Consider the following 71,478-nt stretch of genomic DNA (forward strand, 5'->3'; position numbering starts at 1 on the left):
TCTCTTAACTTTTCTCTCCGTTTTTCAACTTTTCTCTCAATTTCTTACACACGTGTGTGCACAAGCTTGCGCATGCTCTGTGTCTCTGTCACAGCCAGGGGAGTGAGTTTGGAGCCGCTGACAGGTCTTTGGCACGACCTCCTAATTTATTTGGCACTTAAAAAGAAAAAAAAGCAGACAAAAAAATCTCCTCCTCCATTGACTACTTGAACTTCCTGGCGGCCCAGCCTGCTGACAGATTGATATCTCTGTGATGGCTGGCTGTTTGTTTTCTCCCAGCTCTCAGGGAGAAATGGGATGGGATGGGCGCTGTCACAGGGGTGATGGGGGGGGCTGATAGCCTCAGTGTTTACTCACTGCCACTGGCCTGCTGTTGGGGGGGGGGGGGGCACAGAGTCAGGGTGTAACCTCCTGAAAACTGGAGTTCCCTCACTGGCTAAGAGTACTCTTGTTAATCTTACTTTTCTATCAGTATTGGGACATTAAACTGACGCAGTCAGTGAGACAGAGGTAGACGCTGTTTAAGGTAACCATTAACCAAAGGGAGGGTCATGGGGTCTCAGAAGAGAGCTGGAACTTGTGGTTGTGATTATTGCGTAAGATACAATAGGGACCACCCACGTGCATGTGTGTATGCACGAAAACCTGTTAATTTGTATCATATTCCACGGTCCCCTCGTGACCCGTCACAGGACTTTGAATGACAGCTCTAGAGAGGCTTCAGTCTTGGGTTTGAAAGGCCCCGATTCCTGTGACAAAGTGCGTTATTGATCGCGCTCCCTGGAGAAGGAGTGTAAACACTGGCATAAAGGACCCTGAGATGGACATCCCCTCATCAGCCACTTTGTCAAGAGGTGTCCAAATTGTGGGTGGAGCTGGGGAGAGGGGGGGAAACAGAGGCCAAGCTTTGTGTGACCTCTATCTGCAGGAAATGTTCAATCAGTCCCCCCTCGCCCCCGATCTTATCTACCCTCTCAGTGATATCTAGCCCCTCCCCCCTGCCCCCACCTAGGGGCTACTGCCAGGGCTCACTTCCTGCTCGCCCCTGGGTTGTTACTCACGATGATTCGTCAAACTGTCGCCTTAATTAGACAACTTCATTACTGTGTCTTAAAAGCTAAGATGGCTCGAGGAAAGAAAAAAGAACTCTTTGTCTTCCAAACTCCTACACAACTCTTTAAAAATGTCTTCTTACACTTTTCAAGCAAATTACAGAAGTAATTAATGAATATCGTTAAAAATGCATGCATTATCGTTAAAAAAGGCATGAATTTAGCACCGAGCCAAGCGATTCTCAGCCCGCACAGGAGTGTGCCATGTCAGTGAACCATTGACAGTTGCCAGTTCTGTGTCTGCTCATTGCATTCCCCCACGCCGTGCTGATCCACTTTGCTGAGTTGACCGCTGGCGGTTGAGCTGGCGAGGATAGACAGTAGTTGCGGTTTGGCTGGGGCCGTCTCGTCACAGTGGTCGCTTTTAAGAAATGGCCGCCACACTTTTTCTCCGAAGGGAGAGGACGCGACCTCACCACCCTAGTCACCGATGCCATCAGACACACCAGGCTTCCTGTCTGAGCAGGAGGCACACATGGGAAAGGGATGACGTCTCCTCTTCCCACACAAACACACACAGTGTTAAGCATGGAGAGAGGGAGGGAAAATGTCCCCTACTGACACACAGGGTTTTAACGGTGCAGAAGGAGTAATGATTTGTTTGTTCTCTCAACAGAGCAAAGTTTGATGGAGGTGAAGCAGCAGGCAACCGAGGCAGGCTCTGTCCGAGAGAAGAGTTCAGGAAAGAGGGAGCACAGCGTCTCTGAAATTCTGAAGGGCACCCACAAGGAGCCCAGCAGGCCCCTGCCAGCACGCCCCCAGTGCTTGGAGAGCCCACCGCCCCGCAAGCGCAGCCCGGAGCGCACATTCTTCCCCCGGGTGGTGTACCCTGTGCGCCCCCATGTCAACGAAGAGTACGTGAAAGCCAGCCCAGCGTTTGTCCTGGACCGCCCCGGCTACCCCGCCCTGTCGCCTGGCCAGTCCTCGGCCACTCCCAGCCCCACAGCCCGCAGCAGCCCAGAGACCAGCCCCCAGAGCAGCCCTGGGCTCCAGACCCCTATCCCCTCATCCCAAGAGCACAAGGAGGGCTTCCCCTTCTCCTCTGCACTGTATAGCCGAGGTCTGGGACACTACCCCGGCTATTCGCCCCCCGGCCACCTCCCCTCAGCCTTCTACCCCAGCCACCACTACTCCCGGTACTTCCTGCCCCACTACCCCATGGGCTGCAGCAGCCTCAGCGGAAGCACTGTCAGCGGCATCCACTTCCCCCGCGTCTACCCCTTCTACAGCAACCTGCTCCCAGGCGGGGCCCTGCCGCCCAACATGCCCCTCCCCCCCAGCATCCTACCCCCTGAGGGGGGGCGGCGCCTCCTCCTGCCGCCCGAATCGGCCCACAGGGACTTCCTGCTCCCGGCGCCCACCAGCGCCTTCTCCGCGGCCACCTCCCTGAAGGACAGCGCTCCCCACGCACCCGGCAGCGGCTCGCCCACCGCCGGCTCTGCCGCCTCCACTGACCGCCTGCCCACCAAGCCCACCCCAGCCCTGCTGACCGCCGGCCGCGCCGACGAGGAGGCCATCAACCTCAGCAAGATGAAGCGCGGCAACACCGGCTACAAGACACTGCCCTACCCGCTCAAGAAGCAGAACGGCAAGATCAAGTATGAGTGCAACGTCTGTAGCAAGACCTTCGGACAGCTCTCCAACCTGAAGGTGAGCCTCCTCTGCTCTCACTCAGCTGAACATGTCTCGCTCTCTGCCTTTTTTGAGAAATATTTTTGCCAGTCACAAAGACAATTCCAGCACTGTTCTGCTCTTTGGAGACACTGCAACATAATGAAACAGAGTCTTGTTCTTCCTTTCTGAAGGCAAGCTCTGCCTTCTTCAGTGCCTGCATATGGTTGAAATGGCTTTGACACACCTTTTGTTTTCTCTCTCAGGTGCATCTCCGAGTCCACAGTGGGGAGAGGCCTTTCAAGTGTCAGACCTGCAGTAAGGGCTTCACCCAGCTTGCTCACCTGCAGAAACATTACCTGGTCCACACGGGCGAGAAGCCACACGAGTGCCAGGTAAGAGTGACCCCATGCATCTGCCTGCTTGTCTATTTTCCATCTTATATCATCATGCCACCCATAGTGTCACAGTGTATGTCATTCTGTCAGTACTGAAAAGACCGGTCACAGTGGCTGACTTTTGAGCTCTTCCCCTCCGCAGGTCTGTCACAAGCGCTTCAGCAGCACGAGTAACCTGAAGACTCACCTGCGCCTGCACTCGGGCGAGAAGCCCTACCAGTGCAAGCTGTGCCCGGCCAAGTTCACCCAGTTCGTCCACCTGAAGCTGCACAAGCGGCTGCACACGCGCGACCGCCCGCACAAGTGCCTGCACTGCCACCGCAGCTACATCCACCTGTGCAGCCTGAAGGTGCATCTGAAGGGCCACTGCCCGGCCTCGCCCTCCCCGCCCGGCCGCTCCCTGAGCGAGCTCAACCGCGTCAACGAGGAGATCGAGCGCTTCGACCTCAGCGACAACGCCGACCGGCTGGAGGAGATGGACAGCATGGACGTGGAGGCCGTGGTGGAGAAGCAGATCCTCAGCATGCTCTGGAGGGAGATGGACCTCAAGGCCTCCTACCACAAGGGCGGCGCTAGCGAGCTGCTCTCCGCAGGCTACGGCCTCTACGAGCCTGGCAGCGAGACGTCAGTCATCAAGCTACGGCACAGCAGCCCTCTACCTCTCCTCCCCATCAAGGTCAAACAGGAATCCCTTGAACCCATGGATCAATGAGCCCTTCCCCCACACCTACCTTTACTGAAGGAACAGTGAAATGGAAAGTGACTGTGTATATGAGAGCCAGGGTGCCTGAGGCAAATGGTGTACATAGTTTCTTTTTTTTGTTGCAACAACGCCTTGGCTCCTCCATCAGGGACTTTGTACTCAGGGCTAAGAAAGGCATTGTTTCAGACTACTTGTGGTCTTGTTTCCCTTTCCACTTATGTTAAAGACAATCGTGTAACCCTGATTAATATAATTAATGTTATCATTATTTCAGAGTTATTTGGTTCAATTCGTATATATATTCTCCTTAATTTATTATGCAATTAGTCTAAATAGTCTAAAGCAATACCTGGAAATAATGTTTACAATGACTGGATGATTCATTGTAATTGAATATGTCCTTATTCTGTCTTTTCTTTTCTCTGTGGCCATTCTTTTGTAGATATTTTCTTTCTGTGTGTGCTTGTCCTGTTAGGTTTTCCCTAATATTATCAACAAGAGAGATAATTAATTGTACTATAGAGACCAGCAACATTCAGTATTCAGGTATTTTATACATTTTCTTCTTCTTCTTTTTTGCAAAATAGGGTATAAAAAGATCAAGGGCTTTTTTGTTATATTGCCAAAGGTGGACATTTGAAATGTTGAACCATAGGATCATTAGTGTAAAAAAGTTGTTTTTGTTCCACATTGTTGCCCCTTTCCCTCAGTATCTGTACTTGTGTTTGAGTTCTAGTTAATTTAATTGAAACTAAAGGGCATTTTGTATATTTTCAACAACAGTTACCTCAGTATGTGTGTGTCCGGAGAGATGAGGGAGCGGCTGTTATATTTATTGCTTTGCTACTTGAAGAAGAAAAACCAAAATGAACTAAAGAGTCCAGTTTTCAGCTCGGCCCAAAGAGCCGGAGAAATCCGTTTAGATGTAGCACGTCGGCAGCGAAGCTGGGAATCCTTTATGTGTAGTTTCACCGTGATCTTTGATACGCTATCGATACCAAAAGGAGACAACTGAACGTAAAGGGGAAAGATTTTTGGATTTGAGGGCTAGTTACCAAAGCTCACTTGATTTTGTTTCAAGCACCAAAAAAGAGAAAATAGTGAAATTAAAACTAAAAGAAACAAAGACAATATGGTGTGTATGTATAAATGAAGTGTTGGTTCCTTAGCTGTGATCTGTTTTTGTAGCTTTTGTTTCATGTTTTTTTTTTTTTGAAATTTGCCCCATCACTCTCGTGAATAGCACAGACACAAGCACCATGGTCACCTGCACTGATTTCTTTGTGTCCCTTGAGTTCCGGTGCTTTTTTTCCCTCCAGATAATTTGACAGAGACTGTTCAGCAATAGCTTTAAGACGACCCTAAGACCGTGGTGATACCGCACGCGGCCGAGGGTTGGCGTCCAGAATGTAGCAGCGCAGTGGAGCTTCCTCCTGATCTATGACCAAAGTTTCCCCCAACAACACCTACTTCAGTCTTTTCAAGGAAAAAAAAATGTTGCTTTTGTTTACATGCCGGTTTACATAGTTATGTGCAACATGTCAAAATGTAAATTATGATATAAATGTTCATTGCTCTATCAGCAAACTTGTCTGAGTTTTTTTTTACTCCACTCCAATCCTGTCAGTTGATATGCTGCTGTGTGAATTCCAGGGAACACCTCACTGATTATGTACACTGTGTGGGGGCTGCAGAATTGTCAAGTCAAGCAACCAACAAAACTTCAAGAACAGATTATCTGGAATGTACAGACAAATAGGAGAAAAACTGTTGACAATTTAAAGTAATTCAATACAAGTGAAAGACCAAAAAAAGTGAAAGGGAAAATTCTCTGGACTAAGGTCAGGGTCTTGTCCTGGAAGTGATTTAACAGAAAAAAAAAAAAAAAAAAACATTAGGAAATGCTTTTATTAAGACGCAAACATTTGGTAAGAATTACAATTCTGTGTATAAACACGTGCAAAACTATATGAAATGGTTTCATAAATCCCTAAAAATAGATATCACCCACATTATTAAAAATCTGTACACGTGTCATATGAAGGGTGTGGGAATCTAGCATAAGAGACACCGCATGAATGTCAACTCCCACGTCTGCTCCGAAAAATCCGCTCACTTTCTCATGAAAACTGAAGGTGACTCCGAAAGTTAAAGAAATGGAAGAACCAGAACAGTAGCGGGCTAATCCGCGGCAATTTGGGGTTTAGGGTGAAGACTTTAATTTCCCCTCCGAACTGAACTGGAATTCAAACAGCCTATTGCCAGGGGAGTCATACAAACTACTTATTGAGAAACGACGACTAGCGCTGACAACCTGAGACCCGAGCACTGTAATCGGAAGCTGCAACCATTCAATTAGTATTCAGGTAACGTATCTGGACAAGATGATGTGTATGTTCTGATCCTGGAACCAGGCTGACATGTCGGAGCTTGTCCTCGCGTTGAATCATACGCTCTGACTGATTTGTGTGCGAGCGTTCGGGCTACAGTCTTCCAGCAGCTCATGAGCGCCTGCGTCAGAACGAAAGCCCCTCGCGTTCTGACAAACTCTTTTCAATGTGTTCGATATCGGGGACTTCTTCTCTTTCCACACTCTAGTTATTAGTACTAGGGAAATTGCGCAGTCCGATATTGACACAGCAAGTTCCACTTCTGCTATAAACGTCACAGCAAAAAAGACTGCTGTGTAATTTTCACAGTGGAGTGGGCGATAAGAAAAAGGCAAACGGGTTTCCCTCAGTTTTTCTGTAGCTAGAGAATTTGGGTCAAATTCAATTCAATTCAGACAGCGCCTCATTCGAATGACGCGCTTACACTGAGCCGAAATAACATTCGGAATAATGGGAGGTTCATTACACTAAGCTTTCCTAACCAAAATTACACTCTAATAGGGAACAAATAAGGTAATTATGATAAGCTTTTATGCAGGTTTGCACTAGCGTTTCTCAGCCCTCGTCTCAGGGCCACAACGCCGGTTTTCACGCTATGCTTTAAAATTAAATTAGGTTTCATCGCGCTGTCATTTAAAAACTTACCTGGACTTGACATTTTATGATTATTTCTAGAGTGTTTCAAGCTATCAGTGAAAGAATTGTTATTTTATGTGTTGTATATGTACTCTATTTGTTCTCCTGGAAAAATAGACTTACAAATTAATTCAACAAGACCTCACAAAATAGATTAATACAATTTTAGCTCAGTTCAGTGAGCGTAATTAGACGTTCATTTTATTAGTTGCTAAAGGGCCCATAACAATGGCCTTTCCTCATCTGGGTGATGTATTCACTCCGTGCATTAATTATCCCGGAATTGAGTAAGACATTGAAAGGGACACGAAAACCACTCGATAAATATTTGCCTGATAAATCTAGCACTGCCTACCTCCAATTTCTACATGAAACTGACAAAGAAAAACTTTAAAGTAAGGGTAGGGAAAAAAATAATCATATATCCTAATCTAGCAAACTTTAATTAATGTAAAGTAACTGACAGAGGGTCGGTTTAGAAATTTTGCACAAATTTCTGTACAAAGTTAACGCTTAGGTCTAGTTACTATAATGCAAGCCACACAAGCCCTCTAACATAAATGAGTTTCCCCAGGTCAATATAGCTACGCATATCCAACTATTTTACTGTCCAATGATAGGAATCATTTCACACGAATTCTCAAGGAGGGTGCGCTAGAATTTTTTTATTAGCGCTTTCACTTACAGAAATGTACAGATAAATGTTTATCAGGTAGCTACAATCTGTGTGTGCTTTGTCAAGTTCATCAACCGATTAAAGAAATTCGTTGATACTAAATTAAATACCGAACTAGATTGGACTAAACTAAGTTTTAGTTAAACATCAACTGATGTTGAACTGACGTTTGTTGCCCACAACCCTTTCGGGCTTGAACGCTCCAGTCATGCTGAATGTACAGAATGTTGATTGGTAACGTTCCAACAACTTTATGCTTGATGCAACCCTAATGGCACTATCATATCGCACCATCAAAATGGTGCAATAACGACAAGTATAATTATTTCTGTGAAATAGTTTTGACAAGATCAGTTATGTGTGCTGTTTTATTCATGTGTCTGAATTTACAAACAATAACTCACCTTGCACATCTTGGAAATGAAAAAACTCTGCACAAATAAGATATTTAGAAAACCGCACAGCATAAAGAACTTGCAGTTTTTAAATCTCAAATTTTTAAATCACGCTGAGCCAGCCATTAGAAGATATAAAAGTGGTAAATGAACACTTTAACGTGTTTTATATCATTTACTTGGTAAAGTCAGAGCATTACCCAGTTCCGCTTGCCTTCGGAGAGGTTTATCTGGAATCAAAGTAATATGTTTTACACAGGGGCGGAGCCGATGGCTCATTGCAGAGGGGGAGAGGACCTGTAGTGGGCCCTTATATAGCCTATAGGTTGTATGGAGATGCAAGACAGATCCAAGGGGAAACTTAGGCTACGGAGACGGAAGGACGGAACGGAGAGAAATGTAGAATACAATGAGGTGTGTTATTTCAGCACACCTCATTGCGTGAGACCATTTTAAATACCGCGGCTCCGTCAGCAGTGATGGCGATGGGAAATAAAACAAGACAGCCGGCGATCGCCTAGTTCCTATACTTTGGGAATCGAACAGAGGGCGTAATTTTTCTGTTTGTACACTTACACATGGATACTGGACAGCGAATAAAATTTTCTGTTACATTCAAAATAAATTGAGAAACTTAGCTAGGGATCGGTTGAAACCATTGTGTCCGACCTGGTATACTGCCACAATTACGCCCTCAGTCCGACTTTTTATTTTTTGCCGCAATCAAGACACACAAACAAACATTATTCAAAATATTCAACTACACAACAAAAATGCATACTCAGTCAGCCCCCCACCCCCATCTCTCTGCGCTACAGGTTTTATATCTAGTTTATTGTTAATCCACCTAGAAACCACAAAACACATGAAGCTGTAGGCAAGTGATCATAAAACCTGGGCCCTGTGTTTGTGACAAGAATTCAAATAGAGCTGGTCTTCCAACTAACAGTCCTAAACTTAATAACTAATAAGGGTACAGTACGAGAGACATTTTCTCCTGTTTTCCTGGCGGTTATTTTGTGTCACAAAAGGACTAATGATTGGTTACACACACAGAATTGTGAAGTGCTCTCACCACAACATAAACAGTTGTGTGCGTTTTCAGTTTCAGTCATGTTCTCTAGTTCCTGACTGGATTTTCTTAGCAAGTGTAAAAAGCAACTCTGGACAGGTTCTGGTTTGGTGACACAGTTGGCTTTTGTATGGATAGGAAAGGAGCCAGTTACCATGCAGTAGTTACCATGTTATCAGTTTTCTGATGGCCCTTTTCACATTAAATCTTCTTTTATTACTTTTTTGGTGGTAAACAAGTAAGAGATTTACCATCAATTTTACCAGCTGTTTTTTCCCCTGAAAAGAAACCACGTCAGAACTCATAAAGCTAGTCTGATAAAAGCAAAAACTGAAGATGAACAGTGATATTTTTCACTTTCCTTGCCTTTGCTCATCAGATAACTGCAGCTACAGCTAGATTTTTCTCAATTACCGCATTACATACAGGCTTCCAGCTCAGTTGTTTTTGGAAGCTAAATAAAGTCATTCTCAGTACCTAACTTAGTAAAGTTGGAAGCATTGATTATTACTTTTTGAAACTCAGCCCAGTTGGCAACATCACCTTTATAAACAAAATGACTCTGGCGGTGTTACAGACCAATAAATAATAATGAGCACTGGTTTACTAACGCATCACTAATGGACTGGCTTGTTTACTGTTTGCAGCTGTTCCTTTTACAGACACATTGCTGACTGACTGTCGGCCTTCTTGTGTATGTATCTGCGGGCCCGAAGGGTTTGTTTTAGACAAAAGGTGTTTTTGGCGAGTGTTTTTTTTTTTCTCGAACACTGCGTAATGGCATTGTGGGAAACATTCCCCTCCTCAAACACTGTTTACCGAAAGCGTGGCATGTGTTCCACAGACATGTTTGGACTCTGTGCGATACTGCATGACCGTCGGTGCTCCCCCCGTGAAGGATGGAAATCACTTCGCTGGAATTCAGATGCGGCCAATAACAGAAAAAAAAATTAAACAAAGAAAACAACAAAACGGATGAAGAAATGTCTCCGACATGGAGCTTGAAGTTAAGGGGAATTCAAGGCCTGCTTTCTGACCCACCCGCCTACTGCCCCCCACCCCCGCCCCAACACCCAGTCAGAGCACTTCTTCATCACACAACGAAAGCAGCTGACATCCGCACACACCACCCATCAGATCATGGTGAGGTGCTGAAGGAGTAATATAAGAAAACAAATTGTGGTTTGCTCTTAAAGACTATTTCTTTTAAACTCTGCCTGCTTCACTGACACCCCCCATGAGAACACAGCCCACGCTTTGGTTTCATCTTTCAAGTTTTCTTTTTTGTTTTTATTTTGTAATTTTTTTCTGAGAAGCCTTTGAAAGTAATTAGGTGCTGAGTTGTTTGTTCAAGAAGGGACTTTGATGATCGATACAGGTGGAGAGAGCAGAAACCTGACACATCTCATTGGTCAGGGCCATCAGTGGTGGATCCCCGCTGCTGGGGACAGGTCCAAAGTAGGCATTCTAAACTTGGATATCAATGTCCGCCCACATACCATTCACTGCTCATTTTAAAAAAATATAACCACAGCAGGAAAATGGCTGTCGTCATTTCACAAAATCTCCCTTGTCGTATCACATGGTTCACTTTGTCACAAACAGTACTGTAAGCATCTCCCCTCCCCTCCCCTCCTCGCTGCATTTGCAGTAGGTCAAACTGCCCATGCCAACCACTGCCTTGGCAGAGACCCTGGTGGAGCACAGGTGGTCTCTCAAATTGTCTCCAAGTAGAGAAGATCAGCTCCAGCAGAATCAATCATCCAGTCTCTCTCAAAACGCACATGGACACAGCATGACTGACTGTGAACAGCTGTACATGGAAAATTAATTCCCCAAGCACTCACTGTGATGCTGTCCTGATATCAGGATTCGAGGGTTGCCAGATTTGGCTTTCTGAAACCACATCACATAGGTTTCACACTGACTCATCAGACTGAAAAGCCTATAGGAATTTGCTGTATTTTTCTCTTGATTTTGTTTAATCCTATGAATTTAGAGTAAGTTTGCCTTTTTCTGTTTGGGAGCATTTAGCTATAGATAACATTGGCTGGTTTTGTGTATGGTGAAAACAGTGTGGCTTATGGCTACTCTACAGATAACAGTGTCCCAAAAGAGGTGTGATTTTGGGCATTTGGGAAGAAGGTGCTGGTCTTTCTTTTTCAGGCGTAGTGAAGATTTTTTGAACTTCAGAATATGGCAACACATTTCAAAGTCAGTCTTTCTTTTACCTACATAAATTACTTGTCACAGTTGTTTACTGTAAAACATGGCCCCCTGCTTTCTTGAGAAGAATGAGGACCTTTTTGACATTACACTGCAAACACCCCACCCCTGTTTCTGTGGCGTTCTGCAGTTCATTTATGGGATGCCCTCACCTCGTGCACACATCGCAGAAGACATGAAATAGGAAATGTACATTGGACATTTGAGAAAAATAACAGCAACACATTAGCCACTAGCTTCTGGTATGACAGAGACTGCTGGGAATCCAGACATATGTCATGCATTGAAAAGGGAAGAAAACTGTTAAATTGAAAACAACAGGACAACATTCAAAGGGGGTGAGGGAGGGGGTGAAGGAGAGAGAGAGAGAGAGAGAGAGAGAAAGAAAGAAAGAAATAAAGAGAAAGAAATACTATTTGTGTGTGTCTGTGTGATCTTTCATGAAAAGAACTTCCGGTTCGAATCAGGCCTCCTCTTTCATTTTGTGGGAGCTTTTCTTTCATTCAAATTTGGGTGTCTGCACTAATTACAGGCTGGAGCCACAAGTGTCCCCTAAATCACCACCCCACTCCTCCACCCAGCCCATCCCAGCCTATGGTCCATACCCAAAGCCTGCTGTCCCTCTGCCCAAACTCCAACTTAGTTACAGCCATAATGTGGAGCACAAGGAGGGGTCTGACGGGAGCCACTGCCCCAGGGCCAAGGGTCTTTGGTGGGAAGGGTGGGGCTGTCACAGCCTGACACATCTTCCAAACCAACCAGCCATTTTAGCTGGGTTTTAAAAAAAGAAGCAGTGATCCAAAATAGTCAGTGGTGTGCCTCTCACCACCCCAGCTGGTTTCTTATCATTTTCGTCACCCAGCTTGCTGATTACTGACTACTACTAAGGTGGAAATCAATCAGTGCTCATGGGCCAATCCATTGACTATTACCCAATTCTAGAACACAATGCTGAGACAGCCTTCCATGTGCAGCAAATTTCACTCTTCCTCCACACACCATCAGACAGAGGTCCCAGACTAACCCCTCCAGGTAATGACACTGACTGCCACTGCCAGCAGCACTCTGGCTCTCCAGCTGTCAGGAAGAGGAGGGAGGCCAGAGGCATTCAAGATCACAATTTCTGCAAGAGCGAGGGAATGAGACAGAGAGAAAGACAGGAGGATGTGGTGGGAGGGGAAAATGACCAGACGGGGCGATGTGACTCCTCTCTGTGTAGGACAGATCTCAGCACCTGGTAATCTGGGGCCTGTTCTAATGACAGGTTTGGCCTCATGTAGGGGGAAGGGGGGAGGGGGGGCTGCAAGGTATAAATGAGAGGGTGCCACAGGGGAAGAAGGGAGAGTTTTGTTTGTTCCTCTGACTGAAACCATTCTCTCCCCAGTCCAGGTGTGCTCCAGGCGTGGGCGGGTCTCTGTGTGTGTGTGTGAGTGTTGGCGTGGGGGAGGTTTCGGGACCACAGTGAGGGGGAAAAGAGGGGAAAGTTCTGTCTTCCGTCACCTCATATAACTTCACAGGGCCTCCTGAGTTATGGGCTCAAAGGCTTTCCATTTCACTTTAACATCCCAATCAACTGCCACTAAGAGACCGGGGCAAAGAGAAAGACAGAGAGAGAGAGAGAGAAACAAGACACACATACCATTCAATCCCTTTTTAATCAGGCAAACATCAAAGCCACTTCCTCGTTAAAGAAGACATCGTTTTTTCTCCTACGGCCACTTCCCCACTGCTAATAACAAACGTGGGTTAGACGGCACTCAGTCGCACAACAATTTGTGTCTAAACGATGGCATGTGATCCTCAGGGCCTCTGTATTTATACTCACTTAACACACAAGTCTATCTTTAAGGGCTGAAAAGATAAGAGTGGTCACCACGGGCTAGTTCCTCATCGCGTACTTCCCACTCTAAAGCTGAGATGCGTGTAGCATTCAGAGGAACTCCCCGCGAAGAGCTCCGGCTCTGCGAAAAAGGACATCGCTTTTAATGGTCTCCGTCTCGCATTCATAAGCGCGGCATTGTTTGTGCTCCAGCACAACTGTAATTGAGAGCAGTGTGGCCTCTCATAATTGACATCATAAAGGCCGCTCGCGTATAAATCTCTCGCTCTGAAACGAGCGGCACGCCATCGGGAAAGATGACATCGGCGGAGTCCGTGGGGGGGTGGGGGGGGGTGGAGATCTGCAGGCTGTGATCTTTCATGTGACGGATTTACTGGCAGGCCTGCGTCCCCTCGCCGGGATGGACCTTTATTTAATTAACTCATCGAGAGCGCGCTAGCTCCACTTTGATGTCCACTCTTGCAGACTGAGGTAAACACCGCCCCCTCCTCTCTCTCTCTCTCTCTCTGCCTCTCTCTTCTCTCGCCTGATGCTGGGAAAGCCCCCTGCAGCACTGCACCCTGCTCTGAGATGGGGAGACGCACATTGTCTCTGCCTGACTGGAAACGGACGCTGTGGTTTTCTTCTCCGTCCCCCCCAGCTGGAGGTCCGCTGGCGGAAAGGCGGCCACACGGACGCAGGGCTTTTTTCCCCCTGATACCCAACCCTTCCAAGGGCCTCTGTCCTGCGTGGCTTGGATGGAGCCTGCGTGAAACGCCTGCACAGCAGTGCACTTGCCGCGTACAGGCGTCGACCACCCCTCACGCACACACAATAGCATGCAGGCGCACGCACACAGGGACAAAACAACAGGAACGCAGAACTATAAAACATTTTCATTTTATTTGAATGTTAATGGAAAAAAAAAAATGAAAGCATCATTATATGAAATAGCAAAAGAAAGGAAAGCAAGCCTTTGCAAAGGAAAACATTTGGAGAGAGAAATTAAATGCACATGTGTCATTACAAAGCTACAGAGGGGAAACCTGACGGTTTTATTAATCTGCCGTGTTAATTGGGCTGTTCTGTTATGTCATGAATTCGTTAAACAATTTGGAGGCAAAGCTCCGGAGCCGCAATGGCGTCCCCGTCACACATCAAGTCGTGACAGCTGGAACCGAGCACTCCAAAAAGGAAACCGAGAACAGATGACCAGTCTGGAAGAAATCAATTGCACAACTCTTTTCCATTCGTGCCTGTCCAACACCGCTCCTCTGCAACAGATCTCCTTCCAGCCGGGTGTGCGAAAGAGAAACGGACTCTGCTGTTTGTAAACATGCTCTGGCGCAGAGACGCTTTGTGCGGACGCGAGGACTACGCTCAAGCTAAACTATGCTGAGAATTCTTCAGTGGACGGGAGACGGCCGTTGCGATCATTCTGGTTTCCACAGAGTTTGTAAAGCGCGGTGGTGACGCCGCCATGGGAAGCGGGGACTCACAGGTTCCTACAAATAAATAATTTCTCTCAGCTGCGGCTCATTTGCGCCCCGTCTGTGTGTGTGTGTGTGTGTGTGTGTGTGTGTGTGTGTGTGTGTGCGCGCGCCCCCGCAGAACTCTGTGACCCCCCGAAATGCAAAAAAACGCAAGCAAATGTGTTTCTGCCTGTGGAGTTTCACCCATTTCACCATCGGTGCACAGGGTCGGGGAGTTCAGCCGCTGATGCAGGCCGGCTCAGCGGATCGGAGAAGGACGCACGGACGCGTCTGAACTTGGGCTCTCGAGAAGGCGGGCCGAGGCCCCTGGGACGGCACAGCGCCGACCTCGCCCACTGCGCTGACCTCTGACCTCTCCGCTCCGTTTTAACCCGACAACGCTGAATGTCCCTTCCTTTCCGACAGAGTTGGAAAAATCAGATTAATCGATTAAAAAAAAAAAAGAAAAGAAAATAGAAAAATCCAATCTCTACCAATGCCTGGGTTCCCAGTGAGAGGCCTCTTTGGTGCAGAATTCACCCGCACGATGGCATGAAGACACATTTCTGTAAATCGCCGGGAATCATGCCCCTCACTGGAAACTGCAGCTCTGCCCAGACCGGGAAGGGGGAGAGGAGGAGGGGGCGGGGGGTGGGTCAACAGCAGGGCAGATGAAAAAAATGTGAAAGAGTGACGAGATGTTTGTCAGAACTCCTAAAGATGCTGACTGCGTTTCTGTTCATTCACCACAGACTCTGCGCTCGTCTCTTTGGGTGATGACGAGTCCCCGCAACGCTAACGACCTCCATCTCCCTCGTGCACTGATTCAGCCCGTAATAAAGAAGACAAAGCAAGATGTCACATTCCTCCTGTTTTGCATATGTGTATGTGTTAGTGTATATGTATGTATATATACATGTATATGTATATGTGTAGATATATATATATGTATGTATATAAAAACTTGCCTGAACTGATCACTACACGACCACATGGACATGAGAAGCCAAGGACGCGCTGCCTTTCACCGTGCTATCTTCCAACAGCGACCCAAAACTAATTGGAGGGTTTGACATGAAAGGAGCCAGAGCAGACAGAGAGAATTCCATTCCCTCTTTTCACACCTCGGTCACCCCACCATACCCCCTCTCCAACTTCCCAACTGCCCTATAAATAATGTCAAAACTGTGAACCATTAAAATAATTACACCCCCCATGCACATTACACACCGCCTGAGAGAGGAAAGAGACCTTTAGCGGTCTAATTAACGAAGCACAGAATGCCTTCTGATAATTAGTCGAGAGAAGGGGGGGGGGGGGATCTGAGATCTAAGAGAGGATGGGCAGTAAGTTACAGACAGGAAAAAGATCTCTGTAGTGGATTCTCTGTGGGGGGAGGGTGACGACAAATAAGCTCGGGTCAGTCAGGTATCACCTGCAGCAGTCCCGGCGGAGCGGCTCGGCTTGGCTCGCCCCAGGAAACGCACCCGTCTGTTTGTTTGTTAATCCGTCTGGTTGTTTGTCTGGATGTCGTCCGCACTCGACACTTCCTCTCCGATGGAAGGCCGGGGGCCTGGGAAGAAGGGGGGCGGAGGGTGACTCACACAGTGCGTCGAGCGGAGGAAGAGGAGGAGGACGAAGGCTGCGGGAAGGAGACAGCTGCACCAGCATCCCTCTTTTCTCTCAGTCAGATCTTGTTGCGAATCCTTGTTTGGCTTTCGGCACAGAGGCTTCTCTGGTTAACTTACTTTGGAGAACTCCAGAGTGAGGGGCAAGGGGGGCGGAGGGGGGGTTAACTGAAACAGAGTGTGAGTGAAAGAGCCATGGAAAGAGGGAAAGAGAGAGTTCCTCCTGTAGAGTTTCCAGTTTCAGAGAGCAATGATAAAAAGATGCATCCCGTGGCACTCCAGGGGATGGTGTCTTGGCTGCTAGGCAACGGGAGGATGTCCTCAGTCGCTAGGCGCCGGGATGATGCTGATGTGCAGGAAGTTGTCTGGGTGACTCAGGTGTTCACTCAGCCACTGGATAGGGGTTTCCAGCATGGGCTCAATGCCATGAATAATCACCTGGTACTTCTTCTGTTCATCTGGACAGAGGGGTGGAGAGGGAAGGAGAGAGAAATAGGGAGGGAAGGAGGGAGAGTGATATAAGATGTAAGTCCTCCATACACATATGCGCCTGCACACATTATCATTACGCATTGCCACAAAAATCCTGAGCAATGCTGAATCACTCTTCACAACCACTAACCAATCACGTGACTAAGACCTCATGACATGATCCAAACCCCTAAGCCAGGGTCATGACAGCGAATAAGCACTCGTGTGGCTCAGGGAGTGTGAGCGAACGAGTAGAAACAGGGCAACACAGTGACCGAGAGGAAAGGCTTGAATCGATAACCTGAATATTGGGACTCTGGTGTCGTTGTCTTTCTCACTGTGTGCAGTGGGAGGTCTCAAGGGCTTCTTGTAGGCTTCTCGTAGACCCCTTACCTCTCTGTGACCGAGGCCCGAGGCCGAAGCCACGCCCAAACCAGGGAGCTAATCAATCACGCTGATCTGGAGGAGCACTGGGGCTGCCACCCTGTCATACAGTCACCCCTCTGAGGTCAAGGGATCATGGACGAGGACAAATGAGTCCCGGATTTCCTGGGGCAGTCCCAGTGACACATATGCGCAGAATGTCATGCTGCCACAGAGAATATCATACAGACACTTACATGCAGAATTCATTGCACCACTTACACACAGAAAAAAAATCATACCAACACTGACACACAGAAAACATCAGATCGCACAAACACACAGAAGACATCACAGTACCACTAACACACAGAAGACATCAGATCACACGAACACAGAAGACATCAGATCACAGAAATACACAGAACACATCATGTCACACAAATACACAGAAAACATCAGATCACACAAACACACAATCAAGCTCACATCAAACCAGTCAGCTGTTGCTGAGTGTGTGTGTGTCCTGGGAGAGGATGTGTGTATATGTGTGTACGTGGTTGAGAGTATGTCCGTGTATCGTGGAGATGAGTACACATGACCTAACCGTGTGTGTGTGTGTGTGTGTGTGTGTGTGCATGTGTGTGTCTTTATGAGTATGTGTGGTGGAGGTCAATGTGGTTAAGCATGCATGTGTGTGTGGTGTGGCTTCTGTTACTACACATGTGGATTTTCAAAACCAGTGTGACAAAGTAACAGGAGAGACTTTTAATCAATCTGAATAAGTAAAGATTTAAGAGGTTATCCTTAGTTTTCTCTGAGTGGATTTAAGATGACTTCAATGTAGAATATAGAGAGTAGTCCTACGAGAAATTGTGTCTCAGCAGGGAGTTGTGGGAAGTGGTAACAGTCAACCATAGTCTGTCTGGATCTACACATGGTGCTGAAGCAGTCAAAATATTAAATAGGATGCTGCCATACATACGAGGAAGTATGGATTACAAATCAAAGGTGGTTATATTACTGCTGTTCAATGTTTTTCTCAGACCACATTTACAGTAGAGTCCTGGTCTGGACAGAAGTACAGAGTAGGGTAACAAGACTGGTTTCCAATTCATCAATTGTGAAGTTATGAAGAGAGACCTAAACTGCTTAATCTCTAGTCTCAGCAAAAAGATACAAAACGGGAATCAGACTGAGGATTTTGTGTTTTTGAAAAAGCTATCAACCTCAAGCTCTGTCAACAGAACAAGAAGTAAAAATTAGTTTAAGACAAATTTCGCACTGACTAGAAATTATTTTTTCCCACACAGAGAATTAGTTATGCACAGAGTAAGTTAGGAGGACTGAAGGTAGCAGCAGAGGCCTTTTGGATGTTCAAGGCTAGGCCTGAGGCCTGAGACAGTGCTATTCTACAAAAAGATGACAAGCCTAGATGGGTTGAATGACCTGTTATTGTCAAAAAGCCTAAGTCATTCTTAAGTGTGTGTGTGTGTGTGTGTGTGTGTGTGTGTGACAGTATGGGTGATATGTATGTGTATGTGTGTGTATAAACGTTTGGGTAATATGTGTGTGTATGTGTGTATAGGTTAGTTTGGGTGATGTGTGTGAGTGCGTGGAGGGGGTGAGTATGGGTGATGTGTGTATGTGTGTGTGGGTTGGGTTATGTGTGTTTGTGGGCGTGTGTGTGCGTGTGTGTGTGTGTGTGTGTGTGTGCAGAATGCTCTCAGAAGCATCAGTTCCAGTTGACTCCAGGTGATACGGGAAAGTAGATGCGTGAGTCATTCTGTGCCGAAGACACAGATCACTGCAGCTTTCACAGAGCCACTTCCTCACAGCGCACCGCACACCCTGATAACTGCAGCTATCTCAAAACCATTTCCCCTCCCAGCCTGAGGTCGGCCTGTCTCTCATTCTCACTTTCAGGGTCATGTGACCCCTTCCCGACACTCGCCTGGCTCAGCTCTGCTGCTCACTGCCACGCTCCAGCGCACTAACCCAGCGCAGCTCAGACACACACCCAAAACGCCCTCAAAAGCTGAGTCACCTTGCACTGAGGGGGCACTTTCCACTCACGGGCTCAGCTGGATGAACCCTGTCCACACCTGGACTCCCTGACAGTGCTGACACCTAACTGCAGGTGATGCTGGGAGACAATTAACACCAAGGCACAATGAGGCACTGACACAGATTATCCAGATTATTCCCAACTCTAGGTGCTGCCCGGACACATGTACACCCACATCATACACCCAACTGCAGCTATTAAGTTCACACAGTTTATACGTAGCCATAGATGATGCCCTGCAACAGTTTAAACTGTTACCCACTTCACACCCAGCTACAGATGAGCACAGTGCATTGGTTCCATGTGCTCTGCTTTAATGCAGGGTGGTGGGGGTGGGTGTGTAGGGTTCGGTTAAGAGCCACTTTAGGGCCGAGGGCCTGGACAATGCTTACTCAGAGGGTCTAAGGGGCACTCCGGCGTCTTCGGCGCTGATTGCTTCAAAAACAACTTAATTGAATCCATAGACAAAAGAGGCCACAGCCCGGCTGCATCCATCACGCAGGGGGTGCGTTCGAGAGAGGGGTGAATGTAAGTCCACGGAGAGAGACTCATTCATCTCGCCAGAGAGGGGGGGGGAGAGGGAGCAGTGGGAGAGATGGGGGGTAAGATTTCCAAACTCCTGCTAAAGAGGAAAACTGGGTTTGCTTTGCTTTGTTTTACTATTATTGTAGATGGTACAAAAAGATCAGAGAGAGGGCAGCTTAAACTTAGCGTGACAGAGAACTGGGGCAAAACCAAACCGTGACACCCCCTCCCCCCTTACTCCCTCTCCAACACCGGCCCAGGGTCACAGATGCCTCCTTCTCTTGCCCACTCATAACGTTACTCCTAGAGCGGGCGGAATACAGAGGCGGGCGGAAGCCGGGTGGAGGGCAGGCAGAAAGGGGCGTCGGCCGTTGACCGCTAATAACTCCACACGTAATATTGGGAGAACTGCCGTGCCAGACGACCGTTAATGTGATACACACCCGGGTGCAAGAAACGCAGTGTGGGTTTTAGACACGAAATGCATCCACACGCAGGCAGCATGCATATCGAGAGCAGTCTGGCTGGCTGGCTGCTCTCTGATAAGGTCAGGCAAGTCAGTAAGCAGCACCTACAATAGTTAAACTGCTCAAGTCTGCTGACACATATTACACTAGTAAGCTCATGCAATAACAATGCTGTCTTACTTAAAGGACAATTCAACCAGCCAACAAATGTTTTTTGAAGATTCAGTATGAATTAAGAAGAGAGTCAAAATAAACAAACTCAAAAGATGCTGCCATTATTACTGCTATGCCCTGTGACTGCAAAATGGCAGCAGAAACAGGTTTGCATACAAGTGAAAGGAGACAGTGATTAAGACCCACAACACCGAGACAGGTACATAATATACAGATAGAACACACACACAATCACAACGACACATATGTCCACTCACATGTAGTCAGTGTTTCTCACACACATACACACACAGCAAGGGCATGCACACCATAGACTCATTCATATGTACAGTGCTGGCCAAAAGTATTGGCACCCCTGCAATTCTGTCAGATAATGCTCAATTTCTCCCAGAAAATGATTGCAATTACAAATGTTTTGGTAGTAATATCTTCATTTATTTTGCTTGCAATGAAAAAACACAAAAGACAATGAAAAAAAAATTAAATCAATTATCATTTTACACAAAACTCCAAAAATGGACCAGACAAAAGTATTGGCACCCTCAGCCTAATACTTGGTAGCACAACCTTTGGACAAAATAACTGCGAACAACCGCTTCCGGTATCCATCAATGAGTTTCTTACAATGCTCTGCTGGAATTTTAGACCATTCTTCTTTGGCAAACTGCTCCAGCTCCCTGAGATTTGAAGGGTGCCTTCTCCAAACTGCCATTTTCAGATCTCTCCACAAGTGTTCTATGGGATTCAGGTCTGGACTCATTGCTGGCCACTTTAGAAGTCTCCAGTGCTTTCCCTCAAACCATTTTCTAGTGCTTTTTGAAGTGTGCTTTGGGTCATTGTCCTGCTGGAAGACCCATGACCTCTGAGGGAGACCCAGCTTTCTCACACTGGGCCCTACATTACGCTGCAAAATTTGTTGGTAGTCTTCAGACTTCATAATGCCATGCACACGGTCAAGCAGTCCAGTGCCAGAGGCAGCAAAGCAACCCCTAAACATCAGGGAACCTCCGCCATGTTTGACTGTGGGGACCGTGTTCTTTTCTTTGAAGGCCTCGTTTTTTTTCCTGTAAACTCTATGTTGATGCCTTTTCCCAAAAAGCTCTACTTTTGTCTCATCTGACCAGAGAACATTCTTCCAAAATGTTTTTGGCTTTCTCAAGTAAGTTTTAGCAAACTCCAGCCTGGCTTTTTTATGTCTCTGGGTCAGAAGTGGAGTCTTCCTGGGTATCCTACCATAGAGTCCCTTTTCATTCAGACACCGACGGATAGTACGGGTTGACACTGTTGTACCCTCGGACTGCAGGACAGCTTGAACTTGTCTGGATGTTAGTCGAGGTTCTTTATCCACCATCCGCACAATCTTTCGTTGAAATCTCTCGTCAATTTTTCTTTTCCGTCCACATCTAGGGAGGTTAGCCACAGTGCCATGGGCTTTAAACCTATTGATGACACTGCGCACGGTAGACACAGGAACATTCAGGTCTTTGGAGATGGACTTGTAGCCTTGAGATTGCCCATGCTTCCTCACAATTTTGCTTCTCAAGTCCTCAGACAGTTCTTTGGTCTTCTTTCTTTTCTCCATACTCAATGTGGTACACACAAGGACACAGGACAGAGGTTGAGTCAACTTTAATCCATTTTAACTGGCTGCAAGTGTGATTTAGTGATTGCCACCACCTGTTATGTGTCACAGGTAAGTAACAGGTGCTGTTAATTACACAAATTAGAGAAGCATCACATGATTTTTCAAAGGGTGCCAATACTTTTGTCCGGCCCATTTTTGGAGTTTTGTGTAAATTGATACTTGATTTGACTTTTTTTTCTTTCTCTTTTGTGTTTTTTTATTGCAAGCAAAATAAATGAAGATATTACTACCAAAACATTTGTAATTGCAATCATTTTCTGGGAGAAATTGAGCATTATCTGACAGAATTGCAGGGGTGCCAATACTTTTGGCCAGCACTGTATACATGCACACATGATACAACAGCATGCACACTGTCCGTTCACACACTCACACGCAGGCCCCCGAGGTAGTTTTGCCATGCCGTAGATGGCCAAGGTGGTGGTGGTGGTGGTTGGGGGGGGGGGGGGGGGGGGGAGGGACTGAGCGACACTCCTGATTCCTCGAACCCTTTGCTCTCTCCTCCTCCAGCAGCAGCTGCAGAGCTGGGGGCGTCCCCACCGTCACTCTCACAATGACAGGCGGGGGAATTCACTCGCACAAAAACAACAACACAAATCTCCACGACTAGCAAACGCTATTGTTACAATAATCACCGTTATCGCAACCTTTAAAGCGCGACCATAACGCCACTCAAAGTACGAATACAAATCATGAATCATCACCAGGCCACTGAGGTAGGAACAAAAGCCTTCACGCTGCACTGCGTCCCCCAAGTACGCTGAAAACGGCAGGCCAGGGGGGCTATATATAGAAAGAGAACGGCCTTCATGCCCTTCCGGTTCAGATTCCTCGCACTCTGAGCTGATCTCTGGAAACCTGACAGAGTAACAAATGAAGCAAGGCCGCCCGCCTTTGGGAGGAAGCGATGTGTTTATGTGGAGCTGAGCGGTGCTCTAATGGAGGCTGTGACAGCTTAATCTCCCGCGTGGTGAGGGAGGCCCAAACCCCGTGGCCGAGCGGACGCTCCGCTCATCCCGCTCTCGTCCTTCGCATCCTGCCCCTTCCTCCAACCTGTCGGCATGGCTATCCGACATCTGGGACATTTTTCACCTTCAAAAGCAACCCCCCCCCCAACTCGAGGGCTCCATTAGCACTGCTCCCCAGCCCAACATGCAAGACAGGGGAGAACGGTTTGTCATGTGACTGGGCGCGTTTACAGCAGGGGAGAGTCTGCCCATTACCGGGGTTTAGAGGTCAGAAGGTGTACAGGTAATCCAGTCCTGTCACCGCTGAAAAGGCTTTCTGTGGATGTCACTAAAATTGCCCCATTTACACAGCCCCTCTCTGGTGATGATTTATATCTATGCCTTATATACAGTCTGCTCTGGGAAATCCACCTATATATCCCTCTCCACCAATCACAATGAAAGGCACTGACCCCTCCCTCTTCACCCGCCGCTATGAAGGGTATGGTGGAGAGGGAAGAATGAGTATTGAGTTCCTGAGAAAAGAAAGAGTCTGGGTTTGGTCAAATTTGCTTACTAAAACACCAGCTGCATTCAAGGTGACTCTTTAACTCTTTTTACCATTACAGCCTGATCATAACAATATAATGCATTAAAATGTGTCAACAATCATATATCTCACAATTTAGGTTAAATATTCAGTTTCTTAACTGGTTTTTATTTTTTACTGTGGTGTAAAAAAAAAAAGATATCTGAGCAAAGCATGCTGTGGGTGACCCAATGATGTCTTCTGTACAAGGTATGAAAGCTACAACACGATGAAACAAAAAGTTCCAGTATCTTTGTGTGTGTAAATAAGTAGAAAAAAAAAGGAACCAAGACCCTTCTCAAGAAACGGGGATTATCCTGTCTCTCAGTGCGGCTAAGCAGGAACACACACCTGCGCTAAGTGTACCTGCCTGTGGTTCTCTCTAAGCACACACAGGTAAGAGGGGCCAGACGCCACACCTGCTTGTGGCTGCTACTCTGATCCTGAACAGGTACCAACTGCAACGCTAGCCGGTTGCCCAACAACCTGGGAATATGCAAATGAGCTGGAACATTCTGGTGTAACCACAGGAAAGGGGGGAATGCTGCCTGTCAACGGCTCACTCTGAGCGTCAGGAGTCAGCAGACACCCGGGACTCCACTCACATAGGAAAAATACAGCTGAGGAGAGGGGCTGGCATGCTGATTGGGAAGAGACACCTATTCTGGTGAAGCATAGCAGAATCAAAGGGTCTTTTCCATGGCAGTACAATATTCCTCTTAAAAACCTCTTGTCCCATGCTCCTGAATAGCACTGCAATAAGCCCTTTTTGTGACCTTTATCTGTAAGAGAATTATGTCTCCCGAGGACATGATTCTGATATGATTCTGTGGTTGCCTAACCGATATACTGGTGAGGACACAATGACCGCATGACCCAAATCATGTGATACGGGTGATATGCAATTTCTCCTCTGATTCTGATGAGGTCACAGCTGTGTCTCTTCTGAGAACTGAGCTCTCCCCCAGGTCAGAGTCACTTGCCCCCACTGTTTACTCTAACCCACGGCCCTTTTACCATCCTGATAACTTGAATCTATCACCCTCGCACCCCACTCCCTACCTAAATCTAATGCCCTGTCACCCCACCTTCACCTGAACCTAAGACCCTCTCTCCCTATCCCTTACCTGAACCTAAGACCCTCTCTCCCCATCCCTTACCCGAACGTAAGACCCTCTCTCTCTATCCCTCACCTGAACCTAAGACCCTCTCTCCCCATCCCTTACCTGAACATAAAGCCCTCTCTCCCCATCCCTTACCTGAGCCTAAGACCCTTTCTCCCCATTGCTGACATACATCTTAGGCCTCTCTTCCTGGTTCCTACCTAGATCCAAGGCCCTCTTGGGCCACTGCCATAACTTACGTCAAGGTGGGGCTAGCGTGTTGCTGTTATGATGCTATCTCAGGGCGGAGGTGCAGGTGATTAATTCATCTCAATCTTGTCTGAGGGCTTCGGTCGGATGGAAAAATCTGAGTTGTTTTTTCTTCTCTGGTGACACAGACAATTTCCGTGTTACAAAACAAGGGCGTTTGACTGTCAAGACAGTTGTGTGAGAAAGAAACGAAAGGGAACAATCACCAGAAAAAAACAGGAAACTTTTGTGTACAGGAATCCTGGAGGTCCATCTGTCCCAGGGCAGCGGGTGTTTTTCCATGCGAATCATACAGTATACAGGATCCACTCACACGACACGCGAGAGACTGGCCAGAGCTGTGACATCACACACAGACATAACATGATACTGTATCTCCACAGAGCCTGGTAACCTGCAGCAGAAAGGTAAATCCTTTAATCTGCAAATGTTCAACTGCCACTCACTGTGATAAATGTGTTTAGTCAAGTCAGCAGTTCAGTGTGCCAAAATAATTAAAGAAATGGGACGGAGGACTAACTACTGTCATATTGAGAAAAAACACACGTCACCCTTAATTGAAACAGAAAAACAATCGCCTAGTGCTTTTTCCACACCTGTTACATGCACAGAAGAACGCATACACAGATTGACAAACAGGAACACACACAGACACACACACGCACGCACGCACACATGCACAGTGGTTTTGGCAATGCGCTACAAAAGACCAGGCTAAACACGAGGACTTCCGAGCCGGAGCAGAGCTAATTGGTACTTAGAGCACCGCAACATGATTTCCCTCCAAGGAAGAGAACCCAAAACATGTACGCAGAAGAGCCAAGAGCACAGAGCCTTATGTCCTGTGGGCTCAGCGCTGAGGGAGGCAGGGAGAGACAGAGGGAGATGGGGAGAGAGAGAGAGAGAGAGAGAGAGAGAGAGAGAGAGAGAGAGAGAGGCAGCACTGCAGTCAGTCAGCAATGCTGCTATTTGTAAATCACTATGTGAGAAAAAGGCGTTACTCGGAGAGACATTACATAAGAGCCTGGCTGAATCACAGTAAAAGTAACAAGTCTGACTGGCAGCAGCCCCAAGGGGGAGGAAAACAATGAGACCTGTTCACCTTTTGGAATGAAGGAAAAAAAAAAAGGCAAAGTCACTACAAGCTGTGCCTGAACACCGTGGTTAAATTCCCACACCCTGCATGTTAACACCGTGTCTATGCTGGATATGCTCTCCTGCGCAGGGGCCCTTGCACACAGTAGCAGATGACTGGTGTGGAGGTTTTTTCAGCCTGTGGGCTTTAATAGAGCCAAGATTGAGTGATACTGAGGGGTGCTACAATGAGTGGGCTGACCCGTTGAATGTTTGCAACTTGCGTGGGCTGTACCATAACTTGGACCAATGTGTCTGCATGTGTGTGTCTGTGTAGGGGGGTTTCACACGTGGGCTGTTCCATGGGTTAGTTCAGGGCGGGGGGTTTTTCTACTTTCTTCATTTATTAGAAATAATGCCACAGTGTGCCTTCTTTAAACCGGATATTGAACAATCTAACACCGCAGTCAAGTGCAAATGGGGGAATCCTGACAAACTTGCTTTTAAAAAAAAAATACAACATTTCACAGAAAACTGATTTTCGAAAGGTCTATTTTGGGCGAGCACTGGCAAGGAAATCTCCATGACACACGAGGAAAAATAAAAAGTGACCCAAATTTGAAATTAATCTCCTCCTCGGTCCGCAAAGGGGCTTTCAGAGATCGGTGCTGTATTTTTCCCAGCTCACACACGAAATAAACAGCACATTTTTGTGGCTCTAAAGCCGACAGTTAATTGGAATAAGATGTCAGTGACGGGGGAGTGAAGGAACACAATTGCTGTCTAGATATTTGTTCCAGTAAATCGGCATCACTAAAACTACATCCCAAGGGGGAAACCCCTGGAGCAGAGCCAACATGCTCGCATACTTTTATGTTAGCATTATTAGAATTTTTATTATCATGACAACCATTTCTGCTACTACAACTGTTACCACTGTTGTGACTATTACTGCTGCTTGCAATAATAAAAATAGCAGAAATAGAAGCAGAGTCCAAGCCTGGATAGCTGAGCAGTGATAAATATTTTTGGAATTCTGAGGCATTAACAAGCTTAGCAGACACATTTTCCCTCTAGAAAGATCTGTTAAAGTCTCTGTAATGGCAGGTGCCAAGGCAAGAGGCAGCGGGTCTTTAGCATTATGAACAGCTCACCTCTTTCCACGGTCACCTCAAAACTCTGGGAAAAACTGCTTTTTGACCACTGCATATGCTACACTAAATCAGCACAGGGAAACCATCACCTGGGTCTTCCGCTGAAGAGCAAGAAACACAGAGTCTGCGGCAGGAAACTGAGGTGGAGCCAACCCCTGTCACAAGTTAGCACACCTGATTCAACCAAAGGGAGAAGCTTTCCACACCTGTGAGGCCACACACACACACACACACACACACGCGCGCGCACACACACTCAGCCTAGTTATCTCAGTACAGCGGCAGAACGCTAAAGGGCTTCTACACTTAAAATGCACTTCCTGAAAATGCGTAATCCAAACTGTCTGCTATCTCCCACCCCCATCAGCAGAGATTTCACAAGGAGAAGCGCAACAAGCCTCCAGACACACAAAGAGATGCTTTCACCTTCATCCCAGCAGACAGGCAGCGCGCAGGAGTGCAGGAGAGGGGCACAGCCTGGGCAGCTCCCTCTTCAAAGTGTCCCTGGGACACAGGGCCTCCATGCACAGCACCTGCAGGCTCACTGTCTGGCTCTGTCATTGTCTGCTTATCTGCTTCCTATCCAGGCGATCCAGACGGACTCTGTTATGGCTGCACCTTGCACCTCTTTCACAAAGACGCTACCTCCTTCCTCCTACAACCCCCCTCCCTCCACCCACCCAACAACAACCACACAGCAATCTGCACATCTTACTGCGAACTTCACAAATTCCTCTCTACCAAAAAAAAAAATACATTTACAGTTAGTCGTCTATCAGATATTTATCAGGCTTCATAACTCCAGCAGAAGGGGAAATCTATAAAAGGGGAAATCTATAAAAAAAAAAATAAAAAGCACTAAAAAAATTTAAATAAAGATTTATCAAAGACAAGACAGCCGCAGTGTCGTTCCACTTAATGATTATTGTATAAGAAACTAAGAATGACTTCTGAAGCAGAGACCCAGAAAAAGCCATGAATTCCAGTAATCATATATCAGCTGTATGAGAATAACCATGGAGATAATTAGTTGATTCAATTAAGAAATGATGATTATCATTTTTAATTATGAAATGATGATATGCAGGTGCATGATGTCCAGTATCACAAAGTCGAGGTGTGAGGGGTGGCATCGTTTAACAGAGGGGTGTGACCAACTGGTCACCAACAGCGTGGGTGGAGTCAATGACAGGGGTGGACCAGAGTCAGGCCTTTAGCGTGGTTTGAAGGGGCTCTGTGCTTCTATGAATGAACATGGATATTTGGGTTTACACTATTGGTCGGTTGTTTGGTCAGTTCAAGGAGGTAAGTGGGTGATGGGACTGTAGGAGGTGTTGGAAGGGGGCAGGAGGTATTGCGTACCATCCTGGGGTATGGCAGCAGGGAACATCTCCTTCAGCAGGTCCCCCAGGGTATGGGCATGTCCATCCGGTGAGACGGGGCGGAACAGCTTTTGGATGAATGGCCTGTCACTCATCGTCTAGAGAAAGAAACAAGAGAGAGTGAGGAAGGTGGGGTGATGAGGTGAGACAATGCAAGCGAGATGAAGGAAAAGAGAAAATGTCAACAGACAAAGGGAGAGAGGGGAGAGATGAGGTGAGAGAAAGAAAGAAGAAGAGAGAGAAAAAAACTAATTTCACAGGCAACATATGGTACAGTAGTTACAGCACTGAATTCTCTGGGTCATGAGTTTGAATCCCTGGCAGAAAATGGCTATTACCAATTTATTAATAGCTACAATTTTCCTGTTACTATCTTTGTAATCAGTTTAGCTTTTTCATTTCCCATGCAATACATTTAATGGACTCACAAGAGAAAATCAATGCAATGACCATGAACCAGCTAACCTACTCCACAGCACCTTGCATTAACAAGTAACAGAGTAGTACTATTTCCTCTTTGGTTTTGCCCCACCACCACAGTCTAACACAGGCCAATGAAGAGACAGCCAAAGGCACTTGACTTTCCTTTCAACCTTTCTTTGGGATTACAGGTTAAAGGAGACAGAACGGGGCTCTCCGCTATTGTGGAAAGAAAAAGAAATCCAAGCCGCCTCTTTGTCTGAAACCTCAGTGACTAATGTGTTGCCCTAGAGCATGATGCTGATGAGACAAACAGGTTGGCAGAGTTTTCAGCTGAGGAGCGCGGTTAAAGAATCTGTTGCCACCGCAGAGGGCCGGAGCCCAGTCCAGATGAAGGGGGTCAGGCTGGTCTATCAACACTGCACTCTGGTACGGTTATTCACTCCCCCCACACATCTTAGAGGGGTTCTGTTTTTAACAGGAGGTAATGGGGTTTACGGGATTGGGGGGGGGGGGGGTATGTCTGTAAGTTTATAGGGCCGCCTTTGCCTGTGTCAAGCTCGAGGCATCTCCCAGCCCCGGCTCCCTCAGCTGTCCCGTCCATGAGTCAGGACTCAAATACCCAGTCTCCTCACCACTGACTGGCGAGGGAGTCACCATGCTTCCCGGACACCGCGCAAGCACTGGGGGGTTGGGGATGAGCGCTGAGCACTGGCAGTTTCCAGCATGGACCTGGCGGCTAGGGGCTAATGGCTAAGAGATGGGGGCTAAGGGCTCGGAGCTGGGGGCTAAGGCCTAAGATGTGGGGACCATAGGGCTAGGAGCTGGGGGCTAATGGCTAGGAGGTTAGAGCTAAGGGCTAAGAGGTGGAGCATATGCGCTGTTGTTAATCTTGGCTAGATCTGGGCTGTACACGTTGTAGTATCTACTAAGTAACATCATTTAACATCCATCAGTTACATCGCTGGAAATATCCACAGGCAAAGTTAACTTGTTCTACGGATGTGCTGTTGCAGGCGTCAGCTTAAATTTTTAGTTGTTACCAGCTTTGCTTCAGTGAATATCACCCTTCCCAAAAGCCCAAAAATATGTCTGATGGAATGACGCATAGATTGAATTGTTCCTGAGGAGAAAACCCATCTTGTTTATATTGCAGTAATGAATGTTTTAAATGTGTAATAAACAGCCACATAATGTTCTATAAAATTATGCAGGCCAATTACTGTCTTTTAATAGAAAGCAGCTGAAAAACGACTACAGTAAACTCCTGAAAGTAAACAACAAAAGACTAAACCAGGGAAGATTAGAAAGTACTGGTTAACATCTAATTAATCAAGATTTAACAAGTTAGCTTTGGATAGTGTCTTACTTTAATAGGTTACTTTCTTCTCTGACTCGTTTGTGACCTCAAAGAATACGGCACCTACAGCCTCTGTGCTTGGTATTCAAGCATTACAATAGAGACAGTGCAAGTAACAGCCCTATGACAGTGTTGGTATATTAACCCACCCCCCTGCCACCAAAGTCTGATAATGCTCCATCTATGGGTCATGCTGGAACATGGCCTCCAACTCATCTCTAACATTTTCTACTCTGCTGTGACAGTTTGCCATGCAGTTATTTCCCCATCTTTGTGATACTTTGTTAATGCGTGCACCCTTCACCAACGCTTGTCAGCTGCTTTAAAAATAAAGCAACCCAGCCTCTCTGATCAAACAGGCGGCAGAAAATGCATCACTTCCTGTTCACTTGAACCCACTAGCTTGGCTTACATTTGAATCCTGAACCCTTGTGACAGTACCCTACTTAATTCACTAGAAATGAAAATTCACAGAGAGAAACCAAATGTGATGCACTAATGCATGACTGTGTGTTTCCTTATACTGTGTGGTTTTAAAGGAAAAAGCTACAGCAGTTATACCAACTATATGCGAAAATACGGAGCATTATTAATTTAATTACTGGTAAAGACGATTGCATCACAAAAATTCCAAAGGGTTACACATTCTTATGACATTGACAGATTACTTCCCTACATCAGAATGAAGGCATTCCCACACTAGAGCTCCATAATTAATAAATGACTGTTTCCTTACTAGAAAAGGGTGGAACCACAGAACTCGAATTTGATTACTTTCACAAGAGAATGTTTCTCTGCTTTTTCACTGCCTGCTCCATCTGACCAGTCAGAGTTGCTGACACTTAATGGCTGGCAAAAATAAAAAAGAAAGTAAAAAAACTAGAGGTAACACAAAGAGCTATCCGTTTAGTTTGATACAAACCTTCCTCAAGTTAGAAGAATGTCTGGTAATTAATGTTTATTCTGAAAACAGTTAGCTAACTTTGGCCATTTTACCTCACCTATCCATGCAAGGACATGCGGAGGTCAAGAGTCAGACCCTGACTGGCTAGCAATTAAAGCCAGGTTAGGTTAGGCCAACTAGCTAGTGGATAATACTACAACAAGAACAATTGCTGGTTGTGGTTGGTTGTGTATTTTGTATGGTTGTGAAATTGCTGGTCATGATTTCATGCCAGTGGACACGGTTTGTGACTCCAGTGCACCGGCCTGCCCACCTCCAGGACCTCAATACATTCATCATCATGTGGATCAGGGAGTACCAGCATTTAAAGTGTAAATGATTATACAAAATTGTGCCAATGAAAAGCATATTTTTACGGGTCAATAACTTTATTATTATTGTGTTACTACCACTACTACTACTAATAATAATAATAAAATACTGTATGTTCTAAAACAATTATTTTGGAACACATATTCCTTATTTAAAGAGTTGGATAACTACTACTATTCCCCCCATTTACCACAGTGGATTCTGACCGCTTCTAACCTATAAATGTATAATCGCTGCCTGTTTTTATTCCAAAATGTTGCAGCTTTCTCCCACTTTAAAATAATGCTAAATGTCACAACTCGTTTAGACTATTCCACAAAACTGTCGTGAGCGACTTTTTTTGGCGAATCGTCATGATTTTGAGATCTAACCAGGCTGCATTCTGCACAGCGGATGTTGGGAGTGCTTTCAAAAATACGTGAAACGTACTGCTATATCTTTAACTCGAATCATAAGTCTTTTGGATAGGTCGCACTAACAAAAGAACCGACTGAAGACAGCGCAGGTGAAATATTAATGGAGCCGGCACTTGATTTGAGTGCACACGGGAGGCGTCGTGCACTGGAGACCGTCCAAGTCATTGTGCAGTATCACACGCGGCCACTGACAGGGGTGTCAGCGCGAGAGATGAGAGACCGGAGCCCGCCCGGTGACAAACGCCGCCCTGACACACAATGGGAACTAATCATGGGGCTGTGAAAAGGAAACCTGCGACACAGGGGCTCGGGTATCGGAGCTGTAACTAACACCGCCGAACCGAGGGGAAGAGAAGGTGGCCGAAGGCGCGGCGATGGCGATAGCGTTACCAGAAAAACTGACTCACTGGCAGGAAGCGCCGACTCGCGCAGGATTAGCTGGAGAGACGGAGCGGAGAGAGTGCATTAAGTGACAGCAACTTCAATGCATTTTTAAAAAGAGCGATTAATTATTGACTCCTGCACTATACAAAAAGGTCCATTAATCCCAATGAGTTGCACGATATGCTGGGCGCCGACACTTTCTTTTCATTGCGTGTGACGCGCAAGGTGGCAGCGGCGCGCGAGGTGACAGTGCTTGGTCAATGCCACACGGTGCCCTTCTGCCACCCGACTCCGAGGGTTCCTTCCAAGTAATCGACAGCAAACTGCTTTCCCACGCACTAAAGCGACTATCAATAAACGAGGCTATAGCCGCCGAGAGACACCATTGTCTTGCAATGAACACTAAACACAAAAATCTTCGCAAATTCCAGAATAAAAATAATTTTATGGTCGACTTTGTATTTCAGATGAACATGTTGATGCAATTAACGACGCGCCCCAGAACTCTCTTCTCCTCCAAGATGAAGTGGAGCCACATAACTCTTATAATATTTATATAATAACACGGCATTACTGTCGTGAAAAAGCGCTCTCGCACAGACAGGGCAATACAACTTCCAGACCCACCAGATGCTTTAACTTAATCTTTTTCCTGATGGCCGCAGTCGAATGCTAAATATATCGGTGAAAATTCTAATTACATCGACCCAGCGCTGCCATATATTACAGGGCATAGTTTACATGATGAATTCAGAATATCAGTTTTTCCAAATGAAAATTCTCCATTAACATATGAGCATGGAATCTTTCCTTCACAAACGAAGGTATCGCTAGATAAGTTAAAACAATGGTGGGATGTACTATTATTATTATCATTATTAATGTTTTGTTGTTGTCGTTGTTATTATTATTAACTCAGTGAAATCTATTACGCATATCTCCTTTTGATTCCATGTTGTTTTCGTTTTTATCACATTTTAATCTTGGCTGCATTTGAAACAGATAATTAGCCTATGCTGAATTCCTAGAAGCATGAGCTTTTAAAACTCACACACTAATAAAATGTAACCCTCGGGACGAGTGCTGAAGTGTGTACATTTATTTCTCGTGAGTAACTCTTTAGTCACGTTGCAGACGGCACAGCTTCACGTTAAGCATCTGTGTCAAACAACGAAACAATGCGAGAGGGCGTCATTGTAATTTTCACTTTCCTATGAAACTGTGCCGTTGGCACCTTGACTCAGGACACGCCGGAAACGGGTGGCGAAATGAGCGCTATGAGTGTATGAAGCGGCTGTAAAGGAGTCAGTCAGCGCGCCATACGTATCAGCAGCGCATATCACTTAGACCCTCAGCAGGCTACTTGACAGTCCATTTCTTGTGTCACAGCATAAATTCCTGCCCGATGCGTTTTACATCTGCAAATTAAAACTCTCAGCTCACGGAAGCGTCGCCCAGCACCCCCTTAACATCTTTATTACAGACCTCAGTGCTGTCGCACCGAGAGGCCCCAGCGGAAGTCTACATTTGGAGAAGGGTCTATCATTTGGGTAAATGTTATCATTAATTCTGTCTGTATCGAAGAAATACGGTGTTATTTACAGTAAAGACCGCAATCAATTTCCAAATATGGCTCCTTGGTTAGGAGATAGTCATTGTAGGTGATTTATACATCCGGACGAGAGGAGGTTTTTTTTTTTTTTTTACTTTAACTCGGGTATACATGAAGTTGCGTCTAGACCAAATCCCTTACGTCTGCGGTTTAGAGCAACTTTCCTGGTCATTTGTGGTCTTCTTGTCCCCCAAATAAATAGCTGCGCTTTTAATGCAGGAAGCGGCATTTAATAGTTTTGTGTTTACCGCACAATATTTGGTTTTTGAAAAGCGTTACTGTCTATGTTTACGGATTAGTTTAGTAACCGCTTTAAACTTCAGAGGTTTTTAAAGACCTCCTTCGCGTCAACATTAAAACTCTCAAGATGTAATCATAATGTTACTTTTTTGGTTGGCTATCATTTTAGTTGACATACAACGCCATATATATATATAATTTGTTATATGGACAATACTTTTTACAAGATATAAAACATAATTTAAAAAATGAAAGAGCCAACACTACCCTAACAGACAAATTAAAACGAACTGGCTAATACGGATGAGAAATAAGTGATATAGATTCCGTTTCAATTTGGGTTTAAATAACATCTCTAAATGTTTTATTCAAAATCTTTCCAAGAAAGACTGAAAATTTTCCTTTCCCTTTACATAATTCGGCCATCTGCCAAATTCCGGCGAATAATTCTGATGATTAAGAAAGGTACGCGTCTTAACAAAACATAATTTCACACATGACTCCGTTTCAAAAACAATGAGGATTACCGAACGAGAATAGTTTCCCCATCAATCATAAAACAGAAGAAAACAAACACACACACACACACACACACAGAGCCACAAAATAAAGCCTCGTTTTCCACATGCGGGATCGTTCCGATTTGGTCGATTTTTTTTTTTGTGGGAATGAGTCACACATAATCCTGTATTATTAGAGACAATTAACTGATGAGGTACGTTTGTTGATCCGATTCGCGAGGCTGCTGGGTTATCGACAGTTATTAGCCGACAGCAGTAAATGATGTTTCGGGAAAGTAAAGCCCCTAATCCTGCTGCAGCCCAGGGGATCATAGACAAGTTCCCCCGCGGCCAGAGACGCAGCGCGGGGTTAACATTTTCCAGACGGCGTCGGTGCAGAGACGCAAACCCGTCTTCTAGGGAAATTCACTTGAGTCAGTGAGCGGCGGGATCTCACATCCCTCAAACGCTATACTAGAATGCTAGTGTTGTAAGGGGCGTTAGGTTGCTAGGATGAAGTTCATTTTATTTCCTTATATTTACAAACAGTATCCATAGAGACAAAAATAACCACAAATGAATAAAACAAATCACTAGTCACTTGTCCTCACTGGCCAAAAAACCTTGCAATAAATATTGAACGAACATTTAAAAAGTGTGCGCACACACACACATACATACATATTATATACATATACATAAATATGAGATTCCAAAATGTATATATACCAGGAATCCGCTGCAATATCCGCTGCAGTGACAATGCGCCCACAACTCCCTAGAGAGCACCACACCAGCCCAGCCAACATGCACTGGGGTTTAGGGTTCGAGGGGTCAAACAGACGCGAAAACGACATAACCCTCACCCTTTCGGGCGCGGTCTCTGCACTCTGTTCCGGGAAAACCACGTCGGACCTCCCCACCCACTTGCTGACAACCACAGGAGCATGTTTCCCAATCATTCACCCACTCCAATCTCAACCGAAAAAACCTTCAGGACAACTGAATCACAGCCGCGCAAGTCAAACAAACCATCCGGGGGACACGGCTGTAGGCTGCTGCAGCAGGGCGGTGGCACGGTGTCGCTTCCGGTCAAGCTTATCAAATACAGACAGATGCAAACTCTTCTTTTCATGCACACTGAGCAGAGCAAACTGAATTCTGTACAGTACTGCAGATATCCAGCCTCCTTGGCTGTGATCCATCCTCTGGCCTGAACTCAAGGCTTTCCCACACACCACGCTGACCACACAGGTGGACTCACTTCTCCTTTCATAAAACCGACACCGTTCTGTACTTTCTGTTGCTTCACCTGCTACATTTTCTAATGGAAAAAGTCACACAGCTGCGATGCCTAAAATGCTTGCAGAGGAACTAAAATATTCTGTGTAAGATGACTGTCACTAAAAGAAAAAGTAAAATCAGAACAAAATAAGTGATAAACACATAAATAAGTATTTTTAAAAGCATCTGGAACACAAATTCTGCTTTTGTATGGACACCACTGAGCACGGTGGTGTTAAGGGCCTGAGTTTGGAGCGCCGAGGCCAGGCCTGCAGCTTTCCAAAGAGAGAGGGAGCACTGCAAACATTATGACAGGCAGACGGGCAGATGATCTGCACTCAACCCCCTGACCCCCCCACACGCTGTTGGCCGGTAGTGCACCACACATGCGGTGAGAAAATCCGGCCTCCACGGGACCTATGAGGGAAGGCAAAAAAGGAAAAAAAAAAAAGAGGTGCCTGCGGCCACGGAGCCACCCGCCAAGCGAGAAGGCCCAGGCGGGGAGGTGTGGCCGGGCCCTTACTGGAAATGAGCTGCGAAGGTGATGACGGCCCCCCCTGCTGCGACAGCTTCTCTCGCGGCTCCTTGGCTCTCCTGACACTGGGCTGTTGTGAAACGCCGGCTCCGGCTCACGGGTCTCCCCGCCGCCGAGCGCTGGCACTGAGAGACCCTGCGGTTTCGCAGACACGCTGCAGTTTGGAAACTCGGCACTGCGTTAAAACCTCAAGTCCCCACACAGGCTCGGGGTCGCCATCGCGCTGCAGGTTTGCTTACAGCGCCATCTGCTGGACATTTAGGACACAGATGGAAAAATTTGATTCAGTGAATAATATGAATGGGGATTAAATATCCTGGGGCGATATGACCTGTCTGCTTTCAATACACACAGCCCGTTGGCCCAAAGCAGTGAACAAACCAGACATGCACATCTTGCATGGTCTTGTACAGCACAGCATACTGATATATAGAGGCACAAACAAACACATATACCAACAGAAACACAGACTCACACATGCAATGTTACCAAAATACATTCACCCATACACAGATACACGCATTCCAGCACAGGTCAATTTGTGTAGTTATAATTTCTATTGAGAAATGGATGAAATACTTTCAGAAACAGGTCAAGTCTTACATGTCAACTTCCTGCCTCTAAGTAAAATCTGAGCCTGCTCTGTCACTCCTATGAGCTACACCCATGCATAGTTCTTTATGGCTAAAGAGTCCAGAGAATCATTTTCACAGCCAGATAATTACCAGCAAGAGGAGAGCCTAAAAACCTGGACAAACAGTAAATGGGACTTGTGGTGCCACCTGAAACGGCTCTTTGTGTCTCTCATCATAAAATCGTTTAACAACAGGCAGGTACCCGCCCCTGTCGAGCTCGCCACAAACCTGCCCTGTCTGACTCAGAGCAGAGGTCACAGAGAGGTGCTCTCTCTCTCTCACACACACACAGGCACACACACGGACACACACACAGACTCGCCCTTATACGCACATATCTACACACACACACACATACTAGCCCTTATTTGCACATATTTACACACACGCACATACTCATACACACGCATGCACACATATGAACACATGCACATCCACACATATTTATACACAAATTTATACCTATGTGGCACACACAAGCACACACAAACACACACACACACACACAAACACACACACACACCTTCCTCATATACTCATGTACCAAAACAGACCCCACTGTATCTGGACCAACAGCAAGTTCGCATAGAACCCAGAACAGCAGAGACACATTCACACCCAGTGTTGGCAACCTGTCAACTGCAGTTCTAAATCACTATTTGCAAAAACTGATCAGATGGTCACAGCATATTGTATTTCCCTTCAAGCAAAGTGTGCTTTAGTGTTCTGTATTCAGTAACCTTTACAGGCAGTGATGTTACTTCAGCAACTCACTACATAGCAGTGCTCTTTGTCTCAAGAGGTTCTGCAAGGGATTCAAACCCAGTGCTGTCTGGTCAGGGGTCCAGTGCAGTCATCTCTGTTTTACAGTGCTTTGAAATCTTCAGAGGGTGAAGAAGGCAAGTGACGTCATACCTGGTATATTCTGAAGGGGATGTAGCGGAATCCGCCTTCCTCTGTTGTATATTCCATCAGCTTCCTGTTCATGGCCCAGAACTGGTCAAACTTATCTATGGGACCACAAAACAGAACAAGAGAGCATGAAAATATGTTCAGCACAGGCCTCATCCGCTTCCTGAGCACACTCAACCACCGCCTGCTTGTGGAACGCCTACAAGACCTACTTCAAGAATCACGCAAACATTCAGATTCACTGCTCTCACTGACACCTGAATCATGAAAAGCATGCTCTCCCACTGGGAGACAAACCATACGTGTGTGTGCATTTATGTATGAAGGTGCCTATCTGTGTGTACAGGCTTGTGAGTGTGTCTGTGCCTGTGTGCATATGCTTGTGAGTGTGTGTGTGACTGTGTGCAGGCTTGTGAGTGCGTGTGACTGTGTGTATAAGCTTGTGAGCGTGTGCGACTGTGTGTACAAGCTTCTGAGTGTGTGCGCCTGTGTGTACAGGCTTGTGAGTGTGTGTGACTTTGTACAAGCTTGTGAGTGTGTGTCTGTGTGTAAAGGCTTGTGAGTGTGTGTGACTGTGTGTAAAAGCTTGTGAGTGTGTGTGATTGTATGTACAGGCTTGTGAGTGTGTATGTGACTGTGTGTACAAGCTTGTGAGTGTGTATGACTCTGTGTACAGGCTTGTGTATGTGTGTGTCACTCAGCCCATGACTGATGAGGTCAGAGAATACTCCAGCACTGAGCCTGAAACCTGTATCGTTCTCTAAGCACAAATTTAACGAAACACCCAGTGCAACAGCTGCACTGAACACAGAAAGTCCAGCTAAGAGGTAGATGGTGAAAAAATGACAGGGGGTAGAGGTTGGGGCCTGAGTAAATCTGAGACCGATCAAACACATCGATGGCAAGTGACAGTGAAAAACAGGAAGTTAGTCAGAAAGCTTCAAAGTGAGAGCGAGAACGGGCAGATTTGGGTGGTCTGAGTGAATGTGAGAATCACCAGAGAGACCGAAGGCAAACAACAGTGAAAACAAGGTTTTCTGGGGGAAAGGTGTCACTGGCTGACTGTGCGAAGCTCAGAGGATTTCCTCCAATCTAACTGCGTATCACACCCTTTCACACCTAAGCCTAATCACACAGATTCTCACACATCAAAACACTGTGCCATACCTCACGCGGTATCACAAATGTAACGCTGTACTGCACAAATCTTCACAAACCCAAAGCTGTGCGGCACACGCTAAACCCTGACTCAGCACATGCTGCAAGTAGCTTCAGACTTGAAAGTGCCTGAGTAAAGCTGGCTTTCCCAGAGCGTGTGCCTCGAATGCAGAGTTAAAGCTCAGCTCTCACAGAGAGCGATCTACCAACGCTGCTGTCAAATCTGACACACTGCTGGCCCTGGCAGAGAAGACCAGGAGCACACATCAGGCACCACTGGCCGAAATGCCGCACCGTGGTGCAGGGGACGACAGATCTGCCCTGTCCAGCCTGACTGCAGCCTGCATCCCGCACACTGGCACCGTGCGAGTCGGACCCACTGTACAGCTGTCAGGTGAATTTACACAGGACGTTACCACGGCACCCCAGAGAAGCTGTGTGCAGAGAACAGTGAGGGTCAGGACGGGGGCGACAGGGGTGACGACCCCCCGCCACCCTCCGTTTACTGCACCACCCCAAAAAACCAGCAGGGACCTGTCTGAGTGCGTGTGCTTTCGCCTGCCGTGGGCGCGTTTCACAACTGCAGGTGTGCCGCCCGCGGAGCGCGGTCAGAGTGAAAGCTAACCCCCGCCCCGCGACCGTTGGCTGCGGTCAGAGCCCCGGGGGCCGGAGGGGAGCGCTGCGAGCACATGCAGGGAGCCGCGTGGCAGGGCCCGGGCGGGCTGCGAAACGCACGCCACCGCCGGTTTCACAGGGCGCATCTCGTTTCTCTCCTGCACTGCTACCGTTTTGACATAATTTTAGCGTTTGAAAGTTTTCGGTATGAATTTCTCTTCCAAACGATGCGCTTCTCTCCTCCTTTCTGTTCCTCTCTTTCTCTCTCTCTCTCTCTCTGTTTCTAAATAACAAGCCCTCTGCGGTTTCAGTTTGGACTTCGAGAGAAAACAAACATCAGGGGCAGATCTTCTGACCACAAGCAGCTTGGACCACAGCTGGCACCCCAGAGCAGGAGATCACACCATGAAGGACAAGGGAAAGACTAGTGATGAATATGAATATTACATTACAATACATTATTGGCATTTTAGCAGACGCTCTTACTCAGAGTGACTTACATCAGTTACAATGTTATCCATTTATACATCTGGATATTTACTGAGGCAATTGGGGGTTAAGTACCTTGCCCAAGGGTACAACAGCAGTTCCCCAGTGGGGAATCGAAAAATCTTTTTTTCCTGAAAAAGATTTATTTGCTGAACAGATGCCCTTATCAAGAAAAATTACTCCTCTCATTTTATATGCATTACCCATTTAAAGAGATGAAGCAGATCAACACTGAGTCATGGCTACACCTACGACTGTGACTAGCATTCTCTGGGTAATGAGTCCACTTTTCTATACTAATATAATGGAATGAGCACCAGACTAACATGCAGTCTGCTCCTACCCCACACTCCATTCTACATGGAAGCAGGGGTGTAAGGTTAATGGTGTATTCTGCACAGAGATGGACGTATGTCAGCAGTTAGCTGCTACTGCTGTATGTCAATGGCAGGCCTACATTCTGTGCTGTGAGGGGTGCTCGTGAACGGAAGCACTCTGCAAAGAGAGCGGCATACACTAATAGCACGTTCTGATGCGATGTATGTGGCTGTATGGAGATGGCTGTGTGTTAATGCTATGCTCTGCAGTGAAGCGGGCCTATGCTAACGGCCCTGTCCCACACCCACCGTTCTGCAGGCCCATCCACAGCTGCTTGTGGTCCTTCTTCTGCATCTCGTTGACCACCTGTCCTTTGTGCTTCAGGGCGTCCGCCTCCTTGATGCAGGACATGAAGTGGGCCTCGATCACAGAGTTGGAGGGGCAGTGGAGCAGGTCCCTCTCGGGGAAGTCCTGGAACCACAGGGACAGAAGACAGAAATCTCTGATTCCAAAAGACAAACGATAATCACGTTTGTGTGCAGATTTGATGAATACACTACATATGACTTAGAAATACAAAACCCACAACACAACACAATTTGCAGGACTCCTCAACTGAAGTGACCACCGGTAGTGCTACTTACACACACACACTCTCATATGGCAGTGGTATTTACAGATTGCAATTGCATAAAAAGCAGTTAACATTATTTCTACATCACGTGTAGGTGTTATTTGTACAGCATGCCCAGGCAATGGAAAACGCAATGTCTAGTTCAAGGTGTTGTCACCCATATGTACTACCCTGGGGAAAAGAACTGAGGGACACAGAGTGGGGGTGAGCGGGGACAGAATGTACAAATTCAAAGGTGCAACCTGTCTATGACACCATCATTGCCAAACTGGGTGCCTGAAGTCATGGAAACAAGTTCTCCTGCACTCTCTGCTCCATGTGACTCAACGCCTGGGTGATCTGGTCGGAATCCAAAGCTGCAATCTTGGAAGGAGACCTCCTACTCCTTTCAAATCAAAGCACCCCTTTGTGCCTCCTGACTCATGCGCTTTCTTGCTGGAGAGCACTCAGGGAAGGATGCGGGGGCTGGGAGGAGGGCGAGGTCGTGACAGGTACCTTAAAATGCACAGTGATGCTCCAGGGCAGGGCAGTGTTGGAGGCGTGGAGATCAAACAGCACGCCGATCGGGTAGTGCCTTCGAAACACACACAGAGCAGCAGTCACAACAGAGACAGGGACTTTCACAACCACACCGCAAGTCAGCGGAATTCCCACTGTTTTTCAGTCGCGCGCCAGGAGATCCACCTCTCACGGCCTCGTTTCCCGAAAGCCACGGAACACCGTCGTGCACTCAAGGTTTTGGGTGCAACGTGTTTCACAAACATCACTGCCAGCCAAGTACATTGTGGGCCGGTACATGAACTCAAGCATGCCTACGGGTATTTGTGGAAATGTTCCAGAGTAACAACAATGGAAGAAGACTGAAAACCAAGAAAAAACTAGTAACTGATCAGGCTGAATACATAATACGTAATACATCATATTCTTTCAAGTTTTTCATTTAAAATCATTCAATCATTACAAAATGTGCATAACACAATGATCATGGCTAGTATTCATAAGCCATACTAGACAGAGTACTGCCAACACCTGACATATGCAGATAAACACAGATCTTCAACTGGGGATTTCACAGCCATAGCTGTCTACTCCCCTGCCATCTTCCAGATAACTCTGCATTTCCCTGGAACCTGGCAAATGTTTTAACTGTTTACATTGCAGTTATACCTCAGTACCAGTACCAAAAGCATAGACCTATATGTTTTGTGGACTCAGACTACTGTGGTCTCTTCGATGTGTAATAAAGAAAAAGATATATACATCTCTGATAAACACTGTTAGCGTGAAAAAACGAGCATACATAATTTTGTGGTTGATTCATCATGCTTTGCAGAACTAGCGGTGGGCCTCTCTCTTCGCCACGTACCTCACCATTTGTGGATTTGCATTTTTTTTTTTTGGATGTATTTTGGGGAAAGCACCCGAGGATCGAACGTATACAGTTGCGATCTATAAAAAATATCATCGGGAGAAGTTTACCTTTTATCATTTTCGAGAAACGGGGCGCAGAGCCATAGACCACCAGCGATCGCCTGTGCAGGGCTACCACCTTGTGGACTACACGTGTCACTGCACTTATTTTTTTTTATTTACGTTGGAGGCAATGTGATCTTTATGCCAGCAGGGAGCAGGATCCATTCATCTACCCCCTTCTGAAATCAAACTGCAGCGGCATATGATCCCGTGACAGACACCTGTCGGAATTACTCAAGTACGGAAGTTGACAGACACATTACCTGGGAATGCAAGTGTAAATCAAAAAACAATACTGTCACGCGAGTTAACGACTGGGCAATGACAAATGTTTCTCCACCCACCTACTATTTTTCTCAGTTCTTCCTACCATTTTAAAGGCGTTCCTTCGTACTCGAACCACATCTCCTCCACGTCTTCCTGTCTCATCACCTTGTGAAAGTGCTTCTTCACTTTGTCTGTGACCAACGTCAGATAGCTCACCCTGGGCAGGAGCAACTGCGGAGAGATTACCAGCGTCTTTATCCTCATTAACTTTATACCTAAAGAGCTAATTGTGGTGGACTAAGCTCTGAGCATCAACCACTGGATCATGCAACAAGCTAACGTTGGATAACTACACCACTATCAAACAGAGCATTACGCGATAACTGCTACGATATTACCATCCACTTGTATTTCTTTGTTCACTTTTCTTTACAATAGCAAATTCCTCTCAGTCAGCTGTATGAATAACCAGACGTTTGATGAGTCATGAATCATTCTCAGCTGTTCCTCTACTCTGGTCGTGAAGTACTGTGCTATACTTAACGGTTCTTAAGCTAGTGGCTAGCTCAGTGCAACCACATTCAGTTTCCACTGAACCTCTGTAACTACGATGCTTCCGACATTAGCAAGAATGTAGCTAGATTGAGGTTTTTCATACGTAGAAGGGTTCCGCTTCCCTCTCGGTGATTTCGTCCTGGTAGAGTGTGAAGCAAGTGGGAATCCGCCCGAACCACACGTCCCGCAACACGTCCTTGTCATCTGCCATTCTTCTGTAGCTCCAGGTAGCACATAAAGAATGTCTTCTAGTTGCAAGCTAACTAACTACCTGGAACAATTCAAAGGAGAAATTATTTTTACAAAAAAAATGGGACGATGAGACATGCTTTCTGCAATGCTTCACACTCTTAACATGAGTTGATGTAACGTAGCTGTCCGATCCAACTTTTTTTTAGAGTGAACAAGTTAGTTAGCTCTTCACAAGCAGCTAGCAAGCTACTTCTAGCACGGCATGGCATATAGCTAGCTACCCTGAATTCTGTCTAGATAACCTGCCAATTTAACGCTGTTTGATAGCCGGCTAAACATTGTCAGCACTATCCTGATTAGCTAGAATACACTGTTTTCCTAGCTAGCTGCCGTGATACCCTCCTGACTATATGACTATAGCCACTGTCTCATGAGATGTCTGCTAACTAGTTGGCTAATTACCATTGGGTTAAATCTAGATATCCAGATCCCTAGCTAGCTAGTTAGCTATCAATGAAAATCGTAGACAGGGTAGTCTACCAAGCTAACGTCAGCTAACTAAAGGGGGTATCGGGTGTCTGACTGACTAGGTAGTTAGCTAGCTAGTTGTTTATATGTTGATATTTAAGGTCTCAGTCAGCTAACTATAGCTATTTAGCTACCTAAGCACAGTAGAAGCGAACAACAACTGTCTTCCCTACGCTGGTATTTGCCATCTACGATTAACTGCAGAAATTTCACGAAGACAGCACGAACCAGGCTAACACTGGCAGCTGTTATCGTTGCTGCCAACAACGAAACCAGAACAAAATGCGACCATGTTTTGATTAGTTTTAATGGTAAATGTCTCACTTTAGTGTGATACGTCCGTACCACATCCACCAGCGTAGAGAAGAGATGCGAAGGCCCTGGTGTTGTCATTCCCTTGCTCTTTGAACCTCAGCTTGTCAAGGAAAATTAAAGCAAGATCCTGAGAGTTTCCATGTAGGGGGAAAGAATAACACTGCCACTTAGTGGTTGTCACAGTGCTAGCAACAAATCATAGCCTATTCATTGACTTCGTGTGCAATCACGGTGCTCACTGACTGCTGCACTACAGTCTCATTCTAAAATAGGTTATTTCGGATATCATAAGAGTGTTCTGCCGTACTTTGTTGTGCTGCCGCCTGTAACCTGCAAATTCAATTAAAGTAACAAAATCACACATTCCCTGACCGGGAATCGAACCCGGGCCGCGGCGGTGAGAGCGCCGAATCCTAACCACTAGACCACCAGGGATGTTGCAGTTAGAATTTTCAATGTCCAATTTAATTTAATTATTAACAAGTTATATGGTCTAACCACGAGTTTTTTTTTTTCATCGAATCTGGATGGTTGTATATTTAGATTCTAGGTAATATTAGATTCTTTGTACCATGCGTAGCGTGCCACTTGGCTTGCAAAGACAACTGTAGTTAAATAACTTAAGATAAATAGTCGGATTATGGATATGAATATTGTCTTGAGCGTGTTTTAGTATTTTTTGTGGGCTGTACTTAGTGGCATCCATGGAATTTTAGCGAAACGAATTCAAAGTGGCTGTAATTGGATGCTTACAAGCCCATAGTTGGGCGTTCGTAGTCTGTGTGATTTTAGAGCGAGCATCCACGAGCTGGCAGGTAAAAGTCAGAGCATCTCTGAGAATTAGGTGAGTGGTTTTATATTTTTCTACCGAGCGGTGTTTTCACCTTTATTCAGCTAGCGATTGTCATACCGAGCTATCACAACTGACTTTACTAAAGAGTAGACAAACGTTAGCTAACTTAGATCACAGGTTTTCCCTGAGCACGTTGTTTTATTTCTATGAAACATACGTATTTTTTAGATAATAATATTTTGTTAAGATACGGAACTGGGACGGCGTGATAATAAAAAACAGTGGAGTTTATTTGAAGGTGTGCAAGTTTCCAAATCTTGGAAGTAATCAAGACCAGTAGTCCTACGTATTTTAGTCAGAATCACTAACTTAATTGCTCTTCACAGAGTATTTTTTTTTAGCTATTTACTGTGCGATGTATTTCACGAAATTACAATGTAGTGTCTTGATACATGTTGCATATGGTGGGTTTTCGGCATTTTGGCATGACTTCTGAGCCCATGCTTGTATTGAGTACCAAGTGCAGATACACCGAAAGGAGACACACCAGCAGGGAGCACTGCACTGTTGCCATTTCTATGGTACTGTCTTTAGAACTGAGATGCTGTAATGTAATGCCTGGACTTGCCCTAGCAGTAGCTGAATCCAAAACTGTGAACCTTGCTCTCTACTTTCTCTCTCAAATCTGAAATTCAAATCTATTTCATTTGCATGATGAAAACTATTTCTAAAACACTCATGTGTAGATAATGACAGAACATCAAACATTTTCCTCATTCTCCCTCTCTCTCTCTCTGTCTCTTTCTCTGACTGAAGAGTATGCACTTGACCAACCCTATAATGTCAGCACAAAGGGAAATGAGTAAGTTCATCAGTTCTACAAACTAGTGTGCATCCACCTGCAGTCTCCAAAGCAACCCCCACATCTCTGCATCCCCAGGGAAAATTCTGTTGAGTGGCAGAAAATGAGCTATCAAAGAGGACAAAGCAAATGGGAATCATGACAGTGGGATCGGTAAGGTTCACCTTAGTGCCACACTTATCTATAATATAATTTATTATCATCATCTTACCTATGTGGTGCGCATGCCGCCTCACCTGTATAGAATTCTATCACAGTATTTTAATGTTTATTTTTACCACTAGACGGCGCAGACTAGTAGCAGAAATGTTACCTTCCTCATGGAAAAAATCGATCCTCAGGGATGTGAGTTGGAATCCCAGATGGTACAATGCTGCTGCTCCATTCAAGAGATTCTGTTTGTCCAGTATATATCCAGCCTCCATAATTGGGTTACAGAAATCATAATGTGTAAAACTCTAATTTGGGGTGGGCTTTGCTGCAGCTAGTTGTAAATACCCATGCACTGGCTGATACAATCAACTAGTTAGTTATTTTCACCATTGTTTAATGTTGACGTTTTTACTCATACATTAGGTGCTGACCAGTGGGCTAGCTACCCGCTGTTACCTCTTAAAAGAGCCTACTGCAGCTCTCATTAATGTAACAACCTGTTTGTTGGATTTTTCAAGATTGTACATGAGATGGGCTCTTACTGCATGACCATTTTTAAAACAAAGATTACAATACCACCACATATTCTTTTGGTCAGACTAAATGTGGGGAGTTTGGCTGGTCTTGCCAGGAGATGAATGGATTTGAAAATTTGGTTTCACGATAGCAAAAAGAGGGGGAGATTTTGCTACTTTATCACGTTTCTGAACTCAGTTCAGGTCTGTATTGCTGTTCTGTACACAAATTCCATAGATGCAGAGTTTTTGACAAGGTCAAATATGCTGTACATTGACATCCATTGGTAATATTCCTATAGTATTGACGTATCATTTTAACCACTTTTTTAAATAACCTTAATCTATTACAGTTTCCTCTCCTCCAAGCCTTACAATGATTTGCAGGCACTGTGATCAATGAAGAGAGGTTAAGCCCCAAGTTTAGATGATATATTCCCTCTGCTAATCAACATTATTAATTACTTTGTAGAAACAAGCTCTTTTCATAGCAATCCGAAGACTTCCCTGATTTTTCTTTTATTGAAAAGGGAAATGATCTTTTAGGCCAGTGGTGTTCAAGCTTTTTTCAGGTGACCTACGTATTTAAAGTGGAAAACCATTATGTCCCATGTAACAACAGAAGGAAGCAAGAAGGCGCTGAAAGTGCCATCAGATGGCATTTAAATGTCCCAGTTTAATTTCACATTTAATACAGGGTTATCAAAACAAACTCATTTTTTCAATAAATTTAGCTATATCGGCACAAATTTGTTTTCTCAATAAGTATAATAGGACTATTATTATAATCATGAGTAGGCTATATTTTTTAATCAGTAGTTGGTATGGGTAGGTATTCATGATATCTGGCCATCATACTGGAAACCATTATATTTTTTTGGAAGTAGTGATTACTTTGGAACAGATTGGATCTTGTGCTGAGCCTGAATAGGTCATGAGCTCACAGCTTACTCTCATTTTTGTGTAGTGAAATGGCTTGACATGAGTCCGTTAGCTTGATGTGAAATGGCTTGATGCCAGTTCACTGCAGGTCCAGTAGCCCATGTTCTCTATAATACACAGTCAGAGTTGAGAGATGGTGGGTATTATTTTTAAAGTCTTTGATAACATGGAAGCCTGGAGTCCAGACTTGTAGAAAATGGCTTGCATAACAAACTTCAACCTTTCACCACTTAGTACTTTCTAATCTACGTCACCATGAAGACACACGTAATGCTTGCGCCTGCTTTCATTGATGAAGTCTGTTTCATAATAGCTGGTAACAACAACCAATTTCATAACACCCTAAGAACAATCAGCTGTTTAGCCTACATATCGCAGCTTTCTTTGTGTTTTCCCTCAAAGTGACATAATACTATGGGGCTGACGGAAATTCACCAAAACATGAGAACAGGTCCACCAACAGGCACCATAAATCTCTGTTATCAACTGGAATACACTGTCATCTTCACTGGAAAGCCAGATGAACTAATTCACCACTGCATTTTGTTATCACTGGCTGATTTGCAGCCAGGGTAGTTTGATTTTCAGTGGTTTCCACTTACTGAAGGAAATGCGTCATTTTTGTGGTCAAACTGTTATGCCACACATTTCCAAGGTACATTAGGCATGTTGTGCTTTTTTCTTATGTCAGTAATGTAAAGTCCCTGCTTCTTGTGGTGTGTGCCAAATGTCTTTTTCTTGTCTATTTCTTTGCTTTACAGCGTAGTGGGTTTCTGTGCAGTGCAAATGAAACACAGTGAAGGGCAGATTACCTCAATGAGCAGCAATGCAAATGCACAGAGGGAAATAGTGCAAAAGCCCAAATTTCCATTGGCCTTTTGATTTTTAGTTTATGATTATCAGCCACACTGTAAAGAAATGCAAATTTCATTTGAGAACCACTAATTGATTTGTTTTTGTTAAAGATAACATACTATAGTTATTTTTGCTGTTCTGTATTTTGCAATGGCATTCCTCTGTCCTGTTTCTTTAATTATTTTTGGCACTTTAAACTGCTGACTCAACCAGGACATTTATCACAGTGAATGGCAGTTGAACATTTACAGATTTAAAAGATCTACCTTTTTGCTGCAGGATCCTAGCCACCCTGCACAGATATCAGAACAGACCAGAACTCCAATTCACTAGTGCACACTGAATCATTAATTGTGGAGGTTAGGAAATTTTAATTAACAACTGCCTTGTAGTATTAGATTTAATTTAAATTAGAATTGAAATTGTTAAAATATTATGAATAATATTGAAATCATTCATAAATGAAAGGCAAAGCATAAATCAAAAGGTTGTCTTTGGCGTAACTTTGTTTAAATTGCCACCTTGACAGGCAGAGGCTTCTATTCATGCAGGTCGTCAGTAAAATCACTGTGATGATGCTGCCTTTCCATAGTCAGTAAACATGGTCAGGGCTGTTAAAATTTTGGCTGCAGTTCAGACAGAGTCTCTTAATTCTTCACGTTTTGCACGAAGCGTTGTTTACGCTTCGTAGACAGGCCACAGTCATGTTTTCCAGATTCCCACTTTTTTTCTGAGGCTTCTGTTTTTCATCTAGTTCAACAACACCCCATGTGCTGATTCTGACAGAGCAGAGGGGGGTCAAATTTGTGTGCTAACCTGGGCATTTTTATTCGAACATGGCATGGTTTTGGAAACCCGTTTCATCAAAATTAGGTGACATTCTTGGCCACATCATCACACTTTCCTCTTTCCTCTGTGTAATGGGTGATATGTCATCCCTATAAATGCATCCTGAAGATAGAAATCTCACCAGAAAGGTCATGCTCAGGGTAATACTGGGAAACTTCATTTGATGTTATCTACACCTGGCCTTTTGTCTTACTCAGACACCATGTATAGTCTTTGAAACTTAAGAATCCCACGCTTCATTAGTCAGAACTCATGTTTAACGATTCAACCTTTTACATTTGCTTATTTTTCTATAAACTGCTTACTCCAGAACAGGTGCATAGAAATAAATTGTACATCACAAATGAAACTCAGGGGACCCTCTCTCCCTCACAACGGCTCTCAGGACAGGAGACTGCAGGGATGTGTTTGCTGCCCACACAGGGAAAATACAAGAAACAACCTCTCCTGTGTTAATTCCCTCTGCTTGGTACAGGCAGCCAGCACATGAGCCTGGTTCTGAACGTAATTAGGCTACAAAACAGCAGGTTAAAAAAGAATGCAGAACTGCTTGCAGTGATGTTGCAATCTCTAGCTAATACCTTAATTATTGCTGGTATATTTGGAAAGTGAACCATGTTTGGGAATATATTTTCTACTGCTCCTCCATGTACGTGTCTGGCAGCACACTATGGTTGTCCTAAAGCTACTGAAGTCAGTGAACTGGAGTTGGCATTAAAAGCGGGTTAAGCGTTGTGCCAGTGTCAGCGGACATTGTGCAGGTTGGCAATTGGAAGGCAGGGGGAAATAGACGGGTAATGATACAACAGTGATTTAACTCTCTAAGCGCCAACCACAGATATGCAGAAAGGGTCAGCCCCACACAGACTTCTGTGATCCATAATAGTACACAGCTTTCTGAATGCTTCTGAATGGTATGACGGTAGTTTCTGCCAAGCAGCTCAGTTAATGTTGGCCATCTCAGAGTTGTGAAGCCAGTCTCAGGCTGGCATTAAGTGTTTGCCCTGCTTGTGTGCTTTGCTGGCAGTGAATCAGCTCCTACTCAGTCTATTTTGTTTGCCTGTGACTGTGATATTTATTGGAATGGATCATGTGTTATCTCCTGAGAGCATTCATTCTGCCTTTTCTCAACCACTAAAATGTGTCAGGGATCTGACATTTTTTCATCATCTTTACATTATCATTATCATACATCATCATATCAGAAGAATTCAGTTTTGTGCATAAGAGTCACTTCTATCCATGGAAAGCTACAGGACCACGGGAGCAAAAGCAAATGTCAAGCTGCATGTTACAGATAAGGTAACCCTCAGGGCAAAGGATGAGGTGACTTTAAATGACCCTCTTAAAGATTGCAGGGTTGTAATGGTGCTCTGCAGAGCTTAACAGGGTCCAGAGAGCAGTGTGGGTGCATTTTCCATCCCATTTGTGATTGCTATAGCATGTTATGTCCATCAGCTGTCAATGAATACTGCTCAGTAGACCCACAAGCTGCTTAAAAAGATGTGTCTTTTTCCTCTCTCTGACAGCTGAGAGTAAGAAATGCGATCGTGGCAGTCCCACTGCAGCAGTATGCCTGCATCTGTGTTTCTTGTCATATGATGTACAACATTTTCTGCATAATGTATTCAATGTTGTTTTTACAGTCATAACTGGGCTTTTTTTTAAATTTGTAAACCTAAATCTTCTTGTTCTTTTTTTTTTCTCATAAATTGAAATACTATTTTATTTCAACCTTGAGTAGCAAAATTAAGATGTGTTTTTGTTGTAGTTTTTATTGATTTCATCACCAAACTCATTATGCTTTGTAGGTAATAAGGAAATCTAGCACCTGGTGAATTATTCAGACAAGGACCAAGTGCATTGCTGTTAGATTAAATGTTGGCTTTACAATGCCGGCCTCAAAATATGATTATATCGGGTGATATTGTTTCAGTTTCTCTGCGCAGGTGTAAATAATAGCAACTGGGCAAAATAATAGGGGGTGGTTAAGGTGACATTTAGGGTGTTTACAGTACGGTGGTTCTTACCCCCAGCCTCGCTTTTGCTGCCCCGGCTGAGTCAACCTGTCCTACTTTGCGTTTCGCAGCAGGATGTTGGAAACTGGGTCGGCAGCAGCCAACGTCCCTCACACGTCACTCATTAAACCACTCCGCTTTGCAGGGGCAAAGCAATTACACTCACACGGAACATAAAAGCTGTATTTTTACACCATATTACCATGATCAGAGGAGGCTATTATGTTAAACATCACCTCACGGCGTGATCTGGAGAGAGGGATGGAAAAAAGATGTGCAGTGTCAGGGCTGTCTGAGGGACATGTAGTCTAGCATATTGGCGGTTTGCCTGTTTGAAAAATGAGTCAAAATTAAAGATCACATGGGAGACTGTGTAGATTTCATTGCTCAATGATGTTAATCCATCAGATTCTGAAGTGCACCAATGATGTGCATTAGTGAAAGAGAAAGTTCCCTAATAGACAGAGAGCTTGCATTGAATGTATGATGATGTTGTTGTCCTCTTTTAAAAAGCATTACAAGAATGAAGTAGCCTACATAGATATGTTTAATTACATACAGAAATGTGTTAACATTCTGTTACACATTTTTGTTGTTAATTTTCAGTACTCAATTTATCTATGCTTCATAGAGTAATTTAATAGGTCAGATTTTAAATGTGTAATTAACTGTAATTTACCTTTCTCTATCTGTAATTTCCCCTCTCTCTATCTGTCCTTCAGATGAAAGGCAGGACCAAAAAGGCAAGAGGAAAGTTGTTCAAACATCTCCAGGTCCTGTGGCATACACAGTGAGTCTTTGTTGTCCCCACACAGACACACACACACCCCAAGAACCATTCCCTGCTCAGAGAGTGCTCTTTGTAGACTGTAGACTTAATTCGGGCAGTGTGACATAGCATTTCTGACTCACCTGGTTAATTTCTTTTCACTTGGGGTTTGGGTGTTAGCATTAATATTACCTCCATCTTGGATCAGCAGTCCTAATTTTGTCTGCATTAGTACTGGAGAGCCATTATAATGCAGATATTGTTTATTTTGAAGCAGAACTCCAGCTTAATCCAACAACACCACAGCAGTTTGTGGGGGTCATGTTGAGTTATGATGTAATTCCTGATAACCCCACATTTGGGCATTTGTGCTGTTAGGCCCAGATGTCTGTGGTCTTTATTTTGTAGATTCTTTTTTAGCCAGGAGCTGATTGACACCTAGAAAGATGGGTGATTCCAGTTCCCATCTTATAAGATACTGTACGTCACTCTAGTTATGTCAGTAAACAGCAACAGGGACAAAGGACCTGTGGAGCCCCAGTGGTTAACCCTTGTGTGGCAGTTGAGTGCAACTGTCAGTCTTACCTCTGCACTCCCTGTAGGTGGGGTCTCAAGACACACTGATGTCCATCACACTGAAGTTCAGCATGACCCAGAATAAACTGGGGCAGCTCAATCGCCTCTTCTCCGGGACTGCAGTGCCAAGCCAGGTGAGCACACCGCTGCCCTTCTACACTAGCCCACCAGTCTTCCACTGATTCTCTCATCAGACAGCTTGCTGTATTTCATCCCCTCTCACACCATCTTTGTTCCTGACCTGGGACAAAAAGGAACCAGCTCTCTATCCCCTGGACCCTGCAACCCTACCTCCACCCTTTCCTCCTCTGAGCTGGGATTGGATACACTGCAGGTAAGATAAGTTAAATGAGCCTGGGTGTGACTAGAGGACACAGTCAGTCAAAGGCTGTGATAAGTCATGAGCTTCCATTGCCAGATAGCACCTCTGTACTCATTCAAATGCCTGCAGGACTTCTCAGAAGGCCTCTCTTATCTCCTGTGTGCACTGTTATCCATCTGTGTGAAACCGTTAGCATTGCTACCGAGACAAACACAATAAACATGATCTCTTTGTGACAGATGCCTGTGTTCTGAGACTGAACTTCTGACATTCTTGTGTGTGAATCACAGGTGTGTTAGTCACAGATGTGCAAGTTACAACCCTGTTAGTTAAAGGTGTGTTGGTAACAGGTATTTAATGGATTGTATGCAAGGCACAGGTGTGTTAGTTATAGATCTTGTAACTGGGAAAGTTAGTTTCAGGTGAGTGTTAGGAATGTGTTAGTTATATGTTTGTTTCTGCCTCATAGGATGCTGTTGAAGCCCCTCTGCTAGATGCTCTGCCCTGAGGACATTCCTGCAACTAAGCTGCAGATACGTCACAGACGGCGTGGTGTGTGACGATGATGTAATCAGATAAAACTCCATTCTTGTACAAGCACAAGTCCATATTTCTTCATCAAAGATTGAAAGGGTTTGTTTTGACTTGACTAAGGACCATATTAGGAAACATGATTTCTGTGACTGCTACAACCCTACAGCAACTGTGAGAGGTTTTCTTTGGAAAAAAAAACCTTTTCAGGAAAATATTACCAAAAGGGTAACAGTAAAATTTATCTGAGATCACTTTGCAAAGTTATAAGTATTATTTTTAGTGTTTTATACTCTCCCATATTGGCCATGCCCAGACTCTGTTCCTGCTGTACAGGACCAAGTGTGATGCCACTGTCATGGAGACAAGTGACTCAGAGGCCATAAATAGGTTACCATCAGGTGAGGGGTTTGCAAACTCAGAGTCCCTGTCAAACAGGTCCTTGCACAAATCCTGGAGCCAATGCAGGAGCAACTGTGTCCATGTGCACTACAGTCACAAGTTGTAGGCCAACAGTGAAGCACCTATGGAGTCAAGCCTGCTGAACTCCAACACCCCAAAAAAACCACATCTGAGGAGAGATGTGGCACCCAGGTCACAACAGAGGAAAGGGAGGAGGAAGAGGAGGCAAAGTGCCCTGCAAATGTTCATGTCTCTGTGACCACTGTGAGGCTATTAGACATTCCTGCTCAAAAAGACATCCCTAATAGACAACAACTCATAGGAAGTGAGGTGCATGCTGTGATAGGTAACAGGGAGGTGAGACTCAGTGTTTCAGCCACCCATAGGCCCAAAGATGCAAAGTTGTTGTGGCAGCAATGGAGCAGTTTGTGAACATAAATGATTCTGGGAGTAGTCATCAGGGACCTGATCCATTCAGAATGGTGCTCAGTTGTGAAGACATTACACCAGTGGATCTTTCAGAAGAGGAGAGGGATAAAACATCCGAGAGTCTTGGCTGCTGAAAAGGATGAAGGGACCAATTGTGGGCGAGGCCTTAAAATTTTAATATATACATATACATGTACTGTCAAAGGGTATTACTGGGTATTGCTAGTCTAAAATACAAAGGCAAGCATTGGGAACTGACATACAGGTAAAAAATGTAAAAAAATGTAAAAAATGTAATGATTAAAGTTAAAGAATGTTAAAAATTAAGTATATGTTGAGTGTAATTTGATATGGCATACTGGGCGGAGACTCAGATGGGATGACTGTAATTTGATATGGTCACCCCTCTGAGCAGACATGCTGCTGTGCAGGGAAGAAAAGAACAACACCCCAACCATGTTCCTGTGCTTCAAGGTGGACAAGCCCATGATCAAGTCCTTCCCCACTGATCAGATACCACACTCTACCCCCCAGCACAGGCGGAGAGGCTAGCAACCAGAGTACTGGTTCTCGGTTTCCCAGGACAGGTGGGTTCCTTTGGAGCTCTGACACCCAGCTCCACCCCTGAGTTCTCCCCCGTAATGGTCCCAGACAACCTACCTCAGAAGATGATTCCTTAAGTAAAGTCTTTAGCTAAATAATCTTCTGGGATGGCAGTGTTGGCAAGACATTCGCTTTGAACGCAGACTGAGCATCACAGCCTGGGTTAGAAACCAGATGTGCCTTTTGCTGACAATGACTGAGACAGCAGCAGAACAAACTGGCTTTGTTCCACTGTGGACATGGGTGGGTAGGTCAGCCAGGGTTTCCTCATCTCACTGCTCCTAGGCACCCTGTGATTTGTCAGGCACTTGTGAGTTGCATTTGTTTGCAGTTTGAAAAACAGCTGTTGGCTGCATGCGAGTGTATTGTTTACACAGGATTACATTGTTCCAGCATGAGTGCAAAAGTTGTTGTGGTGAGATGAGCCTAATGTACAATTGCCGATACCAAAACAGGCTTGCATACATGTCAGGTCCTCAGGTCTGCATGTGCGTTCTCATGCAGAGGTACTGTGCTATTGTCAGGATTTGGTCAGATTGTGCTGCAACACCCAAAACTAGTGTGACCAGCAGTACAGTTTTTATCATGTCTGCCATCTGTTCATACAATACACAATGTGACCTTGTGATAACTCTGTCTGAACTCTACAAAGGCCTTTCTAAACACGTGCAATAATGGCTGTGCATACATGCATGCACAGACAGATGGGTTCATTCTTATCCCACACAGCTCACAGACATGCCTGTAAAGACCAATAGACAGTGCTGGATGTGTGTATTTCTGCAGTTAATGTTCTAACAATTAATAAACGGTCTCGTTAATAAGCAGGCCCTTTTGCGTCATTGCCACCCTGCAGGATTCAGACCAGTGAGCAGTGCAGCCCTCCGCAGCCAGGTTATGGTCCGGAGCAGAAGACAAATCAGCCATCTGAAAAGTGTGAAATCAGCTGGTCTCTTCTGTGAGAAGCTATGGTCAAAGCAGCAGTGATGAGCAGTGGTCTGAGCAGCAGTGATGAGCAGTGGTCAGAGCAGCAGTGTGGAGTAGTGGTCAGAGCAGCAGTGTGGAGCAGTGGTCAGAGCAGCCATATGGAGCAGTGGTCAGAGCAGTAATGTTGAACCCTAGTTAGAGCAGCAGTGTGGGCCAGTGTGAAGTGTTGAGCAGTTGCGATCAGTCAGAGCAGAGTGAGTTTAGAGTGGAATTGCTATCAGGCAATAGACAGTGACCATGCATGCATTTTCCCCGTAGGCTGGTGTTTTTGTTTTCTTTTAGTCCTACTGCAGCCAAGAGGCTGCAGAGGGAGATCCTCCAGCAAGTGGGGCACTTCTGTGGGTGAAAGGTGCCATTTTAATAAGGGGTTCTTAGAACTGAGTATTTTTGCACATTTTCTGGAACAGCATTGCCCCTTGAATGTGCTACAACAGAATTATACAGTAAACTGCTTTCACTAAATAGCTGCAGAAAAACACGTTTGCACAGTGTTCTACGGGAATAAAACAATTTGTCCGTGCCATCTGAAACATGTTGAGCCAGACAGATTATCAAAAGGTAACGTTCTCACAACATTGCTTTGGGGTTGTAAAATGGTTCATACCCTGCTGCCTTGTTTTTATTGAGAGGAATTAAAAGGCAGCTGGACTTTATGTCCCACACTTTTGGATCTGTGACCACTGTTTTTGACCAACAAGAAAAACAAAGTGGTTCACAGCAAAAGTGGCCCATCAAAAACAGGAGCATGAATGCACACGTGCATGTTGGAATGCATGTGCATGCATGTGTGTGTTTGTGTATGTGCATTCATGCATGAATGTACATATGTACACTTACGCATGAATACGTTTGTACAAGTGGCTCTCTGTGTGTGTCTGTGTGAGTTTGTGAGATTGCGTGTATGTGCATAGATGCATAGACCACAAACAGAAAAAAGGAAATGCTTTCAACTCAACGGGGCATCGATGACACTTTGATAACAGATCCAGTGCTTGTTTTCAGAACCTGGATTTCAACCAGGTTGAAAGTTGCTGGAAGTTTGGACATCTCAGGAAGACAGTTGAAAATGTACCACATGTATTTTTATTTTGATTTTCCTTTTGTAACTTCGAGACCAGGGTGAACCCTGCATGACCCCCCAGGAGTTTTGTGGAGGTGGGAGTTATCTGATTTGACATCAGTTCAACTTTTTCTACAGCAGCTTTTCTGCTCTTGACTTGACTTATCAGAGTGACTTCTAGCACAAGAGAACAGAAGCGTATCCATCCAAGTTACATGAGCAACAGTGAGAGACCAGGCTAATAACACTCCCAGACCAGCCAGTGAATCCACAACACTATTAAAGCATCACCAAAAGTTAACTTGTGCTAATCTGAAACTAGGATAGCCTAGAAACTATGGGAAGCCATTAAGTGCAGATACTATCATATAATGTCACAAAATCACACAATAGCCGTACCCCAGCTCACACAATAGCCGTAACCCAGCTAGCTCATTTTTCAGAGCTACAGGCTTTAAACTGGACTCTGGAAGAATGCGTGGCCTTTGAGTAGGACTCCTTTGCACGGACAGAGACGTGGGATTTGAAATCTTTGGCAGCGGCACCACATGGAGCTTCCCAGATTCAGCTAGAGAGTTCGAGTTAATGTGTCACCCAAAAGCCTTCCTAACCTAGTTGTGAAATGCTGGCAGTAGTCGACCTTGAGCGACCTGCGGGCGGGTGGAGGCAAAGAGGCTTATCTGAGTGCAGTGGGGGAAGTATATAAGCAGCAGTCAGGGGGAGAGACCATGCGGACATGCTGGACCTACATTGAGTCTCCATTCTTTCCTCTGCTCCATTGCACTATGGGCGTCGCTTACAGTGTTGGAGAGTAAGTCTCAGAGAGCACCTTCTACCTATGGTGTGATGGAAAGCCAGTCACGTGCTTTGAAATGATGCTTTAAAAATTGTACCTATTTTGGCATAAAGATTTTTTTTCCTTGGGGTTTTCCACCCGTGTAATTGAGCACACCATGGAGTGGGTTGCGAAATTTCTCGCAAATTTCTCTTTTGAGTGGGGAGTGAGGGGGTGAGTTTCCACTCACAAAGAGCATGACTTTCCCTCTGCAAGCATGCTCAGACGGAGCCTAACTGGAAACACAGTTTTTTTGGCACCGAACACCGTTTTTAAAGTGTGGAATGCATGTGGGCGTGGAGCTCTGCGACAGTTATGATTATCCCAACTCCGAGTGGGTTTTCCTGAACACCAGGTCTTACTTTCTTGGGTCTCACAAATTAAGGATTCTGAATACCTTGTTCTGAGTACCTTGTGATAACTCACCAAAGAATCCATGAGATGATTTCAATTTAATGCAAAAACATTTTGTCACTGGAAAATTCCCAAGTGAAGTAACCAACAGCGCTCAACTGATGAGGGGAAACATGACTGGGAATCTTGTTCAGTGGAAGCTTTTGTTTCTTGCTTAATCTGAGCTTTTCTTCTGCTAACTAATATTGATTAAGTTTTCAAGAGGCAGTTATTTGGTTCATGCTATATGGAATTATTAGTTGATGTGAATGTGTGTATGTATTTGTGTGTGTGTGTGTGTGTGTGTGTGTGTGTGTGAGTGAGGGGGAGAGAGAGCAGTAGAGGGGGTGTGCATGTGTGTCTGTGTACCAGTGTTTGACATCTCCTCTCCAACTGATTCATTCAGGGTGGACCACCTCTACACATTCTTTGTACAGTGGTCGCCAGATGTCTACGGGAAGAACTCCAAAGAGCCGGGCTTCATCGTCGTGCAGAAGGATGAGCTTGCTGTCATCGACAACCTGTTCAGTGACCCCTCCCTCAAAAACTGGGAGGTGAGTGACCAAGTGCGCTCTTGCCTCTCAGTGTGAATGGTACTGTCCACTCCTTGGACAGGACTTGGTAAACATGGAGCCATGTAATGAATACTGAATCAGCAGTTGGTTACTGACCACTGTCCTCAGGGTTACACCCAAACAGCATGGAGGGAAATGATGCCTAACGTGTCCAAATAGAGTGGAACGTCACTGAGCAGGGTTTCAGGGTCACAGCTCAATTTCCCCGCTTTATTACATTCCCAGTGATAATACATGCATTTAGCAGATGTTCTTATCCAGAGTGATTACCATTTACAATTCAGGGAATTTAAGGAGTTGCAAAAACACATCAGCATATCTTGTTTGTTCTGAGCTGTTCCAATGAAATAGCATCAACTGAAGTTTACAGTTTATCCTGTTTTTGTCATAATGACATACCATGTGTAGAGGATGTGTGACAGATTCTCAATACCCCTCTCCTCTGTTTATGTCATATCATTTAAAGGAAGGGGTGATAACATGGTAAGTGCAGCAGCAAAACTAATACTGAAATAGGCTGTGAGCCACATTGTGTCACAATCATACCTTATCACAGCAGTGCAAAGTTTTTCTTTTCTTGGCATCCCTTATATGGTCACACACACACACACACACACACACACACACACACACACACTCACACTCACCAACCAGCCCAGTTCCGGCCCTGCCGTTTCCTCCTGTTTTTAAGAAAATGAAACTAAACTACAGCAGTGGGTCACCCAATGAGGTTAAAGCTGGCGGGAGTAGATTTAGCCAATGAAGTTCAAGGAGGCACATATTAGCAAGAACCAGTCAGACTAAATGAACTCTCACTGGCATGCTCTTTCACTCTATTGTTGCAAGACCTCAGATACTCATCATGCGAAAAATGCCAGTTAACATCAGGATCCTATACTATGCTAAACACTGCACTGAACCCTATGTAGAGGTAGGTTGCTCAGCTTAACTCCTGAAGCTTGTTTTCTTAGACTGTATTCATTTCAACAGTCCAATGAAGCAGTGGTTGGTGGCATTTACTGGCATACATGTTTTGTTTTTTTTCAGTTTTGAAATATGCCTCAATTTGGCTTTAAAATGAATAGAAACAAGAATGCTGCATTCTCTGTACAACTGTGCTCATCCAAAGGAGAATGGAGAACCAGATCTCACTCTTTGGTTGAAAATCAGAGTGAAACTTTGTGTTAAAAAGTCTGTTATTTGTCATGATGTTTTTAAATATGTGACATAATAATTATCGTCACCAAAAAAAAAAACTGAAAACTTCACCTATTTTAAAATTTGTTCAAGTATCTGATCACAATTCAGATGCCTTGGGTTTGCTATAAATATGGCCTTAAATTTTCACAAATTGTGTAATTATTTTCAGACTACTGCGAGCAAGGTGCAAAATCATTGTTATGTCTTCATCAACAACAGCTTGGCATTTATGAAGACCCCTATATAATACCATCTTTTTATTTTAAAATAAGCCCAGGTAAATTATTGGGATTTGCTAATTAGTCAAGTAAGAAACCTTTAAACATGTTCCATTGAATTTTTGGATTAAATCTTGGAGAAATATGATTCTTATAATCAGTTCTGCTTTACAGGAACTTGCCCTTGGTTGGGCTTATGCCCTGCATAACCATAGCATTTCTCTCCTTCTGTAGTATAATTATGTTTCATTGCATTTTTCTTAGCAAATGCTCATACCCAGAGCAATATATATAACCTACAGTCTTTATACAGGTTGGGGCCTCCACGCATGCTGTGCTTCACCTGTGAGTGTAGACAGAGGAACATGTTGTTGTGTTAATGTAGGTTGGATCTAAATTTCCTCTGCACACAGTCATTTATCACTCTGTTCTCTGGGCATTGTTTCCTACTCACTGAACTCCCACAACCGGCAATACAAATACTATAGAGATCTATGCATGCAACTGGTTGGATGAAACCGTGACCTTGCAATTGGGTTTCAGAGGTTCTGTTTTAACCGTGCAATTTTAGAGGTTAAATGATGACCGTTGGGTTGTAATGAGAGAGAAGCTGAATTTTGACTGTGCAGTTGTGGTTGTCCCCTCTTCTTTCCCCCCAGATTGTCACAGTTAATGAGGCGAAGCGGTGCCAGAGCGTATGTAGCTCGGAGGACGAGGAGCCGGAGGACCTGCTGCCTGTACTGATAGATCACAGTGAGCTGCTGAAGGAGGCCCACATCCAGAGGGTGAGCCCTAACTCTTAATCCTTGATCTTTGACCTTAAAGCATCAGTTCAACCCCCCAAATAAATCACACATCCCTTTCCCCTATTTGGGACATCATTGATAAACTGTCCCAGCAGAACAGGTGACAGATCTTTGTTAGGACAGCTTTCTGTGAGCCCCCATATGTCTCCTGCACAGCTGTTTTGGGGCAGGCTGCTCTGACACACATGGTGGTGTTTTCACACTGACGGTGACTCTGCCACCACAGCTGGCCAATCACCTCCCAGCACGGACACAGGGATATCCATGGAGGCTGGTGTACAGCACAGCAGTGCATGGGATAAGTCTGAAAACACTATACAGCAACATGGCTCACCTGGACAGCCCTGTGCTCCTGGTCATTAAAGACATGGACAACCAGGTAAGCCCTGCACCTGTGTCACGCATATGCACACCTGCACTGCACATGCATATCTAGTCTGCACACAGCACTGTGCGCACACCTTTGCTGCACACACCTGGGTGGTGACGGACAGTTGCTGAGGAACGTGATGCGGGTGAGTGGGTTTACGACGTACATGTCTTTTGCCTCTTCAGGTGTTTGGCGCTTTCTCTTCCCACCCCTTCAGAGTGACTAATTACTGTTACGGGACGGGAGAGACGTTCCTCTACAGCTTCAGCCCGGAGTTTAAGGTGCGGCCCTCTCTCACTCCCCTGCGCTGTCCTCTGTTATGGTGTGCCATCGCTCCGTACTCTGAGCCTGTGTCTGTGATGTTGCCGAGCTGCTGACTGAACGGTTGAACTCTGTGTGTGCAGGTGTTCCGCTGGAGCGGGAAGAACTCGTACTTCGTGAGAGGCCATGCGGATTCCCTTCAGATGGGCGGGGGAGGGTGAGTGCCATTTCACTATTCTTACCAGTCCTCCCAGTCTCAGCAGTAAATTAACTCAGCGCTCATCGTTATTCAACAAATGTTTTGATTATGATACTGAGCAGCAGTGTAACATAGCAGTAAGGAACAGGCCTTGTAACCTAAATGTTGCCGGTTTGGCCACTGCTGTTGTACCTTTGGACCTAACACGAATGTCCTCTGTAAATATCCAACTGTATAAAGGGATAACAAGTGAAAATTGTAAGCTATGTCAGATTCTCTGGATGAGAGTGCCTGCTATGCAACAGTAATGTTAATGATAATTCTGACTATCCATAATGAATGTATTTTCGTCTGTGTTTCCAGAGGCCACTTTGGCCTGTGGCTTGACGCTGAGCTGTGCCACGGCTGCAGCCTCACCTGCGACACCTTCCACAACCAGCCACTCTCAGCAAAGCAGGATTTCATTGTTCAGGACCTGGAGGTGTGGGCCTTTTGGTGAAAAAACACAGACAGAGGGAGAAAGTGACTTTATTTCTATCTGCATGGGTATATCTGAGGCCTAAGCAGTAACAAAGGCAGGCTGCATATCGCAGACCCTTACTGCTCACTGACCTATGCATGACGCACAACTCCACCCTATCCCAGCAGGCACCTGAACCCAAAGACTCAACAGAACTAAACAAACCATTTAACACATGAAGCGTGGAAAGCAGGACTATCTAGACGCAATTCAGAATGAGAAAAAGACAAACCCAAAGTTAATATTTGGGAGTTCCTTTGGATTTTTATCACTGGACACCATTATTCATTTGAAAAATAATTTTCAGTTTTACACTTGTTGAAGCTGTTGAGGTAAAGTACTTTGCTCAAAGGTACAGAACACAGGGTTTCCATCTGTGGCCATCACCCATTACTTTAAGCACTACGTTTCAATGGTGGCCTAACTTCACAAAGTACCTTTGACAGAGGAAGAAATGTTTACATAAACTGTACCAGGCTTTGAAAAGACATCTCACATCACGCCAGTAATAAGGAAGCTGTTCTGAATTTGTCAGCTATATATCAACAGAGATCATACCACAACTTCACCATGTTTCATGTCTTTTCACAGATCCATAAAGTTTGCACTGTGTTAAAGAACCAAATGTGATTTTTATAGGCCTAATATTTTACACAGTATTTTTTCACATTCAGCAAACTTTTATATTCTATTTAAACTGATTTTTGATTGAAATGTTGAAATCTTGTCACTTTTTTGTTGTGTTTTTTTGTTGTCTGTTGTCTGTGGTTTGATCTTTTGTCACAGTGCTGGTGCTATGGTTTTACTTATATTTTTTATTGTATATATTTAGTTTTTCTTTTTTGCTTGACAACTGTTTTTAACCTGAGGTCAAGCTGTGGTCAGATTGTTCCTCTCTTTCATTCTGATTTAAATGCCTTTTTGGACTTGAAAGCCCAGCAAAAACAAGGCAAGGCACATTGAACACTTGTGAATGGCTTCAGGTGCGGCAAAGGATGCTCTCTGAAGAAAAAAAAAACAGGGATACAGTTTAACTGACCTACCAGACATGCAATAATTTGATTGCCCTTACTTTTATGACATATGCAGTGACTTGGGTGTGTCCTCTAGAAATCTCCTGCTGCATGGGGAAAATGTCTACCTCTCAAGAGAATCCACATCTTGGTGTAACTAGTAGTATACTGGAAAGTTCAGCACTGAAACATAACGCAGAATATTGGAGAAAGACTCTTTGTGCCCTTGAATTTCTGATTTCTGACACAGTTGATGCAGCCAGGTAGAACGGTGTTCTCCTGCTTTGACGCTAATCTAATGGAATAGGTCAGACCTGTCACTTTATTTGAAACATTACTTACCAGTACTACTGAAGGCATATTCACACATGACTGTGTCTGGTAATCACTAGAGCTCATTCACATAAATGGGTTCTTCTGGAATGTTTTGTCACTGCCTTCAAGGCTAATAAAACAGCTCCCTTTTTACACATTGTTGTTAAGTTTCTTTTTTAAAATCTTAAATCTGTTATTTAATGGATGTGATTTTCACAAACATTTAGGGCATTTTTACCATTTCACTCCAAAATTCATGTCAAATGTGATTACTTCATTTACAAATGATGAGAAATTCTGGTAGCATGCTATTGTTACTAATCAAAATCCTCATATTCCACTTACACATACATATCTTATACCTTACTATTCATCCTATTCACAAAAATAATTTCACTGTATTATTTATGAAACCAGAGTGAAACTGTAGTGGATGGAAAATGTATCTGCTGTATTACAAGACACTATTATGGGCAGTGGCAATATTTTAAAATAAAATTAAGATAATACAAACAAGAAGCACTGCTGTTACAGTGGTTATAATAGTTGGCTTCATTAAACTGCTTTTGACCTGGCAGCAGGTTTTAAAAATACAGAGAATTTGAAAAATAAATAATTCAGTGTTCATGCCACAAGCTTAACAGTGACTAGAAATATATTTTCCTGGTCTATCGAAAAATCCCGTTAATAATAAGCTATTTGCTTATTTGCATATGTGTGTAGTGTGACCTAGGGGTCAGTTGAGATTGAGATATAAGTGTAGAGTTAAGTTTATGCATAGATTTATAAAGCTGAACACTCAACACATACAACTTTAGATATTTCAGCTAAAGCTTCGTGGTCCAACATTCAGAGACTCTATTCTCTTTACATGCTGAAATTATGAAGCTTGTAATTATGAATTATGAAACTTGAATGAATAGTACTTCTTCGGTGAACGTGAGCTAATGTGATCAGCATTGTTAGGCACAGGTGTTCACTTTGACACCAGTACTTAGAGCGGCAAAGTAGTGAAGGTCTCTTTTTCATTGAAGACACTGGGTTTAAAAAAAATCCACAATCAACGTTATGCAGCGTAATCACCCTGACCACTGCTGTTTACCCCATTTAGGCTACACTAGGTTTTACGTGTCCACAGAAAAAAAGGAAATTGAAACACAGATGAAAGTTGCGCCATATGAACATTTTAACGCCGTGGAAAAATAAGTTGTGCATGGTTGCTGCATGATCAATAAATAGCAGCTATGTTAGAACCTATCTATAAGTTCAGTCCTTTTACTTTTTCGGGATATCTTTCAGGGGGTAGTGCTGCTCGCTTCCTCAGTACAATATTGCAAGCATGAAAAACAATTGCATCCATCGAAATGTGTTTCACCATTGCAGTGGGGCTGGGGAACCGTGCAGGTATTAGCATGCATGTTCTATTATGTATTATGTATTGTTGTCATGCATTGCCGACAACAGCCATAGTAGGAAATCATACTCAAAACACCACGAATTCATCGCATTTTCTGAACAAGGATGATCACCTTAAAAGAATGTACTTTAAGTTTTCATGCAGGGTAGCCGAACGTCTTCCTTGCGTGGGAATTAGAGCGTCCGTTACTATTTTGTTGTTTTTAGACCTCGGGCGACTGTAATTTAACCTAGCCGTTTTTTTTATGACTAACCACGACAATCCAGTACCTTCATTTACCGTAAAGGTAACTACATTTCATTTCTTTTTATTCATGCAGTGTTGTTAAAGAGATATGGATTTCCTCTTTATACATGAATGAGCATGTAGGTGTGTCTGCCTGGGGCCACAGGTAGCAGTATGTGGCGCCTCGCCATCATGGTTCCCGCTCCTGTTGTGCAGCAGATGTTTTTTTTAAAAAAAAACAGGATACTGCGGCGAAAGAAATAAAGAAGCATGAAGGAGAAAGTGTGCGATTTTTTTTTTTTTTTTGGCAAGTCACAGACTTTTTTTCTTTAGCAGGGTGTGGATGCAGGCTTTGGTGAACTTACAACTGATTGTTGTAATCTCAGAATGGTTTCATGAGACACTTATGTCTGCCCTTACAAAATGGCTTTGTTGCACCATTGATCAGTTTCAACCATCCACATGCCACATAGGCTTTGTGCTATGCGCTATGTTGCAGGCCCAACAGACAAAAAAGAATCTTTAAGGATTAGGAAGAAAATATTTCTGCTTGCCATCTTAATCTTGTATACTGACAAAGGACATCAAAACCAAAACTTCAGACATGGTAGCACTGAAAATTAATGTGTCATATATAGGAAAAAGAGAACAATACAACTACTCAGACCATATTACTTTCTTCCACTGCTCAGAAGTCCAGGTTTTGTGAACATTATACCAGGTTATTAGTTGTTGCACATTGACCTTCATTACAGGGTTTCCAAATGGCAGCCATACCACAAATATCAATTTTGTGGAGCTCATAAGGTAAAGCTTTTGTTTAGACTGGGTCACAATGGTGTAAATTCAATTCTGTGGTAATATCTGAGGTCCTTGTTTTTTTTTTTAGAAACTGTCCTGTTAAGTGTCTGCCCATGCCTGTTGGTGAACTTTGACTTGCGACCGCAGTTCCTCCTTCCTGGTGCAGTTTTTCCTAGTTTAGCATATGCTACCGTGATTTTTGATGCTGTTTCCCTTGACGCATTAAATAACTTTTCCATTGCTTTGACTGACATACCTGCAATGTTTGACCTCTTTCAAAACCTGTTAGATCTACTGTTGCATTGGAAAAGTCACACATTAAAAAGTTGATTTTAAATTGTCTTTTATTGGCAATTAGCATTTGCATTAATATGAAACATGATACATAATCTCCTTTTAAATTATTTTAGTTAATGAGTCCTGTCTCATTACGGGTGTCCATTATTTTGCCTAGCCTCTAGTTATAGGTTACTTGAGTTCTCTTTCACTTCCTCAAATTTCAGCATGCATACTGAAAACATACTCAGGTGACCTCACTAACCGTTTATTAAAGGCACTGTAACTCGGCTACATAGCAAAAGAAAGATAAATCAATTTTTCTTCTCGTGTCTTTTAGAGGGCAAAGAGCGACTCCACAGTACCATCTGGTGGTCAAATATAGTCCTCACAACAGGAGAAGCTTCATGCCAGGGAGCGACCAACTACAAGGGCTGTATTGTGCAGCAGATCTATGTAATTACGCAATGAAAGGACGGCCTTTATGCTCTAATAGACGGCTTTCAACTGTAGTAATAATGTTGCAAATTTAATCATACAAAACCCAACTGCTTCCACTTCTACCACTTCTACATTCGTGTTTTTTTTCTTCTTCGCGCTTAGTTACATTTGCTCTCAAGTGCTAATCGACAATTGTTTGCTTTCCCCTTGGAATAGATCATCTGCACTATCTTCTGTGTTTCCTTTCTTGCTGACAGCATTGTCTATGAAACATGGCAGCAAGTGAAGGAGCAGAGACTGAAAAGGTTTCTGAGGCGCAAAATAGCGTGGTCCGGAACGACGGGTATGAAAAGAAATGTATCTTTTGTAAGATTGTAAACAAAGAGATGGACACCGAACTCTTGCATTGCGTAAGTATGCTGATACTTCGAAAGCGAGGAAACGGTGATCTGAATACGGGACATACCTTTCCAAGCTGTCAGTATCTAGCGAGGATTCATTGCCGCGATGACAAGCCGACGATGTATGCCCAGCTAGTGTATAAATATATCACTCGTGATTAAAGAAATGTAATAAAATGACTAGTTGTCAATGGAGCTAGCCACAAGCACCAGGTGCTGGTATTAAGCAATTAGCTCGCTAGCTATATTTGATAGTCACAGAAACAGTGAGGTATCTTGTGACCTAATGTATAGGCCTACCTGTGTTAATGTCCTTTGTTCCCGGCAGGACGAAGAAATCTCCTGTTTCAGAGACATTAAACCCGGGGCTCCGCATCACTACCTGGTGGTGCCCACGAGGCACGTGGGAAACTGCAAATCACTTACAAAGGAGCATGTACCCTTAGGTATGGAACCTCTGTTCATAATAAAGATCGCAGCGAGCAGGATAGTTACTGAGGTTTAGCATCTCAAGTCTTGAAACACCCGTGATTTGGTCTTGTAACCCTCTAGGCCCGGATACTAACCACTTTACTGTCATGTGTTGGAAAGGCATATAGTGCTAGGTAGTTTAAAGTAACAGATTATCTCTAAACAGTGGAGAAAATGGTGGAGGTTGGGAAGACTATGCTGCAGAAGAACAACATTACAGATCTTGATGATGTCAGGTACGTACACCTCAACCCGAACTGGATAATTCAGTGTACCTATTATAAAAAACATCTGTACACGTTCATATATTTGTGTCACAATAGACCACATAGAACTTATTTACTTACGTATGTTCTCAAGCTTGTGCATATGCATGAGAATCAGTGATTTTGGTCTGCAGTTGTCTGGATGATGTTGGACCAAATTTTCTCCTTTGAGAATGAGCAGTTTTCACGTAATTGACCGGATCATATAGCTTGTGCTCACCAGGGGTTGTTCACTTGATGGTGGATGCTCTTCACTGGTGATTCAGGTTTAAGCTTTGTTTATACTCTGCATATGTACATGAGTAATACACTGCTTACTGGTGTCATCTTGAAATGTGCAGAAAATGGCATTGGGTGTTACATAGTTCACTCACACATTTCTTGTGTAGTCACCACAGGCAATTCTGCTCAATCTACCAAGGGGCTGGGGTGCAGTGTTAAGAAAAATTAGTCACCATTATAGGTATGGAGTTGATTAATCAGTCCTGTATATGTAGCTTTGAACTTAAGGTATCATATCAGATGGAGGGACCTTATGATAGTTGCGCTGAAACAGTTTTTTTCATTTTTTGGGTTTTTTACATATACCACATCAGCTACTACATAGTCAAAATAGTAGAAATCCGGATTTTGTTTTGCCAAAGTTTTCTAGTGTGTTCTAATGAACATCTAGATGAACATGCCACATTTTTAATTCTTTCTACTCAAAGAAAAAGTACAACTGCACTGTATGTTGGCATTCAGTTACAAAATCTGGATGGCCCATTCTTCCGTGTGCATCAAGATGTCACGTATACAAAGAATTTCCAAGAAGTATAAGAGCTTTAGCTGCGGGTAGTTTCACGTTCTCTGTTTCTCAGACTCATAGGTACATGTGGACTTTTTATCGCCACAGGTTTGGATTCCACTGGCCTCCGTTCTGTTCTGTTACTCATCTGCACCTGCATGTGCTAGCACCCGCCAGTCAGATGGGCCTCATGTCCCGCCTCTTCTACAGATTAAACTCATATTGGTTCATCACGGTAAGAACCCCCCACATACCTGTTCTGTCAGGTAGCTAGTGTAGACTCATCGCCTATTGCTATACAGTGTTTCTCAAAACTTAATTTTTTGTCAGTCTAGGAAGCTACAGGATCAAATAAACAATGTTGCTGTACATTCATTGCAGTGGTATCTGGCTAACAGGAAGCAGACCACAGCCCTTAAGTGGTGCTGTTCACAGAAAACAAAAAGTAGCTAGTCAAATACTTTTCCACTGTTGTTGCTGGTTTTAACACTTAAATGTTTTAAAGACAAATGAAAAAAAAATCTCTTGGTGAGTAGAATTTTGAAAGTTCAGGCTCTCAGAAATAAATTTGAACTACTCCTGGGTCTGAGTTTGAATTTGTTCCAGTTGTGCTGTCAAGAGTTGACCCCAGGAGCTCTAAGGCGTAGTCAGTAATGCAATTAGCAAAAGAGAGCTAGTACCTAAGCAAGCCATCACAACAGCATGTCTGTAGGTGGTGATAGTTTAGACAGGTGATCCTATCTGAGATATCTTGATGAGGCTTAAAATCAAATGTAATTCATTAAATTGTCTGCTTTGTTTGCCTGCTTTCATCTGAGTGAATATACAGACATTTTTGGCCAATGTAGCAGAAGATATTCCTTTACACCACAATTCTACTGAATTTGATTGGCAATTCCTAGTATTTCTATAGCTGTGTTGTTGGTTAAATCAATTATTTAGCTAAGAGTAAAAGCAGTAATTGGTTACATTCAAGGTGATAATAAACAGGTTTTGTAATAATAGTATTAATTAATATTAATATTTACTGAGTACATTTAACATTAAAGTCAATGTCAGATAGCCTTTACTTTTGCTTTCAAAAAATGTTAATAGTGTTGTGATATTAAGCAATGCACAGCTTTCATGAAACATAAATATATACTCATGTATGTGTGTATGTATATATATATATATATATATATATATATATATATATATATATATATATAAATAATATGTGTGTATATAAACAATATCTTCAACACTCATAAAATGTAAAGGTGACTTGAATATCAAATGGCATAAAGGCTGCCTCCATCAACTACTTGATGTTTCAGTTTGTCTACATTGTTTTTGCTTTTTATCCAACTCACCACTTGATTATTTGTGGTGTGTTCCCATTATATTAGCTTACCTACTTGACTGTCCAATAGATTATTAATAAGTTGTGTGCTTTTACATCATAGGAGATCTCCTTTCGCACAAAGTATTATTAACAAGGTGTGCTTTCCACATTCTGTCAGTCAAATGCTCCACTCTCACATCTACAGTGTTGTTGCTTGATTTCTGTGGACACATTTACTCAGCCACAGAACGTGGTGAAACATGTCTTGTGATTTGTGATGATACTCTTCTCAAAACACTATGATGTGTTTGCCCTGGTACAAAATTCAGGACTAAAACTCATCAAAAACGTTATATAATTACTAAGCTTCTGAATGAAAACATGATATCAAGCTAGCTAGCTACTTTTAACTTACGAGCCAACTGCAATAGTTCATGACTAGCCCTTAGCCATGTGCTAACTACAAAACAGTGACCCTATGCACCCTTCTGATCATATGGAAATGTGTAGGGCAGAAGTAGTTTTTATTACAATAAATGTTTTCTGCTTTATATCAGATGGTAAATTAGCCAGATAGCTATATGAGAAATGTTGTTTGGGCCCAGATATTGTCTGGTGCATCACTGGCTAGCACTGAAAATGTCACTTTAACAATGATAGTTATGGCATTTTCTCAAAATAATGCAGCTCATAGGTATGATTTACTAAGTCAACGTTGTGAGAAAACTTCTGGTTGTTAGGACTAGGTGGGCCCTAATTTCAAGGTTTCTTGATTTGGTAATTGTTATTTATCACTTCCATCCCTTACATCTACCCACATCAGTCAAATTACAGGCCCCGAGCTGCTCAAGCATGTATTCTGCAAATAGTAGTGGTATGAGTAAAACAGTAAGTGGACATTCACATATTAACACTGCTCTGCTAAGATGTTATTAACTCAGTTGATTATCCTAGGTTTTGGATTGAAATCAGTTGTACAAAACTGAACTCAAGATGTTTACATGACCTCCTGCATGGTTCTAGACGTGTAGACTTGAAGCACTCCTGTTTGGAATAAACTTTGGCTGTATCTGGTTTAGGCCTGCCCAACCCTCATCCCTGTAGTGTAGCAATCTGACATGTTCCCAGCTAACTTGACCCAAAAATTGCAGCTAATTCAACCAAGTGATTGAATTCTTTGCCCCTTTGACATTTGCATAACTTCTCC

The 71,478-nt window shown here is 44.3% G+C and overlaps 4 protein-coding genes, 1 long non-coding RNA gene and 1 other non-coding gene across 9 annotated transcripts in view; 4 read left to right on the top strand and 2 right to left on the bottom strand.

Moving 5' to 3' along the window:
* prdm1a (PR domain containing 1a, with ZNF domain) overlaps window positions 1-4,152 on the top strand; it is an 18,876-nt gene extending 14,724 nt beyond the window's left edge. For both annotated transcript variants that reach the window (XM_036539101.1, XM_036539100.1), the window contains exons 5-7: window positions 1,729-2,762; window positions 2,990-3,118; window positions 3,264-4,152. In XM_036539101.1, coding sequence (XP_036394994.1) covers window positions 1,729-2,762; window positions 2,990-3,118; window positions 3,264-3,833 — 1,733 coding nt within the window. In that variant the 3' untranslated portion in view covers window positions 3,834-4,152. The remainder of the gene's footprint in view (window positions 1-1,728; window positions 2,763-2,989; window positions 3,119-3,263) is intronic.
* A 9,885-nt stretch (window positions 4,153-14,037) lies between these two features.
* Window positions 14,038-44,573, bottom strand: atg5 (ATG5 autophagy related 5 homolog (S. cerevisiae)). Of its 3 annotated transcripts, none has more exons than XM_036539285.1 (8): window positions 44,498-44,573; window positions 43,557-43,724; window positions 43,002-43,129; window positions 41,654-41,732; window positions 40,833-40,995; window positions 37,948-38,042; window positions 28,351-28,468; window positions 14,038-16,596 (listed from the first exon to the last, which is right to left on the bottom strand). In XM_036539285.1, the coding sequence occupies exons 2-8, from the start codon at window positions 43,662-43,664 to the stop codon at window positions 16,460-16,462; spliced, it is 828 nt and encodes a 275-aa protein (XP_036395178.1). In that variant the 5' UTR covers window positions 43,665-43,724; window positions 44,498-44,573; the 3' UTR covers window positions 14,038-16,459. The 3 variants fall into 3 exon arrangements, with proteins under 3 accessions (XP_036395178.1, XP_036395179.1, XP_036395180.1); XM_036539286.1 differs by having other exon boundaries at window positions 43,557-43,720; window positions 44,498-44,572; XM_036539287.1 differs by lacking the exons at window positions 43,557-43,724; window positions 44,498-44,573 and having other exon boundaries at window positions 42,976-43,034.
* Window positions 44,574-44,851: 278 nt separating this feature from the next.
* Window positions 44,852-44,923, bottom strand: trnae-cuc. The gene has a single exon. It is a non-coding gene; the product is annotated as a tRNA-Glu (tRNA).
* Window positions 44,924-52,195: 7,272 nt separating this feature from the next.
* On the top strand, window positions 52,196-53,116 carry LOC118784985. Its single transcript, XR_005005258.1, has 3 exons — window positions 52,196-52,265; window positions 52,847-52,954; window positions 53,075-53,116. It is a non-coding gene; the product is annotated as an uncharacterized LOC118784985 (long non-coding RNA).
* A 6,669-nt stretch (window positions 53,117-59,785) lies between these two features.
* Window positions 59,786-63,167, top strand: LOC118784984 (nuclear receptor coactivator 7). Its single transcript, XM_036539502.1, has 6 exons — window positions 59,786-59,888; window positions 61,035-61,160; window positions 61,408-61,560; window positions 61,737-61,832; window positions 61,956-62,029; window positions 62,375-63,167. Exons 1-6 carry the CDS (start codon window positions 59,820-59,822, stop codon window positions 62,508-62,510), a joined length of 654 nt encoding a protein of 217 aa, XP_036395395.1. The 5' UTR covers window positions 59,786-59,819; the 3' UTR covers window positions 62,511-63,167.
* A 4,044-nt stretch (window positions 63,168-67,211) lies between these two features.
* hint3 (histidine triad nucleotide binding protein 3) overlaps window positions 67,212-71,478 on the top strand; it is a 5,134-nt gene continuing 867 nt past the window's right edge. The window contains exons 1-4 of the mRNA XM_036539731.1: window positions 67,212-67,429; window positions 67,749-67,866; window positions 68,058-68,127; window positions 69,053-69,179. Of these exons, the coding sequence (XP_036395624.1) occupies window positions 67,292-67,429; window positions 67,749-67,866; window positions 68,058-68,127; window positions 69,053-69,179 (453 nt within the window). The 5' untranslated portion in view covers window positions 67,212-67,291. The remainder of the gene's footprint in view (window positions 67,430-67,748; window positions 67,867-68,057; window positions 68,128-69,052; window positions 69,180-71,478) is intronic.

The sequence above is a fragment of the Megalops cyprinoides genome, chromosome 10 (assembly GCF_013368585.1).
Source record: "Megalops cyprinoides isolate fMegCyp1 chromosome 10, fMegCyp1.pri, whole genome shotgun sequence".
Taxonomy (NCBI): domain Eukaryota; kingdom Metazoa; phylum Chordata; class Actinopteri; order Elopiformes; family Megalopidae; genus Megalops; species Megalops cyprinoides.

Coding starts and splice junctions, on each gene's coding strand:
- LOC118784984 (XM_036539502.1), top strand. CDS start 59,820: ATGCGAAAAATGCCAGTTAACATCAGGATCCTATACTATGCTAAACAC. Junction 59,889..61,034: donor GCACTGAACCCTATGTAGAG/GTAGGTTGCTCA, acceptor CTTTCCCCCCAG/ATTGTCACAGTTAATGAGGC. Junction 61,833..61,955: donor GCTTCAGCCCGGAGTTTAAG/GTGCGGCCCTCT, acceptor CTGTGTGTGCAG/GTGTTCCGCTGGAGCGGGAA.
- atg5 (XM_036539285.1), bottom strand. CDS start 43,664: ATGGCAGATGACAAGGACGTGTTGCGGGACGTGTGGTTCGGGCGGATT. Junction 38,043..40,832: donor GTGGATGGGCCTGCAGAACG/GTGGGTGTGGGA, acceptor GTGGTCCCATAG/ATAAGTTTGACCAGTTCTGG. Junction 28,469..37,947: donor TCCCCTTCAGAATATACCAG/GTATGACGTCAC, acceptor TTCTTTCTCTAG/ACGATGAGTGACAGGCCATT.